Source organism: Cucurbita pepo, chromosome 20 (assembly GCF_057944985.1).
Source record: "Cucurbita pepo subsp. pepo isolate OVF chromosome 20, ASM5794498v1, whole genome shotgun sequence".
Lineage (NCBI taxonomy): Eukaryota > Viridiplantae > Streptophyta > Magnoliopsida > Cucurbitales > Cucurbitaceae > Cucurbita > Cucurbita pepo.
This window is the reverse complement of record NC_141817.1, coordinates 7,339,872-7,411,960: the sequence shown is the minus strand read 5'-3', so window position 1 is coordinate 7,411,960 and position 72,089 is coordinate 7,339,872. Positions and strand designations below refer to the sequence as shown.

General features: G+C 41.2%; 1 protein-coding gene and 2 non-coding genes across 3 annotated transcripts; 2 read left to right on the top strand and 1 right to left on the bottom strand.

Annotated features, from left to right (window-relative positions):
• Positions 1-19,256: 19,256 nt before the first annotated feature.
• TRNAW-CCA (transfer RNA tryptophan (anticodon CCA)) lies at positions 19,257-19,330 on the bottom strand. Its single transcript has one exon. It is a non-coding gene; the product is annotated as a tRNA-Trp (tRNA).
• A 5,802-nt stretch (positions 19,331-25,132) lies between these two features.
• LOC147786466 (uncharacterized) lies at positions 25,133-28,676 on the top strand. The gene is made up of 4 exons (XM_087120467.1): positions 25,133-25,557; positions 25,655-25,880; positions 26,112-26,545; positions 28,313-28,676. Exons 1-4 carry the CDS (start codon positions 25,133-25,135, stop codon positions 28,674-28,676), a joined length of 1,449 nt encoding a protein of 482 aa, XP_086976593.1.
• A 3,479-nt stretch (positions 28,677-32,155) lies between these two features.
• TRNAY-GUA (transfer RNA tyrosine (anticodon GUA)) lies at positions 32,156-32,238 on the top strand. Its single transcript has one exon. It is a non-coding gene; the product is annotated as a tRNA-Tyr (tRNA).
• The last annotated feature ends 39,851 nt before the right edge of the window (positions 32,239-72,089 follow it).

The window sequence follows — 72,089 nt, the reverse complement described above, 5'->3', positions numbered from 1 at the left end:
TGAATGAGAGTGAACTGTCAGACTCATTATCCTGATCCTACTGATACTGAACCTGTCCCTATTTATTCTTTCAATGAATGAAAGGAAGGTAGAGTAAATCAAAGATAAGAGATAGAACCTTCCCCCGTATTCCCTGACCGAAAGAAAGCTCCTATTTATTCATGAGACTGCTTGATAGGAGAGCGACTTATGAACCGATATGACCTTCCCTTATTTATTGAGGTAAAGCTATTTGAAGAATAATCAGAGAATGGGACGGATTTCACTCTTGAACTGCCAACTAGCTACTTACTCATGAACCGGAACCGGAACGAGAGGAAAGACGAAACGAATCATTCTCGTTTACAGGAGAGTGAGTAAATTCATTAATTAGCTATTAAACCCAAACTAGATTGAATGAGTTGTAAGTGTTTGCAGAAGACGAATCCTCTATTCCTTTACAGTTCAAGAAAGTGTTTCAAGGAAAGACAGGAGACAAGACAAAGACTCCTGATCCTCCTAATTGAACTCCGTAACCTTATACTCTATTCCTTTCGCTGCCCCTCTACTATGCCCTTCGCTACTTCATGAAACCCTTCCCGGAACAGGAACAAAGAAAGAAGGGAGAGGAAACCGAAACCCTTCGCCCGTTCCCCGGAACCTTCGTTCACTCTTTTGCCTGTAAAGACCATTTCAGATTTAGTTTCTTGATACTTTCCCGTGAAAAAGGGATGTTTCACTTTTGAACTAACAAAAGCTGCTTCAATGAATGAGAGTGTCTACTTTCCCAGGATTTTGGGCTGTTTCACTTTTTCACTCACGAAAGCTGCTTCAATTCTGATTAATTCCATCCACCCCGATAAAAAGGGATGCTTTTGCCCATTTTCCCTTATTTCAGGAGGTAACATAGTAGTTAGTCTTTCTCCGGAACCGTAACAGGAAGAGAAGCTCTTTCCCATGACCCAAAACTCAATCACTTGAAGAACAGTAAACACCTGACCATGAACCTATCGGTCGAGTGGTTGAACTCAGTAAAGCGGCTGTATGAGAATCAGGTAAAGCTCTATCCCCTGAGCTGATTGAACTCATTCTACTTCCCTAAGCTACTGAACGAACAGTAAACAAGGTCTCACTCCTTCCCCTGCCCCTGTATTCCCTTTTACATGAGAGTCAGTCAATTCATTCAATCCGAAACAAGAATGAGACTGAACAAGAAGTGATTGTTCACCTTTCACTCTTTTACTCTCTGGTAAACAAAGCCTATTGATTCAGGATCCTTCCCCTTAACCTTTTCTTTCTTTTATCTATTCCCTTCTTTCAGGGTAAAGCTGCTTCGCTCAATCACCTTTTACAGTCGTCTCGTCGAGATAGCTACTTACTCCCTCCCTCTTCTCGTAACCCTGCATTGGACTGATTGAAGGAGGGTTGAACTATCTCTGATCCTATACCTATTTATTCAAACATAGTAAACTCATTGACCTCTCCCTATTTATTCCTTCAAACACAAGGTCAAGCCGCTAATGAATTGACTTTACTCGACTGTAAACAAGAAATGGTTTCACTATTCAAACACTCTTATACTCTCTGGTCAAGCTCCTTCACTCAATCACTTGAAGAACAGTAAACAGGGTCGCTTCGCTCCTTCACCTGTCGGTTGAACTGAACCAATTCCATTGCCTGTCCCTGATTAGGTAAAGTGCTATTTGAAGAACCAAAACCTTTTCCTGATTTCACTCCGTCACCTTTTCTTTCAAACCCAAGGGAAATAGGTGAAGTAGCTCTTTTTTTGAACGAGGTAAAGCCGCTAATTCATGAATTTACTCTCTTCATTCACTGTCAAAGAAGAAGAAAGATTACATTCTCCGGAACAGGAAGGAAAGACTGAAGAGAATGAGACTCAACCAACCCAAAAGAGCTACTGAACCTGAACTGATATTCCCTGAACTTTATACAGGAGAGGAGAGTCATGAAATCCTTCACCTATTGATTCTTGAACCTATTAATTGTCGGAAGGAAAGACTCTCGATAATTTATCTTTTTCCTATTTCTTCTTTCATTCAATCCTTGACAGTGTTTTCAGGGGGGAAGTGTTTCAACTCAAGACTCAACTCAACAAGATTCATTCTCAATCACCTGAGGAGAAAGAATCAGATATTTACAGTCGAGTAAAGAAAAGCAAAGAGATAGTTCAACCAGCGTAACCTTTTCCGATATGACCTTTTTCAGGACAGGAGGTAAAGCTAACCTTTCTTTACGGGAGAGAGAGTAAATCAAGAGAATTGAAAGAATGAAGCGAAAACCAGGACCATTCCTCAAAGACTCGATAAAGAAAGCTATTTTCATGATCCTGAACTACTTGTGGTGCAGTTATTGTGAGTTATTATTCAAAGACTATTCTATTCTTTAACTCGGTAACATAGGCTTCTCTCCTGAACCTCTATTCGCTGACTGACCTTCTTTAACTGCTCTTGATCCTGAACCAGATAGATAGATTGAAGGAGGTAAAGTAGCTGGCTTCTCTCCTGTCCCTTCTTTCACTTACTCGACAGTAAGATTCATTCGACTTCACTCCTTTTCTTTTTCTTTTCTTATTTACTCGACTGCCTGTAACCCAAACCAGAGAGAATGAGACTAAACTCGCATATTCAATCAATCAATCCTTCTTTCCGGAACTGTAACCACGAAAGATGAATGAGAGCATATGAATTTACTACTCTCCTCAAGGGTTGAACTACTTGTCTTTCTCTATTCTTTCCTTCACTACTTCAGGACCCAGACAGATTGAACTCAGTCTTCGTCAACCCATTTATTCTTGAACCTATCTGCTTCTCCCCTCACTACTGTACTTACTCATTCAGCCTTTCCTTTATGCATTCCCTGACCAGATTTCACTCTAAAGCTATTATGATCCCTCACCACTATTCCGTTCCTCTTTATTCAAAGACTAGGTAAAGCAAGCCGCTAATTCATTTACTCGACTGTAAACTCATTCACCTGTAGGGTTCACCCATTGCCTGCCCCAGATGGAAGTGATTCTTGAATAGTAAAGAAAGACGAAAGATTCCATTACCTATTTATGAACTATAAACTAAGAGAAAGAGAGGATCACCTTTGATGATATTCCCTTGCCTTGGAGAACTCGGTCAAGCTATTTTCCTTCACTTTACAGGAGAGTAGGAAAAAAAAGAAAGAAAAGAGATAGTGAAACCGGAACCAGAACCTTCAATGCTTCACCGGAAGTCTCGACTCAAGAAGAATGAGACTGAGAGAAGTGATTGTGAACCTTTCACTCTAAAGCTATTATGTATGATCTGGATCCGGAGAGTCAATTCTAGACAAAACCTTCCCCTTCACCTCGTAAACTCGGTTTCACAATTTCATTTCCTTCACCTCGTAAACTCAGTTTCACAATTTCATTTCCTGAACCTCCTCTTAAGGTTGAACAATTTCATTTCCTGCCCTGCCCCGATATGACCTGAAGTTCGTGTGAGTTATTCTTTCACTATTTAATCTTGAACTAGTTTTTCTTTCTCTTCTCCTGGCCGATTCTTCTTTCCCTCGGTAAAGCTATTTGAATGAGACTGATTGAACTCGGTAATGTTAAAGGAAGTCAAGACGAAACTCCAGATGAATGAGACAGAACAGAACTACTTTACCTATTTATTACCGAGAATAAAGAAAAGAGATAGTCTAGTCAAGGGAGATGAAAGATTAATGATCGTTCTTTACTGTTAAAGAAGAAATGAAGGAGTTAGCAGCTTGAGAGGAGAGTCAAGACTCCTTATGTTATGACTGAGACTGAACCGGAGCCGGAACCTTCTTTCACTTACTCTCCCCCCCTGTAAGAAAGATTGATTAATTCGACTGAACTACTGAACCGGAGCCGGCTTTCACTTACTCTCCCCCCCGTAAAAAAGATTGATTAATTCGACTGAACTACTGAACCTATTCTATCTAATTGAATTGACTGACTCTCTTGCTTGTAAACTCCTTTCCTTCCCCTGTCGGTTGAACTGCCTGTCCCTTTCCTTCCCCTGTCGGTTGAACTGCCTGTCCTTTCCCTTCTTGCTTGACCCTATGGATTCTTGAACTGTAACCAAAGCCGAAACTCCCGATGAATGAGACTCAACCCAAAACCTTTTCCTTCAAGCACGAGGTAATGCATTTGGAAGGAAAGACGAAACTCAACAAACATTATCCTGAACCTGCCGGTAAAGCTGCTTCACTCAATCACCTGGCCTTTACAGGAGAGTCAATTCAAGCGAAAACTAGTACAACTCCGGCCGTAACCTATCCGAAAGAATAAATAGTAAAAGAAAGAGAAGCTCAATTACCTTATATATACAGTCGAGTAAATGAATTCAATCCCAATTGAAAGACTCAAGCAAGACTCATTATCCTCTCCCTACCGGTCTCACGGCTTCGCCCGTTCAACTCGTAAACTCTTCTCATCGAGCTGCTTCGCACCTTTCCTCTGCATTATCCTGAACCTATTTATTCGTGAACTCGTCGGGTTGAACTATTCAAACACAAGGTAAAGCAATTCCATTGCCTTTTCTTTTCCGCTATTCCCTATTAAAGAGATCATTTCAGTCTTTCACTCTCCTGTAACCAAAGGTTCAACGAAAGATTCCTGAACCAGATTTCATAGTAAGAAAAGAAGAAGAAGAAGGAAGAAACCTTAACCTCGGCTTCTTGATTCTGTTTGAAAGACTCAACATTAATCAGACTGAACTACTGAACGAACCTTCAAAGACTCTTGAACTCAGTAAAGCTACTTTGAAATGAATCTAACTTCAAAATGTATCCAATGAACCTCTTTTTCCAAATCTCTCCATGTGCACCCATTGCATTATCCGTTTATTCATTAACAAGGTGAACATCATGATAAGCGCCTACAATGCTGATTTTTGCAAAGCTAGAGGTCCTTTTAGAATCCTTGCAAAACGCTCAAAGAGAAAGCTAACTTAACGGATTATTCCAACCAAGAGCTGGTTAGAAGATGAATGACTCTTAGATCGAACTTGGAATCTATGATGGTCACTCTTAGATACCAAGACAATTCACTCCAGAATTAGCTTGATCAAAACTAATTCAATGAATCGGTTTAAACATCAAACCTAAAGCAAGATTTGAAAAAGAATAACACCAAAAGGGTATCAAGAAAACACAAAGGTTTTTTCTGTATTCAACCAAAATCCCTCAAACATGAGTATTACATGACTTTAAATAGGCCCAAAAGATAACCCTAACAAAATAAAATTCAGCCACCAAATACTAATAAATGCTAATAAATGCTATTAAATACAAATTGAAGAATATAAGGCAATTCATACAAACTTTTAATAAATGCTATTAAATATAAATTGAAGAATATAAGGCAATTCATAAATTGTCTTAATTGGTAGTTCAACTGTTGAGTTATGGAGTCTACTCCCTGTATTTATAGCTTGGTCAATGGCTATATCCGGTAAAGCTATATTTGGTAAAGCCATATATGGTGAAGCTATATCCGGTAAAGCTATATATGGTACATAGCGATATAGTAGATGGTTAAATATGGTAAAGCTATATTTAGTAGACTGAACCATATATATATCCCGTCTAGTAAAGCTTTGAAATGTACTTTTCTATTCTCTGTACTCTCTTGTTGTACATGCCTGAAGTCATCAATAAAAAATCCTTTTAGCCAGAGTTCTCCTTGCAATTCTCTCTATCCTTCTCTTTGTGATCATCTAGATCGAGCGTGTGCGTTGTTGTGCGATCCTAACAACTGGTATCAGAGCAAGGCAAAATTCACCACGATCTGTGAAGATGGAAAGTTCAAAAATTGGAATTGAGAAGTTCGATGGATCCGATTTCGGTTTCTGGAAGATGCAGATTGAAGATTATCTGTACCAGAAAGATCTTCACGAACCTCTGTTGGGGGTGAAGCCGGATACCATGACCACGGAACAGTGGAAGCTCAAGGATCGACAAGCCTTAGGGATGATCTGGTTGACGCTATCCAGAAACGTGGCGTTTAACATCATCAAGGAGAAGACAACGTCAGATCTGATGAAGGCACTGTCAAATATGTATGAAAAACCGTCGGCTATGAACAAGGTGTATTTGATGCATAGATTGTTCAATCTACAGATGTCTGAAGGTGGACGTGTTGCGGATCATATAAATGAATTCAATATGATCATAAGTCAACTGGGTTTGGTGGAAATTAATTTCGAAGATGAAATTAAAGCGTTGATTTTGATGTCATCCTTACCCGAGTCATGGGATACTGTTGTTGCCGCAATCAGCAGTTCCCGAGGATCTGATAAACTGAAGTTTGATGAAATTCGAGATGTAGTTCTCAGCGAAAGTATTCGCAAACGGGAAACTGGAGATTCATCAGGCAATGCTCTCAGTGTTGATCGAAGGGGAAGAAGCAAATCAAAGAACTTAAACAAACATGGGCGTTCAAAATCAAAGAACCGGGGAAAATCTCCAAACAAACCCAACGTAACGTGTTGGAGCTGTGGGGGAAAAGGACACTTTCGGACAGATTGTACAAAGCTAAAGAAGAAGCAGAATCATAAATCTGAAGATGATGATGATTCTATATACACAACAGAAGATGCTGAGGACGTTTTAATCCTTAGTGTGGATAGCCCAGCTGAATCCTGGATTTTAGATTCAGGTGCATCGTTCCATTCGTCTCCAAGTAAGGAATTGTTTCGAAATTTCAAATCAGGAAATTTCGGGAAGGTGTATCTTGCCGACAATAAAACCTTGGAGATTGAAGGAAAGGGAGATGTCTCCATACAAACTCCAGCAGGAAATCAATGGACATTACAAGATGTTAGATACATTCCTGGTCTCAAGAAGAACCTGATCTCTATTGGTCAGTTGGATAGCACAGGCTATGCAGCAGAGTTTGGAAAGAGTTCCTGGAAGATTGTGAAGGGCGCCATGGTTGTTGCGCGTGGCACAAAATCCGGAACCTTATACACTACTACAGAGTGTATAAACATGACTGCTGCTGCTGAGAGTGCTTCCAATTCAAGTCTATGGCACAATAGACTTGGACATATGAGCGTCAAAGGAATGAAGATGCTGACTGCGAAAGGAGCTTTAGAAGGCTTAAAATCTGTTGATATGGGTCTTTGTGAGAGCTGCGTTATGGGCAAACAGAAACGAGTTAGTTTCACAAAGGCTGCCAGAGAACCGAAGAAAGTGCGGTTGGAAATGATCCATACAGACGTCTGGGGACCATCTCCAGTTTCATCACTTGGTGGATCAAGATACTACGTCACCTTCATCGATGACTTCAGCAGGAAGGTATGGGTTTACTTTCTGAAACACAAGTCAGATGTGTTTACCACCTTCAAGAAGTGGAAAGCTGAAGTTGAAAATCAGTCCGGCTTGAAGATCAAATGCCTGAGGTCTGACAATGGAGGAGAGTACAACAAATCAGAGTTTATAACATTTTGTGCAGCTGAGGGAATTAGATTAATAAGAACAATTCCCGGTAAGGCAAGACAAAATGGTATTGCAGAAAGGATGAATAGAACCTTGAATGAGCGAGCAAGAAGCATAAGGATTCATTCTAGATTGCCAAAGACATTCTGGGCTGATGCTGTGAACACAGCAGCATATTTGATTAATAAAGGGCCGTCAGTACCCTTGAAGTTCAAATTGCCCGAAGAAGTATGGACAGGAAAAGAACTCAAGTACTCTCACTTGAGAACCTTTGGCTGTACTGCGTATGTTCATGTTGATCCAGAGAAGAGAGATAAGCTTGATGCTAAGGCTGTGAAATGCTACTTCATAGGCTATGGCTCTGACATGTTCGGGTATAGGTTTTGGGATGAGAAAAATATGAAGATCCTAAGACACTGTGATGTGACCTTTGATGAAAATGTCATGTACAAGGACAGAGAGAAGATAAACTCTGAGACTACGAAGCAAGTGGGAGTTGAATTTGAGTGGCAAGAAAATTCACACAGTGATGGTACAACAGAAGCTCAAGAAACTCCTGATCCTATTGCTGAAGAACCAGACGTGGCTGATCCTATTGCTGAAGAACCAGACGTAGTTGCACCTGAACAGGTGTTGAGAAGATCATCCAGAACTACCAGAGCACCAGACAGATATTCAACCTCATTACACTATCTGTTGCTGACTAACGAAGGAGAACCAGAGTCTTTTGATGAGGCCCTACAAGTGGAAGATTCAACTAAGTGGGAGCAAGCCATGGATGATGAGATGAGCTCACTTGAAAGGAATAATACGTGGGTGCTGACTGAGCTGCCTATAGGAAAGAGAGCTCTGTTGAACAAATGGGTGTTCAAAATCAAGGTTGAACCAGATGGCAGAAGGAGGTTTAAGGCTCGGTTAGTAGTTAAAGGATATTCACAAAGAAAAGGCATTGATTATGCTGAGATCTTTTCTCCAGTTGTGAAATTAACTACTATCCGAATTCTACTGAGTATTGTTGCATCGGAGAATTTGCACCTTGAGCAAATGGATGTAAAAACGACATTTTTACATGGAGATCTAGATGAGGAGATCTATATGCAACAACCCGAAGGATTTGCAGCTCCAAGCAAGGAGCACATGGTGTGTAAGCTCAATAAGAGCTTGTATGGACTGAAACAAGCACCGAGACAATGGTTCAAGAAGTTTGACTCCTTCATGAGCAAGAGTGGTTTCCACAGAAGTGAAAAGGATCAGTGTTGCTACCTCAAGAAATACACTGATTCTTATGTGTTTCTACTCCTGTATGTGGATGATATACTAATTGCTGGATCAAGTATGAGGGAGATAAACCACCTGAAGGCAAGCTTGTCTTCAGTATTTGAGATGAAAGATTTAGGTGCAGCGAAGCAGATCCTTGGGATGAGGATTTCTCGAGATAGATCTGCTGGCACATTAAATCTATCCCAAGAGCAGTACATTGAGAAGGTGTTGTCCAAATTCAAGATGAATAACGCTAAACCCAGGACTACCCCCTTGGCAAATCATATTAAATTGTCAAAGGGACAATCTCCCAAGACAGTTGAGGAACGTGAGCACATGGCATCAGTTCCGTACGCTTCTGCAGTTGGGAGTTTGATGTATGCTATGATCTGCACTAGACCTGACATAACACTTGTAGTGGGAGTTGTTAGCAAGTACATGGCAAATCCAGGGAAGGAACATTGGGAAGGTGTGAAGTGGCTTCTGAGATATCTGAGAGGTACATCCAATACTACACTTTGTTATGGCAATGGCAAAGTAGTTCTGCAAGGTTTTGTGGATGCTGATCTGAGTGGAGATGTAGACTCCAGCAAGAGCACATCTGGGTATATCTACACTATAGATGGAATAGCAGTGAGTTGGATGTCCAAGCTTCAGAAATGCGTTGCTCTTTCATCTACTGAAGCTGAGTACGTGGCCATAGCTGAAGCTGGAAAGGAGATGATATGGATGACAGACTATCTAGAAGAATTAGGCCGGAAGCAGTGCAAGAAGATCCTTTATATAGATAGTCAGAGTGCCATACAGTTGGTGAAAAACCCAGTCTATCATTCAAGGACAAAACACATTAGAAGACGGTACCATTTCACTCGCAGGTTAGTGGAAGAAGGCGATATGTGTTTGGAGAAGATAGAGGGTGCAAAGAATCCAGCAGACATGTTGACAAAATGTGTTGATGTTGGAAAATTAAAGCTATGCAAAGCCCTAATTGGTATGGTGTAGGATCAGTCTCCAAGTGGGAGAATTGTTGAGTTATGGAGTCTGCTCCCTATATTTATAGCTTGGTCAATGGCTATATCCGGTAAAGCTATATTTGGTAAAGCCATATATGGTGAAGCTATATCCGATAAAGCTATATATGGTACATAGCTATATATAGTAGATGGTTAAATATGGTAAAGCTATATTTAGTAGACTGAACCATATACATATCCCGTCTAGTAAAGCTTTGAAATGTACTTTTCTATTCTCTGTACTCTCTTGTTGTACATGCCTGAAGTCATCAATAAAAAATCCTTTTAGCCAGAGTTCTCCTTGCAATTCTCTCTATCCTTCTCTTTGTGATCATCTAGATCGAGCGTGTGCGTTGTTGTGCGATCCTAACAACAACTACCAAAGGAAAGTCTTCTAATCACTTTCCAATGTCAGCCACTCCATTATTTTTTTGATTTGATACTTGAATCTTCTTTGTATTGCTTCTTATAATTGCTCGTTCGGGTACATGCACGTGATCAGTTGTTGGATTCATATCATCCCCCCTTTCTTTAAAAGGATTTGTCCTCAAATCAAATTCTTCGTTCTTTCCAGACAAAAACTGAATATTGTTTTTTTTTTCCACTGTTTTTTTTCTCACCTTTACCCTAGTTTCTTCTCTCCACTGTTGTTCTTCAGATTCTTTTCTTTTCTTCTCTAATTTCAATTGGTCACAATGTACTTCATATGGAGACAATGGAAGTAAAGTAAATTTCTTCCCACACAAAGTAAAAGTATACTTGTTCATCAAACCATCAAATGTTACCTTTCTATCATATTGTCAGGATCGGCCGAATAAGATGTCCCCTGCATGCATTGGTACGACATCACAAAGAACTTCATCTTTATATCTTCCAAGAGTAAAAGAAATAAGAGCTTGGGAGTTCACCTTAATTCTTCTTTGTTTGTTAACCAATGAAGTTTGTATGGTTTTGGATGGGGATGGACAGAAAGTTGAAGTCTTTTGACAAGGAAGCTGCTTACCACATTTGTGCAACTTCCACTATCAATCACCAAGCTGCATGGGTTTCCTTTGACCAAACATCTTGTGTGGAACAAGTTTTCCCTTTGATCTTCAAATTTCTCTTCCTTGATTTGAACATTGAGTACCCTTCTTGTGATCAAAGATATGGAATTACCTTCTTCAACATACTCATCATCATATGCTGCGATTTCTTCCACAAGCTGTGAATCATGATCCTCACATTCATCATCTGAATCAAGTATACCATTCCTTATCACCATAACTTTTTTATTAACACACTTTTTGCTCATGTGTCCAAACCCTTTGCACTTCCAACATTGAATAGAACTAGACTTCTCCTTTACCGTCTTTGAAGCTTCATTCTTTTTACCATTGGAACTCTCAGCCTCCACTCTTTTAGCATTCTTCAACATACTCATCATCATATGCTGCGATTTCTTCCACAAGCTGTGAATCATGATCCTCACATTCATCATCTGAATCAAGTATACCATTCCTTATCACCATAACTTTTTTATTAACACACTTTTTGCTCATGTGTCCAAACCCTTTGCACTTCCAACATTGAATAGAACTAGACTTCTCCTTTACCGTCTTTGAAGCTTCATTCTTTTTACCATTGGAACTCTCAGCCTCCACTCTTTTAGCAGCCACAAACTTTTCTTTTGGTGACATTGATTCATTTCTATTCACAAAACTATCCTTGTTCCAAGTTTTAGAATTTGAAAAGGTGTTAGTTCGTGATGTGTACCTTTTTTAATGCTCTTTTTCTTCCTTCAATTGGTCTTCAATTTTGAGAGCATAATGATACATGTCTTCCAGATATGGTGATGGATTTCTGTCAACAAGATGAGCAATTTCTCGATTCAAACCTACAAGGAATCTAGACATGGTATCTTCTTCTTCTTCTCTAACATTTGCTCTTTCCATAATAGTCTCCATCTCTTTATAATATTCCGCCACACTTTTTGTTCCTTGCCTCAAACCTTGCAATTTAGTTTTCAAATTTCTTTCATAATGTTTTGGAACATACCTTTCTCTCATGGCTTCTTTAAGTTCGTCCCATGTCTCTATTGGATCCTCCTCTTTTCTTCTTCTCTCGGATTTGAGATGTTGGTACCAATCACCAGCATGATTGGTAAATTCGGCAATAGCAAGTCTCATCTTCTTATTTTCACTATAGGTGTTGCAATCAAACGCATGCTCTATCTTTCTTTCCCATTGCAAGTATGCCTCAGAATCTGCCGTTCCACAAAAGGGCGGGATTTTGAGTTTAACTCCCCCATCTCTATCTTCATGTACTCTTTCCATCCTTCTAGGTTGCATAATAGTTGCATGGTTATTTCTTCCTCTCCATCTTCCTTCAACAACTTGTCTTTCTTGTACTACTATACCTTCATCTTCTTCTAATGTTCGTTCTTGTCTTTGTTGTTGCGCCCTTCTTTCTTGTCTATCTTCCATCATCATTTCCATCATACCTTGAATTGCTTGAAGAATGGTTATATTAAGATCTGGAACTGGTGGTACTGCTTCTCCATTATGTGACATTGTTATCAAGGGGCCTCTCCACACTTCTCACAAATATTTCACTCAGGGACACCGTGTTTAACACTCAAAGGTGGGCTTTTGGTACTAGGTTAACAATGTAAAGGCTGGCTTTTTTTTTTTTTTCCGAGAATCTGAGAGAGAAACAAAATTGATACAAAAAAAAAAAAACAGTAAAGATATTTCACCTCTAGAGCGGCCAAAGAACGTCGACCAAATGCTTTGATACCAAATGATAAGCGCCTACAATGCTGATTTTTGCAAAGCTAGAGGTCCTTCTAGAATCCTTGCAAAACGCTCACATAGAAAGCTAACTTAACGGATTGATTCCAACCAAGAGCTGGTTAGAAGATGAATGACTCTTAGATCGAACTTGGAATCTATGATGGTCACTCTTAGATACCAAGACAATTCACTCTAGAATTAGCTTGATCAAAACTAATTCAATGAATCGGTTTAAACATCAAACCTAAAGCAAGGTTTGAAAAAGAATAACACCAAAAGGGTATCAAGAAAACACAAAGGTTTTTTCTATATTCAACCAAAATCCCCCAAACATGAATATTACATGCCTTTAAATAGTTCCAGAAGATAACCCTAACAAAATAAAGTTCAGCCACCAACCACTAATAAATGCTAAAATGCTATTAAATACAAATTGAAGAATATAAGGCAATTTATACAAACTATTAATAGATGCTATTAAATATAAAATGAAGCAAATAAGGCATTAATAATTTCCTTAATTGGCAATTCAACTACCAAAGACAAGTCTTCTAATTACTTTCCAATATCAGCCACTCCATTATCTTCATGATTTGATATGCTAATGCTATAAAGATTTTTGGGCTCAAAAGTCTTTGTTTCAACCGGTACACTAGCTAGCTTTTGAAGATGCAATGTATAGGCCTCTTGAATCTTCTTAACCTTGCTTCTTGTAATCGGTCCTTCGGGTACATGCACGTGATCTGTTGTTGGATTCATATCACATCAAGTCTCACAAAGAAGAAGAGAAGATTCAGTCTAACAGCTGGTCTTGGGGATAAGAGTAGATTGATGAGTGACCCCCTATGAATCAGGGAAGGTAGGACATGATGAACCTTAACCTCTATTGGATGAAGCAACCATATATATAACTGACGATATTGATTTAGTAGCGAGACCCCTTACACTAGCCCGGGCATCATCGCTGTCTTAGCGCGAACAGTCTGTAGCCAAAACAGAGTAGAGATTTGGAGGGATGTGAAGAGAAATTCAGTCAATGACACCACACCAGACCGACCAGAAAGGGAAAAAGTAGCTACCATTTCACTTTTCCTTTACATGCTTTCCCCTGTAACCAACTCGGATTGAACTGTAAACAAGAAAGTGAGAGAGGGCGAAGTCAGGCTGAGGGAGGAGAAGAAAGGGTGTCAGGGCCGAAAGAAAGAAAAAGTACCCAATAGAGAATAGAGACAATAGATCACGTAGTCCCCGAAGTCAAACACCGAACCTTCATATACCTCGGATTCATCCTTTGCCCTGACTAAATCATCCTAGACAGAAAGAAATCCACTAGCCGTCGTTCCAGCTTAGAGGGAAAAGCACCGTACTATTGCATCATATTAATTTACACATTGATTTTTCGTTGGAGACATCCTAGGCCCACTCCCCCCGGAAAACCGCCTGTTTAGCAATCGAGCTACGAGGGCTGCCTGCCTCTCACCACCCGTAGTATGTATAGAATAGGTAAAGGTATAGAATAGGTACAGCTATAGAATAGGTACAGCTAGCTTTTCAGAGCCATTCTAATAGGTACAGCTTTTTCAAAGACATTATAATAATAGGTACAGGTTTTCCTCGGGAAGCACAAACACTCCCGTCAGAGGTAAAGGAGGGAGGGAATTGTGTAAACTCATATCTTTTCATTCCATTGTGTAAACTCAAATATCGAATCATTGTTGGATATCAATCTTTAAACCTAACTCAGATATCTTTTCATTGATTGAGTTGAAGGCGAGTCGGTTTGGTATAGGGAGACTCCGGGCGGAATGGTTTATACATAAAGGTGTGGAGCACGACTCTCTAATCTTTAAACCTATAACTGGGTATCTTTCTCTATTCCCTTCCCCTGAACCCATTATATTGGTCTCACAATTTCATTGCTGATCCTCTCCTTTACAGTCGAGCCGCTGAAAGAAAATCTTTTGTATCCAGCATAGGGGTAAAACATTAAAAGAGCTTTTTCCCTAATATCTGCATAGGAAAGAAAAGATTTTGTATCCAGCATAGGGGTAAAACATTAAAAGAGGTTTTTCCCTAATAGCTGCTGCGGAAAGAAAAGAAATTTTATCCCCATATAACTGTAAAAGTTCGTAAGACCTTTTTCCCTAAGGAAAGCTGCTGAAAGAAAAGAAATTCTATCCTCCCCGTATTTTTGGGGATCAAATCGATGCTTTACCCTATTTTTGGGGAGAAAATCGATGCTTTACCCTATTTTTGGGGATCAAAGTCTATCCTCTGTCTATTTTTTGGGATAAAAGAGATGCTTTAGCCTATTTTTTGGGCTAAAAGTGTATCTCTCCCTTATTTTTTTGATTAAAAAGTCTATCTTGACCCTATTTTTTGGGATAAAAGAGAGTAAAGGTAATTCATTCATTATTAAGGAAAGACGAAACGAAACTCAACATGAGAGTTCAGTGTCAGTAAATCCTCAAGATTCATTCTATCTCTCCCTTATTTTTTTTATTCAAATTGATGCCCTATTTTGAGGTCCATTTTAGAAGTAGTAATAAGGAAGTCAATCACTTGCGGCTTCTTGCTTGAACTCGGTAAACCCCTGTACTACTGAAAGGATGTTCGTTGAACTACTTGACCTTCCCCTATTTATTCACAGTAAAAGATCAATACTCTCAATTCATTCTTTCTCTAAACCTTCAAAGACTCTTTTTCCTTTAAAGACCATAAAGAAATCAAAGCTATCCTTCCCTTATTTTTTTGGGATCAAATCCCTATTTTTGAGTGTAAAGACCTTTCATTCTATTTTCCTATCCTCTGCCTATTTTTTTTGGATAAAATGCTATCCTTCCCTGATTTTTTGGGCTATTTTTGAGGTATTTGAGGTCAAAATCCCTGATTTCCCTGTAAAAGAGTTCCAAATCGGCTAAATGGGACTGATTGAACCCTTTTTCCTTTAAATACCATCAATAAAGAAAAGCTATTCTCTGTCTATTTTTTGGGATCAAATCCAGTAAAGGTAATTCATAAGTCAATCCTCTCCCTTACGATCTCGCACTTCGTCCCTTTCCCTTACGGTCTCACACTTCGTCCCTCAACCTTAAACCTTTTCCTTCTTGAACGAGGTAAACTCATGAACCTATCGGTTTCACAATTCCATTGCCTGCCCCTATCGGTTTCACAATTCCATTGCCTGAACCTTCTTTCACAAAGAGTTGCTCCGATAAAAGAAAAAGAGAAAGACTCCTTTCCTTATTCATTCTCCTTCACAGTCAGTCTGAACTCCTCTCCCTTTGGTCTCACTGCCGAAGCTCGTTCGCCTCGTAAACTCGGTCTCACTGCTTTCGCTCCTTATTCATTCTCATTCACTCCTCCCCCTATTTATTCTGTCATTGAACTCGGGTTTCACTGTAAAAGATAACTACTCCTTCCTTATTCATTCTCCTTCACCTTCTTGCTTGTCCCTATTTATTTATTCTTGAACTTGGTAAATAGGCTAATTCATTTACTCGGCTCTAAACTGCTACTGTGCTTATTTAGTCTATCAGCTACCTACTTATCCCAGCTCGTCAGGCTGCTACTAACCTAATGGGTCACTTTTCAGTCGAAAAGCTTTCAGTTTCTGAGATCACTCAGGCCAAGACCGTAAAAAAACCCACTTCTCTCTCATTCAGGGTCATCGAGATCTTTACAGAAAAGAAAAGCTTGACTCAAGCTATGAACAAAGAAAGGGGATTGACTGAGAAAGAGAGCTAAGCGATCCATTGAATGAAGGGCAGGAACGAATGGACTGATTGCCCCAGCTCGTCAGGCAAGGGGGAAGGAAGATCAGTCTGAAATCAAAGAAGACGACCACTTACCATCCATAAGAAAAAAGAACGGAATTCCTTGCTCGACTAGTCAAGATTAAAGTCGATGGTCCTAGGGAACAACCTTAAAGCAAATTAGAAAGCATTCGAATTGACAACATGTGTGTGAGTGGCCTAGAAACGGACTCCCCTTTTGTGGACGAACACTAAACCTCCTGTTTTGGACTTGCGAAACCCTCTACTCAGAAAGATGGGCACTCGAATGTTCATGGACACACACGTAAGAGAAGCAAAGCAAATAAGGTATATAGCGCCAAACGAGGCTAAGAAGAATCAGATAGCATTAAGGAAGAGAGAAACTACGACGAGCGATGAAAGCGGAAGTATTGAATATGAATAAAAGAAGGACAAAATGAAAGATGAGAGCTGCTAGTTGTTGCCCTCCCGCGCCCTTTGTATATAAAGGTAAGGATCCTCTTTTGCGAGACTCCATCAAAGCACTCGTTGGTTGGAACAACATTTTGTTTATTGAGACTATGCCTTCAATTCCATTCTGCGTTTCCCTAGTCACTGTATTCTTGCTCAACCCAACATGCATTTTCTATTATAGTGTCGTGCCGGGGCGATAGGCACGCTGCAGTCACGCATTCGAGTCAGTTTGCCTTGATTCGCTATGTAATGTAAATATAATATAGGGCCGGAAGGAATAAGTGCAAGACCCTCAACAAAAGAATGGATTAAGGTGATAGAATGTTATCAGGAGACGAAGGCAATGGAATTCTAAGACAAAGGTGAATGAGTTTACGAGGAAAAGGAGAATTCTTCTTGAGTTTCGTCTTGACTTACTCTTCAGTCGAATGAATCTTCAGTCGAATGAATCTTCAGTCTTTCAATTCTTCTCTTTTCTTTGATTGACTCTCCATCCAGTAAAGCAGCTAATTCATTTATTCTATCATAGTAAAGTTGAATGAATAAGGAGTCTCCCTTCCCTTCCGAAAAAGAAGAAGAAATTGAAGAAATTGGTTCAGTGGAATTGCTTTACCGAGTTGTAGAGGTTCAGGATTGAATCTGAATTGACTCTCCTGTATAGGTTCTTCTCATGCAGCTCCTACACCTATTTATTCTTTCACTCTAAACTCGGATAGGAAAAGGGTTTCGGTTGATTCTTCTTTTCTTACAGTTCAATCAGGTGAAGGAGAATTTATAAAGAAAGGTTCAGGTTCATGAGCAAATCAAATCTTTCTTTCATTCATTTACTCGACAGAGAATATCTTCTTCTTCTTCTTTCATTCTCGTCAGTCAGGGAATATCGTCAAAGGTTCTCTAGCTTGACCTCCTGAAATAAAGGTCATATCGGTTCAGTCGCTTCTCTTTCTTTCCCTGAATTTCTTCTTTCACTATAACCAAGGGACTACTTGTCTTTCTCTGTAAAGTCAAATTAATCTTGTCTTGCTTTCTTTCGTCTCCCTGATTTCAAACACTTTCAACTCGTTCAATCAGGTTCGTTCAGTAGTTAAGTTCGTAAACTCTCATTCTTGTTTCGTCTCCTTTTGCTTACTCAACCTACTCTGTCTAGGGAAGACACTTTACCTTGTTCAATCAATCCATAGGACAAAGAAAGTCAATGCTGAATTTCATCCCATCGAGATGATAAATGTTGATCTTCTCCTTTCGTTCTCTTCTTTCTTTTTCTATTTCTTCGTTTACAGTTACAGTGAAAGAAGAAATGGGTTCCAGAGCTCAGCAGCTCGACCGACAAGTTCTTGTTTGATCCGCCACTCACTCTTAGAACACCACAATATTCGTTGTTTTTGGGTTAATGCTCTCAATGGTGAATCTCTCATTCGATATCCTTTGACTTATGAGAGGCCGGAATGGAAGAAAAGTAATGAAACCCACGATGGCTACTTAATAACCTCCTTTGACTTTCTCAATAATAAAGCCTTTGACTTTTGTATTCGTTTGCCAAATCTTGTTCAGTTCCATCCAAGCTCGGTTTTGTCTGAATCTTCATGGAAGAATAAAAAGCGGTTCACCAGCCACTACATCTGTGGATCCCACCAAATCATTAAACCCGGTGGCTGCTCGCTCTTTGATCAGTGATTCGCCGGCCACTAGATCGATGAAGAATCTCTCCAAAATAGGCTCTTTGATCAGTGATTCACCGGCCACTAGATCCAGGGATCCCACCTTATTCTTAAACCTGGCGGCTCGGTTGATTGGCACTCTTGTAGGCTCATCTTGCATACAAATTTTGGGGGTCCCAGGTCCTGCATCCACCAAGAACATTTCTTCCCTTAAGCGTAAAACTTCAGATTGTAAGGCGTTTCCACTACGTAAGAAAAAACTAGAATTAGATCTTGGAAATGATCGACACAAATAGATGCTCATCATAAGCTTGTTTTGCCTCCTCTTCCTATTGATCAAAAACATCGAGCAGCATCACGCCAGTCGAAAGAGTTGAGCTACTAAGCTAAGTGTTGGGGAACTCGGCAGAAGGTATTTGCCGCTTCCGCCTCTGACGGCTTCAGAATAGCTCCCCCCTATCTCGAATGAGAAATGAGTGACCCTCCACGAGAAGAAATCCAAAAGGCATTTTCAATTCCTCAGGCTTTTTTGTTTGAGCAGGGGGCTCTGAGTCTTGTGTTGACAAAGATCAGGATCCTCGATCTCTTCCTAAATATTGATCAACGTTCTCTCTCGATTCAGGAATTTCCCACGCTACCCCTCATCCATTAGTGCATCCATTAAGTTAGGAATGCAAGCAGTATTCAGAACCTCGTAAATCAAAGCTAGCCTATTTACCGAGAACAAACAATCAAGGAACGAAAGGAGAAAGAGCAGTTCAAGAATCAATCAATAGGTTCTAGAGCTTGACCTGATTCTCATACAGCCTATTTACCTTGTTCAATCAATCAGTAATAGTCGAGGCAATGGAATTGAAGCTACTTTACCTCGTTCAATCAGGGAATCACGCTCTGTAGGATTAGAACCTACGACATCGGGTTTTGGAGACCCACGTTCTACCGAGCTGAACCAAGAGCGCTTTCTTATTCAAATAGATACGACTATAAAGAAAAGGATGATTTTTGTACCCATGTGAAAGAGCTTGAAGAATGAAAGATTTTGTATGTCCAATTTGAATCGATCTCAATGGATCCCTTGTTACTGCCCAGAGGAGAAGTAATAGGTCGGAATGAGAGGATTGGAACCGGTGACATTTTGTACCCAAAACTAAACTACCAAGCTGCGCTACATCCCTTTCTTTCAATTGGTCTACGGTGGTCATTGTAAAGAATCTATCCCATCCCTGCCCTGTTTTCCAAATCGTGATTTCCTCCTTCTTTTTATTCTTATAAGTTTGCTTGCTTTACAAAATACTAAATAGTTGGTGCATTAGCACTGAAATAAGGGGCGGAGCTTGAAGAAGCGAAGCGAGCCTAGAGTAGCAGCCTATTACTTACTATCTATACTACACATTTAGCAGTCCCCTCTTCTCCTTTACAGTCTCACAGCTTCTCCCCTCTCCTTTCTCAACTCTTAGTAAAGTGCGGTAGCCCTTGTGTATGTATATTAAGGCTCTTCTGTCTGCTATCAATTCAACCGAAAGAAAGACAAAAACCCCGTTCGTTTTGTATCGAGACTTGTTGCAGGATTTTTGACTCATTCCATACTGTGCATAATTGAAGGAAATCGTTCGATAACACTGATTCCTATTTCTTTTCTCAATGATATCCGAGGATCAAGACAATTCCCGCGAAACTCTTTCATTTCCTCCTTCTTCTTTTTATTCTGACAAAGCAGCAAATAGCATTTCCTATTGATTTGTCCCCTGGCTGGACTGGACCTATTCTGATTCTGAATTATCTGTCGCTACGCTGTTCCCAAGGACTAGCAAAATCGAAATAGCAAAATTCTTGGGTCATCTCAATGGGTTCAGAAACCACACGTTTCTCTGGATCATCATAGCGTACTTCCACATATCCCCTCAGAGGAAGGTCTTTTCGTAATGGATGCCCCTCGAAACCATAATCTGTTGATATACGGCATAGATCTGGATGATTGATGGAAGAAACACCAAACATATACCAAACTTCTCGCTCCCACCGGCCGGCTGATGGAAATAGACTGACTACCGGAGATATTCGTGTTACTTCGTCTGCACGGGTTTGTACACGAATGCATGAGTTATACCGAGTACTCAGTAAATTATAGACCACTGCGAATCTGCATTTTCGAGAGGGATAATCAACTCCGCAAATATCGATCGAAACTTGAACACTTGTATAGGTATGCAATTTGAGAAAGCACAACAATTGAAATAGGTAGTCCGTATTGGTATCCGATCTATTCCCATGTTCCGATCTTTCTCTTTTTTTGACCCATTTCTTGGGGAGAGTCTCCCAACTATATTTGAAAATGGATTGGTTATCCATAAAGATAAAGAAAGCTTGATTGTAGTTTCGCTTCTTGCTCGAAAAATGCGGAAAGACTTAGTTTGTCGAAAATCGCCGGTTGGCTTGGTCCGGAAAGTCATGGGAGTGGGCATTGCTGAGGAGAAAATCAGACTGAAATGGCCTATTGATTGAAGCTCTACGCTGTGGAATCGTCCGCAAGTAGCCTTCTCGTTAATCCTTTGCCTTTGAGTTCAAGGAGGGAGGAAGGCTTTATAAAAGCGGCTTTTGCCATTCTCAATCACCTTCATCGCCCTGGGGAGGAATCTGAGGTCGCCTCTTCTCTTCTTTCTTTCTTCTCCATGAGAACATTGATTGGCAGCCCCACCCACGTCTGACTCTTCATCCACTGGAATGGAACGAGGATGAACGAGCTCGGCGGCCTTTTGCTTTAGCTCTTCGGCCCGAGCCTCAAAAAGGTTCATTTGCCATTCCACTCCCCGATACTCCTTGGAAGAGATTAGCTGACGAAAGTCCTACCTTTCCTGTTCACTCAATTCTCTGAGGTTGAGCCCAACCGGGCAGACCTGATGATCCGCTCGTAGCCTTAGCTTATCGACGGGTCTTGCATTAGATAGATACAGTATTTTCTTTGACTCATGCCTTGGAGAAGAACGTTCTTTGTTTGAGTTTGAAGTCGTTACCTTGCGGGAGCCACCTGGGGGAGACCCTTCTCTCCTTTTTTTCTGATTTCCATATGGTATGGTGAATCACTTGTTCAGTCGACTGAACACCGTGTCTGCTTCAACTTCACCCCTCGTCTCGTGTAGTGTAGTTAGACTAAGAAGTGGTCAACTTCATTGTTGAACGAGCAAGTATTTCTTAGTTGCCTGTCTCTTCTTTTATTCTTCCTCCACTCACAGGGGCGAATAGAGTCTAATACACTCTTTCTTGGCTAGTGTAGCAGACTCCATGAGAGGTCATTCGTAAAGGCACCGTATAGTTCGATTCTATTTTGGGGCGTAACATTGTGGTTGTTCCCTTTCCCTCGACTGCCCGAGAAAAAGAAGTGAAAGAGGCATCTTCCATTCATATCGATTTAGGTTTTTCTGCACCATATTTAGATCTTCCTCTTCTTCAATCCGGAATTCCCAGCAAATCCTTGACTCCTCGAATACAATGGGATTTCACACCTGGCGAATCTTTCACTCTACCTCCTCTTATTAAGACCATAGAATGTTCCTGCAAATTATGACCTTCGCCCGGAATGTGAGCAAATATATCATGTCGATTGCTCAACCGTACTTTGGCTATCTTACGTGGAGCTGAATTAGCTTTTTTCGGTATTCTCGTTGAAAGACGGGGGCGTACTCCTTGCTTCTGGGGACTGATCCGAAGCTCGAGTACGGTCCATGCACCCTTTTTCTTCTCTACCATGACGAATCAATTGATTTAATGTGGGCATCGCTCTTTCCTTTGTCCTTCCCCCCTCTTTTTTCCCTCTCACTAGTTAGTGATTACTCCCGATCCAAAGCACCCCTTTTCCATTCATAGAGAAATCCAATCGTTAAAATAAATAAAAAGGCCATCATGGACCAAGATCCAAACAGATCAATCTTGTTGAGAGGTACTGCCCAAGGAAAAGAAAAGGTGACTTCCAGATCAAGGATAATAAATAAAATGGAAACAAGATAAAATTGTATATCGAAACGACTTGTGGCATCACCAGAAGGATCGAAACCACATTCATAGGCCGACAATTTTTCTGGATAGGTTGAACTATTGGAAGCAAATGGAAAAGGAAGACCGAGTGGGATCAAAGAAACTAGCAGACTGATCACTAAATAGATACAAATAGGTGCAAATTCTGACATCACCACAACCCACTTGTTGGTTCTTTCGCTCCTTGATCGCGGAGCGGCATACCGAAAAAGAAAAGAAGAAGAAGAAGAAGAAGAAAAAGCCCATTACAAAACCTTCACTATCAAGTTCAAGATAATGAAAGAAATTACAATGAGAAATTTAGCCGGATGAAGATCAGAAAAAAGCAGCACTCAAACGAGGCGGGAGATCCATGTGAAGCAGACCTACAATCCGATAAGGAGAGATTCAATCAACCTCAGAGAGGAAAACTAGGGATTCCCGCATAATCAGGTAGCCTCGCGGCAATTCAATCTCGAAACACACAACCACAACAATCAAATAGAAAGACTACGGCGAAAGCACAATAGCATCTCCACCATCTTGCACAGCCGGAGCACAGACTCAAACCCACTAATCCCCTCTCAGATTAGATATAAGTTAGTTCAATGATAGATAGGTCTTTAACAAAGCAAAATCAAGAAGGAAATACCTTAGCATCTTACTGATTCGTATGAAATTAACACGATTTTCCCGGTTTTGAACATCACTGAGATAGGCTTAGCAACGAACCATTGACTGACCCTTGGTTCGGGAGGGAGAAGTTTATTCATTCAATGGATGGAGCTTTATTTGTTTGATCTAGTAAGGGGGGTGTTAGAAATAAGCCACTACCCGACGAAACTACGATTTACAAGCGACCCGGGACATCGAGCGAAGAGCTCCAATGCGCTCGGAGCTACGTGGATGCCTCGCATAAGCCAGATCAACTGACAACGGCATTCTGGAAACTGTTGGGCCAGCCACAATTGGTGTAATGTCTGTCTGTCTGGGTGCGTATGGCGAGAAAGCCCCTACTCCTAACAAGTCGGCTGACAAAAAGGGTTGAGTCGTCTTTTTCCCGCTTTCACCTTCGATTGCGAAGGGATTTGAGACCGGGGTTCAATTCGCTTCTCTCTCTCCGGCGAGGTTTGAACTTTGCGTGGTGGGAAGGCCCTTGCAATTCGCATCTTCCTGTCCAGCAAAGAAAGTGAAGGGGAGCTGTCAGCAAGTTGGAGGACGCTGCAGAACCGCGTGATTGATCCATGCCATTCCCTAATTGAAGCACAAGTTGTAAAGCCTGAAGAGCCTCAGCCCCTCTCCTTTCCAGTCTCGCTTCTTCGCCCCTCTCCTTTCCTTTCCAGTCTCGCTTCTTCGCCCCTTTCCTTTCCAGTCGAGCTTCTTCGCCCCTACGTTTCTATTTCCAAAAATGAAAGCTGACTAGCAATCGCTCGGTTTTCTTATTAGCATGGGATTGGATGTTTGAAAGACAGAACATCTATTAGAAGGCAGGCAATCCCCGGGCAATTCCTATCAATTTCAGATAACAATCCATCTTTCTCGCTTTCGCTCTTTTTCCCAATCAATCGCGAGGGTTCCAGACATCAGAACGCAAGCGCCAGAATCGAACAGAACATCCGAAAACGAAAGAAAAATGCTTCTCGGGGAACTCCTTTCATGTCGGCTCGTGTCGGTTAGACGTCGGCCATGAAATCCAGCACTATACCAAGCAGATCACAGACATTCCTCGGGCAAACGGAACTATGCGCGATTCGCGAGAGAATCGCCTGAAGCAAGGTATGGCATTCAGGGTCTGAACGCGGGGAGAAATCTTTCTTCATAGATACACAAGACATTCATTGCTGCTGATCTAAAAAAGATCTTAGCCAAAGGGCGTTAGCAGACGTTTTTCATTCCCGGTCCAACCGTTTTAAAAGTCAAAGTCCACCTAACCAACCAACCGGTTACCTTTGTAAATGCGCTAAAATAGGCCTCTCTATAGGTTCGCCTTTCGTCTCGTTTCGAATATTCTAGTATCATCTATAATTAGTAGCCAGTGTTAGATAAAACCTTTGTTTTTCCTTATTTAGATTCACACGTTTACATTTAATTCACATTTAATTCTCCATTTGACCATTTGACAAACACGTCGAATGGATTAGCTAATTCTTAGACGGCAATTTTCTAGGAAGTGGCACAGATTCAGTCGGCCACTCTCCACCCATTTTTAGGATAGGTTATATTTAAATAGGAAATCTGTTCAGAAGATTTAACAACCTGATCTTGAAGAGCAGTCAAACTTTCAGACCTTCTCTCTGTTATTTTACGCATTTTATTTTTCTTCCAACAACCTCCTGTCGACAATTTCCTCTCACCGAAAAGAAAGGATTTCCGAAATCCAACAAGTGGTATCAGAGCCAGGTTGAAGCCATCGGTGTATATCATTGCGGAGGAGCCATCCTATCAACAATCAAGTTGAGTAGCTCAAGTGGTTAGAGTGTCGACCTAACAACACATAGGTCTTAGGTTCGAGTAGAAGAAAATGCAAAGTGCGAAAATAAGCACATCGCGTGGGGTCCTCCATCCCGAGCAGGCTCGCTCACTCCTCCTTGCCGCCGCCAAGTGCTGGCATCTCTATCACTACCACGAAGAGGCTGACGTCGTGATGACGGGCGTCGAGGTGTCGTTGAGCGAGTGTGATCAGGGAGACAACGACTGCCGTCGTTCAGTATCCGATATTGACAAGATCCAACTATAACGAGTGGACCTTGTTGATGCGCGTCAACCTACAGGCGCAAGGGTTATGGCAAGCTGTTGAGCCAGAGGAAGGAGAAACGATTGAGTATCGGGAGGATCGGTTGGCGTTCGCCGCCATATTTTATGATCTGTGCCCCCAGAGATGCTGGCATCTCTCTCCACCAAGCGCACCGCGCAATCGGTGTGGGAAGGAATTAAATCCCGTCGGGTCGGCGGTACAGCGAGTGCGGGAATCCAACATTGAGCAGCTACGGAAGGAGCTCTCGGAGATCCGCTTTAAGGATGGCGAATCCGTCGATGATTTTTCAATACGAATCACGGGGCTCGCCAACAGCATCACCACACTCGGTGGCAGCATCAGCGAGACAGAAATTGTGAAGAGGATGCTGCAGGTCGTCCCCGATCACCTCGAGCAAGTTGCAATTTCAATCGAGACATTGCTGTCGACAAGGAGGGTCGTCTACTCCTCACTGAGGAGGAATGGCTTGCACGCCTAAAGCTCCGTGACGACACCGGTGAGAGCAATATGGGCCCTCCAGCCGCAAAGGCGGTAAGAAGCCGTGGAAATCTCGCTGGCGCATGCACGGGAAAGAGGCGGATCAAAAGAAGGAGGAGTCGACTGATGACGGGCCAATCCAGTGCTCGTACTGTGGGAAGAGAGGTCACCTGAGCAAGAATTGCTGGAGCAAGCTCAGGAACAAGGAGGAGACGGCCGAAAAGGCCCATGTGGCTCAATCCGAGGAGGATGAGCCGGCCCTTTTCATGGTGACTGCATCAGTCCTACCTGACGTCAAACCCGAGGAAGAGCTCCCCAAATCCACAGAGGTAATCGACGACGGCATAACTGCTCCGGTGAGCGTCGAACCCGAGGAAGAGCTCCCCAAATCCACAGAGGTAATCGACGACGGCATAACTGCTCCGGTGAGCGTCGAACCCGAGGAAGAGCTCCAACTGTGCATAACAAATGCACCGGCTGGGGAGCCAATTCGACTGAAGGAGGAGCGAGTGCTCGCTCAAATCGGTGAAAGAGGCGAGCAGCAAGAGCACCGGCGATGGGTCCTCGACACGGGGGCAACAAACCATATGACCGGGGCCAAGTTTGCGTTCTCCGAGCTTGACTCGGGGATTCGCGGGACGGTGAAATTCGGCGACGGCTCCGTCGTCGAGATCGAAGGGCACGGCACCATCCTATTCGTCGGCAAAGGAGGCAATCATCACAAGCTGACCGTCGTCTACTTCATCCCGAGACTCAAGGCTAATATTGTGAGCCTAGGTCAACTCGATAAGGCCGGCTGCCACATTTCCATCAAACGCGGGCTACTTAGGATCCGCGATGATCGACGACGGTTGCTCACGCAAGTTCGGTGCACGGCAAACTGCCTTTACATCCTAAAGCTAGAGATAGAGCAACCAGTCAACTTCTCGGCCAGGTACCGGAAGATGGAAGACCTATTAGGAAGAGGTGAACCACCTGGACTGGCGGCGCGCCAACTCGAAGAAGAGGCGGCCGAACAAGACGTGGAGTCTGGAGGACATGCCGCCAGGGACACCGAGCAACCGGTCAACCTCTCGGCCAGGTACCGGAAGATGGAAGACCTATTAGGGAGAGGTGAACCACCTGGACTGGCGGCGCGCCAACTCGAAGAAGAGGCGGCCGAACAAGACGTGGAGTCTGGAGGACATGCCGCCAGGGACACCGAGCCATAGGGCTCAAAACGGAGTTCAAACGAAACGAAATAAGGTAGATATAACACAGGTTTTAGAAGGAGATTGTTAGATAAAACCTTTGTTTTTCCTTATTTAGATTCACACGTTTACATTTAATTCACATTTAATTCTCCATTTGACCATTTGACAAACACGTCGAATGGATTAGCTAATTCTTAGACGGCAAGTTTCTAGGAAGTGGCACAGATTCAGTTGGCCACTCTCCACCCATTTTTAGGATAGGTTATATTTAAATAGGAAATCTGTTCAGAAGATTTAACAACCTGATTTTGAAGAGCAGTCAAACTTTCAGACCTTCTCTCTGTTATTTTACGCATTTTATTTTTCTTCCAACAACCTCCTGTCGACAATTTCCTCTCACCGAAAAGAAAGGATTTCCGAAATCCAACAGCCAGATCGTCTGAAGCATGAACAGAATCACCTTTCTTTGTTCCGAAGGCCTAGCGATTTAAGCGAGTTCCTTTTCTTTCTCCGGACCGATGACTCGCTTGTTCAGTACTGCTAACTATTATAGATAGGAGGAGTCCCCTCAATCAAGACTACCAGTAGTTTCGATTGTAGAATCTCGTGCTAGTTTAGTTAGGTTGTGGTTGGATTGGCTGCAAGCGGAACGTAGGCGCTTTAGGTTAGGTGTGTGTTGACCATGCACTCTCGCGGAAGGAATGGAATGTCGTATTTCTTATATGGGTGGTGTGGTGATTGACCTCAATGCTAATGGTTATCCCCAAGATTCAACGAATGAATCAAGCTATGATCGTACCCAGCCAGGGATGATGGTCTTACTCTTCTGTCTCCAAGTTGGCCATAATAGAATAGAATAGATAGGCGAAGCTGCCAATAACATAGCTGTCTGTTCTCGCCTATCGATAGATAGTAGGTTGCTTCCAAGCTCAAACCATTGGAAACGGAATTGCTACTTTCTTCTTCTTATTGATAGAATAGAATGGTATTCCCCGCCCCTGTCAAATCTAGTCTAGGGAGAGAGAGAACTGGAAGAGAGAAGGAACAAAGATCATATAAAAGGATTATCAAGTCTAATGGGAGAAGAATGGTTGACCTTTTGAAAGAATACAAGCCTTCCAGACTCCAAAATCTAACACAAGCTAACACACGGGGCGGGCCACAACCGAAAGGCGCTAGACGGACTAACGGCAAGTGAGAGAAAGTGCCCCTATGTGTAAAACCTTGCCGCGGGAGAGTCTTTCGCCAATGAGAATACAGAAAGTTTTTGGGCAAGATAAGAAAGGAACTAAGGGATAAGAGCAGATTGCTGGCGATGACTTGGTGAAGGGAATCTATGAGAGAAGGTTATCGAACCGGGTTCCGACCGAATAGAGCGCAGAGCCAACGAGTTTAGTCGAACACCGTAACGAGTCTAAGGGCAGAATCAAGCTTGAAAGGAATGGGTGTACGTAGGCTTAACTTAATAGTGAACACCGCTTCTCGATATGAAATCAATGACTTAAAAGACAGATGCCGGCCGAGAGAAAGAGACTGATATATTACGTTGCGAAGAGAGATCGAAGACGCGGATTTTCTGACACAGTGTGGGCACTGGATGGAAAAGACAGAGAAGAGAACAACCCACCGGAATGGCATACCTCAGGAGCACCCCCGTCAAACATCGAGATGCACGAAGCTGACCTATATCTCGAAAGAAAAATGCCAGAAAGGCAAATGAAAGATGAAAGCCAAAATCCGGGGAGTGTTAGATACGCGAACGGGGAGCAGCCGAATGCAGGGGTTCCAGCAGTGATAGCTGCCCCCACCAGATGGGCCGCCCAAACCCTGGAGCTAACATTTCCATCGGAAATCCACGTCGGATCGCGGTGAGAAGCAAAAGGCAGACTGAAGCTCCGGATCACAAAATGCAAGACAACAAGGGGCAAGGAAACCAAGCGCTTGCGTGAAAGAAGAAGCGAATCAAATGGAGACATGGAGAAGAAAAGAGAGATTTTCGAGCCTGCAAGCTGCAAGCAACAACGGTGGAAAAGCCGTTGCGCGCTAGCTTGTAGTTTAGAGGTCTCGTAGGTAGGGGTGCCCTTTTCGAAAACGGATATCCTTTCTAAGGTCAGCTTTTTGGAACCCTAGTTTTGGAGTTTTCCCCAACCTATACCCTTACTAATAAATCAAAAAAATGAGCTTACCTTTTTCAGCTGCATTGCACTGCCGCATAAACAATGGATCCGCTCGCTGGGCTGGATGAGCTACCTTCTATCTATCTGGCCTCTGTACTAACAAGTAGTGGAGTGGCTTGCTACTTTCAATCATCAAAGGAAAATGGAGCAAGGGAGAAAGAAGTTGTCCCCTCTTCTATGGTAACCCGCTGCCGGTCATCTAGAGTGCTCCGCCCGCCACCGCATATCTAGAAAAAGAGGGAGCGGGGAAGGAAGGAAGAACAACCGTTTGACTTTGGCACATGAGCTGGGGGGTTTGGCTAGGTAACATAATGGAAATGTATCAGACTGCAAATCCTGGAATGACGGTTCGACCCTGTCCCTGGCCTCGGGGAGTAGCGAGCTGCACGGAACGATCATTAATCAAAGGGGGCTTCCCAACAAAGGAAATCAAAAGACAACATTCTGGAACTTCCAAAAACCAAAGAAATGCAAGATACATGAGAAGGAGCTTTTTACGTAACCCTTCCATAGAATGAATTCGGTAAGGGTAGAATACGCCCCATGGTCGATCGAAGGTCCTGTGCAACTTTCACTCCAATCTATCTGACCTTCAATCCATCTTTCTTTGTCTAGCCAGCTCATAACCAAATCTTAGACCAGGCTGACACAAACAACCTTTTTTGTTTTGGTTGAGGAAAAGGAAGAAACCCCAGCGACCAAGCACTTCTGCCCCCAAAAGCGGAGACCGAACAACCAACCGCCAAGTTGTTGAGGACACGTCTGAAGAGGAAGCGGGCGCACTATCTATCAGTTTACCACCCTACCCACTAATGGACTATGAGGGAGCGGGCAGGCGAACGGGAACCTGCCGAGAACCCGAACCGCTTGACTGACTGGAATACTCCATTTCATTAGGGTCGAGGATGGATGAAACCAATCATCATCGCCGAAGCCGGGAAACAGACCGCTGCGCAAGGACTAGGACTCGTGTACGAGGAGTTTGTGAGCTACCACTCATGCAGAAAGACCCGCAACTCTCGAAGAGGAAGAGGACACCAACCGCCCGAATCACTGTAGCAAAACCTCCCTTTACTCAATGGATAGCCCTTAATTCAAGAGAAAAAAGAAGAAATGAGGGAGAAACTAGTGATGATTGCCATGAATGCAGCCTTCGAGGACATGTACAATCTGGTCTTTGCTCCTATCAACATGGTGCACCTCCACATAGAGGGTCCCGTGGAGACTTTGACCGAATTAATAGGGAGAAATTGCTCGACATTTTGATTGAGGAAGAGAATCCAGGATTCACGCTTTTTTCGTTCGATATGTGCTGATGCGTACTTCCGTTATCGATGGACGGGGGAAGTGAATGACGAGACCGGCTGGCTTGGCTTAACCTAACCCTCTCTTGATGGCGAATCTTGATTGACTGACACTAGGAACCGATTTGGAGAAAGAAGAAGCAAGGCATGAGGACGGACAAATTGCCGATATCGAATTACTGGACTCGATAGATGGAGGGAGGGCCCCACAACTCAAGCACGAAATCCATGTTGAGTCAACAATCAATCATCGAGAAGGGAAGGGCACCACCAAGCGAGATCGAGACCAGCACCTTGCCCTTGGATAGGGTTCCAAACCTGCCTTCTTCAAATATCCAAAAAGGTCGGACTAACAAGCGAGAAACGTCGACTTTGATAAGGGGGACGCGCTAGCTTACTAATAATAGTGGGCTTTTTCAGCTTGACCAGAATCCACTCAATTATAGAATAGCAGAAGTGCTACTTAGTAGTCGAAACTCGGAGAGAGAGAGAGGGGACTCTTTCATACCTGCTAACTCCTAGGATGAGAAGTAGGTCCCTTGTTTTTGGCAGGAATAGTTCCAGCCTTTGTTGCCACTCGGTAGAGTGAGTCTACTTAGCGAACTGGCAGGACGCATCGATTGATCCATATGAATCTCGAGAGTGCATGGTTGACCGCCGGCCCCTTGTCCTGGAGGCTCTCCGGCCGGGGAGGGGCTTGCTATCGTAACCTTTTCTCCTGGTGTATGTGAAAAAGAGTGACTCATTTTGTTCGGTCAGAAGTTGGTCCAAAGAACGAGAGTGGGCTTCCTTAAGTTCGTTGTTCTTAGGTAGCTTAGTGGTAGAGCGGTCGGCTGTTAACTGACTGGTCGTGGGTTCAAATCCTACTTGGGGAGAATGACGAGTTCTTGCTTTTCTGACCTAGCAATGCTTGTCCTTCTCCTGAGTTTCTAAACGGGAAGAATCGTGGGACATCAAAAGTGGCAAGTTGTTGGTTTTGATTCCTCACTCTCGTATAGAAAAACTCGTGGGACATCAAAAGTGGCAAGTTGTTGGTTTTGATTCCTCACTCTCGTATAGAAAAACTGTGACGATTTAGTTAGGTAATCTCGATGGATGTAGTGCAACTGGGTTCGTTCTGACAGCCGCCATAACGAAAAAACAGGGTGACGATTTAGTTAGGTAATCTCGATGGATGTAGTGCAATGGCTAAAGCTCTGCCAGCTTCTTGTAGACTGAACTCTCTTTCTTCTCTTTAGTTTAGGCTCCGAGTTGTTTTTGGGTGTGGGATGGTCTAAATTAGCTTCTAACTAATGGCAACGAAGTTCTTGGTAATTAAGAAGGGGGAAGGATGATCTCCACTCATTTCATTCATTCAGTGCCTGCGGTGAGGCGCGACCCAAAACAAAGAAAGGGGGAAAGCTTGCTTGCTGTAGCCCTCCCCTCTTTTTGTAGACTAGGCTTGGTAAGCGTAAGCTATTTAAGTAGGCTCTCGAGAAGGGTAGACTTGCAGCTTCGCTCAGCGGAAGAGCCTGACTTTCTCAACTCTTAGTCAAGCGGGAGCGCCCAACCTATGGGCTTTGAAAGGATAGGGGAAGGGAATAAAAGAAGAAGAAAGAGGGTCACTCCTTTTAGGAACATGGCTTGTTTGTTCATTCACTTGCTCATTAACTCGCAGCTTAGCCAGAAGCGACGAAGGGGGAAGTGTAGAAGCTTTGCCCCTTGCTTTACAGAGATTGTTATGAACTAACTAAATGACTGGATTCTCCCAGAACGCTAACTAAGCTAATAAATAGTAATTAGTCCCTTCAATCAAATCAAAAAATATTGATTGATTCAGGGCGCGGTCTTCCTTCTTCGAACTCATTGAGAGGGGCCTCAGCCCAAGAAGGGGAGAGTGGCCGAGCGGTCAAAAGCGACAGACTGTAAATCTGTTGAAGTTTTTCTACGTAGGTTCGAATCCTGCCTCTCCCACTTTTTTGTTGTATAGTGAAGAGAAGAGAAAAGAGGCATTCGTCATCGTAGCCAAGGAGCTTCGCTCTTTCTTTCTTTTTTTCCGTGGCGTGAAGTGAAATTGTATCGTATTTCAGTTTATAGAGGTTGGCGAATTACTACGATCTATAGATTCCCATCGATAGACAATCCCAACAAGAATAGAAGCGAGTGGCTTCCAGTTTTGCTTGTAGTCGTTGCTTATTAGGGCGATTGTGGAGGCCCAACTGAAAGAAAGGGTCGCTCAAAGCCAGGACAGGAGGGGTCCTTGAAGAACAGGTCCAGGCCGAAATGCTCCGCCGGGGATTGTCTCGCTCGGATTTCTATTTCTGCATGTGCAGCGCTTTGATCCTGAGAACTTGGAAAAAAAGCAGAAATCTTTTTCCCGGGGCTGGTAACGCAGCTTAGGAAAGATGATAGCCCCATAAACTATCAGGTCAAATGCAATATTGAATGCAATCTTCTCTCTTTCATTTTCCAAGAATGCAAAATCAGCTTCTAGCAATATAGTCTCGCCCCACTCTTGATAGTGAAAGAGGGGCCCTAATGGAAGATGGGCTTTTTCTTCTTTTCTTTTTCGGTATGCCGCGGAGCGATCAAGGAGCGAAGCTACTCGACGAGAAGGGGAGAGGAGCGAAGCTATGAGCCCGAGGTGTAGAGGCGAATAAGCTCAGCTACTCGACCATAAAGAATAGGGGAGCGAGAGAACATAAATCGAACCTAATATCATGAATATCCTTCACCCGTTATCTCCTCATCTTCCTATTTATAAGCCACAGCTCACTTCAACATTTCCAATTTCCCATAGAATCTCCGGGGCTTTCCTAGCCACTCTCGTTTTGTTTTTTTATCTTCTTTGTCTGAAAATGGGTTTGATTTGCTTCACCCATGAGAGTTTCTACAGATTCCTCTTTTATTCATCAAAGCTCATCCTAATCTCCGTCCAGATTACTGCCTTAGCCCTGTCCTATCATCTGTATAAGGGGGTTCGTCATTTATTGACGGATTTTGTTTCGTTTCGGAAGAGAGAGAGAAAGACAAATTGATGATGATTGATAGCTCTCTTCTTTCAAGCTTATGTCGTATCAGGCTATTGGCGTTTTATCTGCATCTTCCTGACCAAGACCCAGTAAAGAAGGGGTTCGCTTTGTTTGGGATGAACTCGCAAAGACTCGACCCGGGGACTTTCCTCGTAAAGTGGCGTCTTTTATAAGACTCTACTTTCCTTGAGAAGTGAAACTCAAAGGGAACTAAAAAAAAAGAGTTTGAGCTCGTTTGGCTGACTTTTAGCCCTTTCGATAGGGCGGATATCCGCATGTGTCCCAAAGTGACGTCCATTTTTTGGTAATGATGATGATGGGTATACTCGAGAGAAAAGTGTGGAATTCGACCTCATACGCGGGGTCATGGACTCCTTTTTCGTTTAGAGGCCTTTCGACATGAAATTCTTTATTGTTGAGCCTGGTGTGGAATCACAAGCATTACACATTCATTGTTGGTCTGGCTGCTGGTCTAGCAATCCCTCCTAGCCGCCGTCGTCAGTGCAGCCTGCCTGTTGAAGACCGAAACGTAAGTAACTCAGTGCTCTATACGGGGGAAATGAAAGCAGAATTCGTTCGGATCCTTCCACCCACATGTTCAATCTTTTTTTAGCGGTTTCCCCAGAGATCTTTATCATTAATGCAACTTTCATTTTGCTCATTCATGGAGTTGTATTTAGTACCTCTAAGAAATATGATTATCCACCGTTAGTCAGTAATGTGGGTTGGCTTGGATTACTTAGTGTTGCGCACCTAGGAGGGCAGCGCGGGGACACAGAGGAGCTATTATCGCCAAACACCCTAACCTAATGTGGCACCGGGTTCGGGCCGCAGGGAACCGTAGCATGGGGGGACCTCTAATCCTTTTGCCGCCATAAGGCTGGCTAATCGTACGCAGCAGGCTTGAAGACCCCTGGTTCTAGAAGGCACATGAGTCCGAATGCTATGTTGAATGTGCCATCGACACTAAACTACATAGCTACCTGTGCAGGTGAGGCGTCGGTCGGTCCTAGAAATGGCAGCAGCGGCGCGAGGAGTTAACGACCAGACGTGCTGCAACCTAGGGATCACCAGGCAGCTCCTTCCATCTATAGGGATCGGAGGGGCATAGCACAATTCTTCTTGGAGGAGGGGTGTTTGCCCCGGTGACTGATCCTGCCATAATGTACTCCTACCTATAGCACCGGCAAACGAAATCGAGCATACATACGACGAGCCTCATGCGTGAATAGCCGGGTGGTAGATGATAATGAAAGAAAAAGGGCGTCTGCACGGGCAGAATGGATGAGCGAAAGGTGCCATGCCATGGAGTGAGGAATATCTCGAGTCTCATGTAAGACAAGAAACAAAACTTCGAGGTGCTGCCCAGGAACTGCGGGACCTTCTCGAACACAGGATAGGCAATTGAGATCTCGAGCTAGCCTATTCGTTATGGGGAATCAATGCTCCAGCCCGAATAGAGCTTACTTCCGGCACCTGGCTTTCTCCAAGCTTAGCTGCGCTTAATAGGCAGTTTAGCTTCCTCTCTGGTGGCCTCCTTACCTTACTACCTACCCTACTACATACACTCCCACTCCAAGCTATGCCTGCTGAGTAAGATGCATTGCGATTTCCTCTTCTGTGGACGCACCTGAATATGATCCAGGACGGGAGAGGGAAGAGAAAGACTTTTTTGCAGGCTTTCTCTCGTAAAGCGAAGCCCCAAGACAAGGTACAATTGTTGGGAAGGGTAGATGAGAAGAAAGAGAACCTGGCTGGATTCGGACTGGTCTCGTGGCCCCCATTCCTAAGTTGTTCCAAAAAGGTTCGCTCATGCTGTAGGGAGCATCCACACTGAGTGATCGGTCCGCTAGTTCACGCAAATCTGAAGAAGTTATCACGGACGAGCCACATGCAGGGAAACTTGCACTTGTGGTTCTGGCCGGGCTTTCCTGAGGTATCTAATAACCTTGCTTCTGCTCGCCGCTGGCGCACCTCTCCTAACTATTGCCCATTTATTCTGGAATAATCTTTTTAGGAGGGACAATTTGACATATTTCTGCCAAATCCTTCTATTATTAAGTACGGCTGGTACCATTTCGATGTGTTTCGATTCTTTCGAACAAGAGAGGTTTGATGCTTTTGAATTCATTGTATTAATTCCACTTCCTACTCGCAGTATGCTCTTTATGATCTCGGCTCATGATTCAATTTCCATGTATTTAGCTATTGAGCCTCAAAGTTTATGTTTCTGTGTGATGGCAGCATCCAAAAGAAAGTCTGAACTTTCCACGGAAGCCGGCTCGAAATATTTGATCTTAGGTGCATTTTCCTCTGGAATCTTACTGTTTGGGTACGACCAGACAACTACCGATATCTAAAAATCCCCTTTCTGAGAATATTGGTTGTGATATTGATCTTACGGGGGGAACGAAATCAAAGTACATATATACAACGTCAGACCCTTCATCTAGTTGTTAAGATAGGGCGATCGATCTACTTGTCCATAGCCGCCCTGGGGCAGTGTCTCGATCTCCTACGTGCGAAATCAGAGGGACTAGTTCCTATGGAGATTCCCCTTGGTCTAATTCCACGCCTTATGACGAAAGGGTAGTCGGCGTGGCGTAAAGTGAAGATTGAGGGAAGTAGAGCTAAATTCCCTTCAGGGGTATTCCGAAGGTGTAATCTAGGCAACGAAAAAGGGGCCCGATACTGAAACTAGAGGAGCGAAGACACTCGACTATAAAGGACAGGAGAGGAGCGAAGACGCTTTACCTTGTTCAATCAGTCCAGGACGGAAGATGAAAACACCTATTTATTTACCTCTATAAAGAATAAATAGGAGAGAAGCAGCGAGACTGTAAAGGAGAGGAAAGTTGGTTCACCAAACCCCGACCCAGCGTCCCACGTTCTCCAGGTCCGAAGGGATCCAGTGCCAAACTACCGACTCCTCCCGGAATTGCATTATCGGAGCCGAGCCAGGAATGGCCGTTAGTGGACACCCACCACTTTTCACCGGTTAGAGAGGCCCTCTTTAATACATTAAGAAAAGATGTTCACAGGGGTCAGAAAGACTCGGTCATAGGAACTTAGACCACCTACGCGCTGGTAAACGAAAACCACCTCGACCAGATCAGAGTAAACAAGAATGTCGATCAGGCCCCTTGCCTTGAAAGAGAATTCACACTCGGCCACCACACCAGCTTTCCCAAAATCAGGGGAGATCCACTGCTTACTGTTTACGGAAACATCCGACCTATACGAGAGTCAAGTCGTCCACGTATCTTTCTAATCTCCTTTCCTTCTATTTATCTTCTATTTTTTGCTTTGACTCATTCAAGGTTCAAAATGAATGGGGTTGATGGTGTTGGCTAAAAAATGGGGACAGAGGAGTAGGCTCACTTCTGCATTTTTGTTTAGGTTATCGAGATTCTCGTTCCAGTCGAAAGATTCTAGTGGGTGGAACATCTTTCACAATCCCTAGAGAGATAGTTCACTAATAGACCAAGGGATAAGTAATTCGACTCATTCACATCCAGATCATTCATCTTTGGAATCCATATTAGGCAAGGAGACATTGCTTTTGCTAATTCTAATTTCAGGGTGATATCAAATCGGTCTATTTCCAGCATCATATCCATAGCGCATTCATCTTAGAAGCTCCAGCCTCAAGGTCACGGTCGATATCGTCACTATCATCAATATCGCCACTATCATCAATAATCAAACCCTTAGGCTAGGCTTGTTATCCAGGAACTTGTTCAGAAATACCTGTAATGAAAGGAAGATAGGAATTTGTCGCTAGGTATTTGACCAAATAGGATGGATCGTCCAGTTCCTATAGAACCTATCACTAAAATACCCCCGGGGATAGGGCTAAGCGGAGGGAAAAGGGTTTTCCATGAGATGGGAAATTCAAACAAACAAACTATTAGCCACACACGTGGTTTGTGAATAAGTGATTGTCTGATAATGAGCAAGGAATGTCCATCTTTCTGCTAAAGATGAATGTCCACTAAGTCTCGTAAGTCAATTACTCCCGGTTGTTCAATCATTTGATAACCAGAGTCATTCTTTGAGAAATTCTCACTATGAGTCAGAATCAATAGAATTTGATCAATCCTTTTTTTTGTCGTTAAGGTAGAGAACTGAACCAAGAATTCTCTTTCTTTCTCATCAATCCAATAACCGTTCACATTTCTTCTTATCAATGAATAATATCTCTCTTTACTTGTATGACTTAGATGTCTCGTATTTCTCGAAAAAGCTATTTATTCTATTGATGGGATTTGGTATGATACTTATGAGATTGATTGATATTCAAATCTTTCTTCTTCGAATGTATTGATTTGACCCCATAAGCGGGACCGCCACCCCATAGCATGTTGCCACCAGAAGCAGAACCCCCTACCCTATTTCTTCTAGAGAATCTCCTAATTGTTCCAGAGCAACTAGAAAGAGATTCTTTAACCAGAAAGAATGAAGTGAAGATGTGGGATACCTACCCTTTTCGCAACTCAATAAAGATTTGCCTTTTTCTCACTCTATCTGTAACTCACTATAGGCTCGAGAAAGAAAGATCAGATGTGTATGAACGAGATATAAAGCAAGAAGAAGAAGGAAGAAAAGGATTGAATAGAGGAACTCCCGAACATTTGGCGATCTCAGATGTGTCGATATGGATGGTGACTCATTATTTATTTCGATGAATCATTTCTTGGGGCAGAAGAAGATTATGTAAACACTGACTCAAAATCTCACTTATTCCATTGTGGAAGACACACACAATTTTTTGTGAACAATGAGCCATGATATATCTGATCCATGCATAATCTCATTCAAAATGGACACAAATTAGTGGCTACTACTTAGTATCGGCAATAGGTCTAAAAAAGTCTCTAAACTCAAAATGGTGAGATATTTGTACCCTGTCGAAGGAAGGAATCATGGCATATATGTTTGGAATAGATTCCTTTACAAATTGAGAGAGTTGAAAAAGCACTATCTCGTTGAAAGGTTCTATACATCTACCCTTGATCAAGGCATTTAGATAAAGACTCTCGTTTTTTCCTCTTTTCGGATAGTAAATCTTTCTCAGAACATGGAGTGTGAATCAAAGCCCATCTTTGAATTGAAATTGAGATACTGATGCAAGTTCTTCCCCTCCCTCTGAATAAGATAGATTCATATCTGAAAGAGGTTGACAATAAGTTCTTTCATTCAAAATTGACTATTTGTCCCTCTGTTAGGTTATAGGTGTTCCAGAAATGTCTGCGATCGAGTAAATAGCTCGACGAACGAATGAATCGGATCGAATTGGAAAATGGAAAGATTTGTACAAGTTATACCTTTCCACTTTGTGTAAAATAGGAAGGTATGAATATGTTAGATACCTGTGACTCGATTGGTTAAATAGTATCTCTCTCCCAGCAGCATGTTTTTTTACCACCGCACAAAGAAAAGATTTTGTTGCGAATGAACAAGATATTGAGGAATTGTCCATACGTCAAATCATAATTATTGATACGGGCCTTTTCCACATAACCAACATACATCAAAAGGGAATCTTTTGTTACAATAGAAGCAGAGTAGATAGAGTTGCTTTATAAAAAGAAGATATCAATGAACTTCTCTGAAATGGTTTCACGGGATTTAGCCAATTGTCTTGATCGTGGGATATCATTGAGAAACAGGAGAGTTTGATCAAAGGATTTCCTGCGATTCTTTGACATATGGAATGAGTAAATCATCCACTTTGCTATCTTATTGAAGAAAAAGAAATGGTTATATTGTTCTTGATCAAGAATTTCTCTTTTTGGGAAGTCTCATGATCATCCAATAAGAAGCCTTTCCATTTTGTCAAATTCAAACTCTTTGAAGACCTATTGATTCTAACAACTGATTCCAGAGTTGATCATTCTGACCTTTCAATTCATAGATGTGGATCTCGGACCTATTAATGGGGATATTCCCGAAACTCACAAAGAAAAAAGGAAGTGAGTTAGAATAGAAGAAACTTGGACAAAAAGAAAGGAAGTGACTTAGACAGACAAATCCTTTTTATAGATAACCTCAGACCAATCCAGCGAATATAGATTAATACGTAATCGATCGAACACTACTTGAAAATGGCTCTTCTGCTCAGAAATGAAATGTTCCTAGAAATTCTTGCTCCCACTCCCATTGGACCATTTCTATCTATATACATTAGAATCCCGATTCATGGATCTCTCGAGAAAGAAAAATAAGAGGAAGAGGATCGAACCATTTCTTCTGACCCTTTTGATCTTGATAAATCTTGGTTGATCGTATATTGCATTATAGTTCTATGATTAAGAGTCTCATTTCCTATTTGATCCCTTTTCATTACATATTCTTAGTTGCGATCGAATCTATAAAAAGAATCGATTCAATACTTATGGTACTTATATTGGATTTGAATCTGATTTCGGATCAATATAGATTGATTGACTGCCTCCATTATGTTGTTGCTAGCAAATACCACTCTTTTTTGTTTTGGATCTTCAAAATCATTCCCGGGGGAGGTCCGTACCCATTTTTTGCTGATCCTTCGATTCATTCTCTGAATAAAAAAGAAAGAGGAGGTAGAACCAAGAAATCCTTCTTTTTTGATTCATCCCTTTACTCATGAAAGAATTCTTTTTGATCCAATCTGTAGGAATCAAGGCAAATCCCTTATGATACACCAGATCCGGCTCGGTTATTGATAGAGTGAATGAATAGATCTTCCATTTCTTTCAATCTCTCTTCTGATTCAAAATCGTGGTGTAAGGTGTATCCCCTCCAGTTCCGGTCATGGAATAGATGAAATAAATAAATGGATTTTAGTGAAAGAATGAAATCTTATTGTAACTGTCCATATCCAGTTCAGCCTTCGGAACCATATCACATCCCGGATCTGATTCAATAGGATGAATTGAGACGTTATTTTGATAATACATATATATCTTGAATATATTAACTATTTCTTTCTTTTACGATCTCCTGGAAGGAAGGGACAAAAGATCTTCTTCTTTCTTCAACAATTTCAGATCTCTAGTCAACCTCTCAATAGGATTCGAACCCATATTCAGTTCTTACCATCTGTCAGAGAGAAAAGAACGAATGGATCTTGTAGGAGGATTCCCGAGAAATTCTGCGATTTCTTTTCCGGAATCGGATGATTATTCATCTGCTTCTCACTCACCTTCCGTGAATAGCCGGGACATTGAGCAATATCCAGAAAAGCATTTAGGGAATCGGTCTGATTCTATCTTTGTTCGTTCTGTTTGAAGAAAGGAAGGATCCCAAAGAATCGATCTTTCTTTTAGTTGTTGAATCTCTCTTTGATTGAGAAATGTTTGATACTCCGAATCCTCATTACTAATGGAATCGAAATGATCTCTGGATTGATCACCAGATCCTTTCAATTGGCTAGAATCCGTTACTTGAACGAAACTAGATCTTACTTATGGAATCATATTGAATATTTGACAAGACATTTCGTACCTTGCTAAAAAATGACCAATTGTCTAACCAAATCCAATTCTCTCTCGATATGTTCCTCATCAAATCCGATTCGTGCAGATGGATTCTTCCCCCAACTAATGAAGGAAGAGATCTTGGAGGAATTGCCACATATGAAATTGAGCACAATTTTGCAAAGAAATAGACCACTTCTTTCTCGAGAAGAGATGGGAAAGAAAGAAGATAGATGCTCAATATCATTTGATTGAATAGTTCACCCAGCTCCTTGTTGTTTGAAGAAGCTCAATTGGTCTTTTTTCACGAAAAGCAAGAGATAAGAAATCCAGTCTTTCACTAAGATTTCGAATAGCTGTCCCAAATTCAAGTTGATTCTCTTTTGCCTCTTCCTCGGAGAAAGACGATCAAACAATTACCAATCTAGGTCCTTGCGGATCTAATCATCCATATAATATACAAAAAGAAACTACAGATATTTTCTATCTTTCTCTTTGAATGAGATCTCCATTCCAGCGACGGTTTCATTAGATATATTACAATGAGCAGGAATCCCTCTTTTTTCCGATCCAGTTCCTCCACCACCGCGAACCAACCCCAGTTAGATTCAGGCATGATACACTTTTGTGTTATTGGGAGAACCCAAGTACTCTCTTTCGGATACAGGAAAGAGCTCTCAGAGATCCTTTTTCCTTTTTGAAGATGAGCGAAACAATCCACCTATTGATATAGTATAGGAAGAGCAAAAATCTTCTTCCAATGTCTCATTTTGGGTCCAATGAATAGGTAGAGGAAGAAACCCTATCAAATAGAGTTTCCTTTCGATTCTTAATACGAGATAGATATAAGGAAGGACCGCTACTACAAATAGTACTACACCCTTGATCGTGAAATATCGATTGCTTGTTGAACCCTGTGAATTGCGTGAAAGTAGTATACTCTCAATTCGGGAGTCTAAGAGTTTTATAAAACGGGATTGATGGAAACAAATGTGAATGAAAGATACCAGGCCATGAATCAAAGAAATAGTCAGAATGATTGATCTCTCTCAATTAGAAAATCCAGGATTGGAATTGATGTCCTTTCATTGAGGCCTCCTAAATTGCATTGATTTCTCCTAAAGATTGAATTGAAAATTGGAATTTGGTTATTCACCATGTACGAGGATCCCCGCTAAGCATCCATGGCTGAATGGTTAAAGCACCCAACATATTGGTGTGGTATATTCATTACGAACAGTCAGAACGAACTAGCATTCTTATTGAGACTCGAACTCATAGGGAAGCAAATCATTCTTATTGAGACTCGAACTCATAGGGAAGCAAATTGATGGATGGAATCAAATATGCAGTATTTACAGACAAAAGTACTCGGTTAAAGAAATATACTTCTGTTGAGTTATGGAGTCTGCTCCCTGTATTTATTACTCTATCCAGTAAAGCTTTGAAAATGTACTCTCTCTTGTTGTACATACCTGAAGTCATCAATAAAAAATTCTTTTAGCCAGAGTTCTTCTTGCAATTTTCTCTATCCTTTTTTCTTTGTGTTCATCTGGATCAAGCATGTGCGTTGTTGTGCGATCCTAACAACTGGTATTAGAGTAGGCAAAATTCACCACGATCTGTGAAGATGGAAAGTTCAAAGATTGGAATTGAGAAGTTCGATGGATCCGATTTTGGTTTCTGGAAGATGCAGATTGAAGATTATCTGTACCAGAAAGATCTTCACGAACCTCTGTTGGGAGTGAAGCCGGATACCATGACCACGGAACAGTGGAAGCTTAAGGATCGACAAGCCTTAGGGATGATCCGGTTGACGCTATCCTGAAACGTGGCGTTTAACATCATCAAGGAGAAGACAACGTCAGATCTGATGAAGGCGCTGTCAAATATGTATGAAAAACCGTCGGCTATGAACAAGGTGTATTTGATGCATAGATTGTTCAATCTACAGATGTCTGAAGGTGGACGTGTTGGGGATCATATAAATGAATTCAATATGATCATAAGTCAACTTGGTTCGGTGGAAATTAATTTGAAGATGAAATTAAAGATGAAATTATTGCCGCAATCAGCAGCTCCCGAGGATCTGATAAACTGATGTTTGATGAAATTCGAGATGTAGTTCTCAGCGAAAGTATTCGCAAACGGGAAACTGGAGATTCATCAGGCAATGCTCTCAGTGTTGATCGAAGGGGAAGAAGCAAATCAAAGAGCTCAAACAAACATGGGCGTTCAAAATCAAAGAACCGAGGAAAATCTCCAAACAAACCCAACGTAACGTGTTGGAGCTGTGGGGGAAAAGGACACTTTCGGACAGATTGTACAAAGCTAAAGAAGAAGCAGAATCATAAATCTGAAGATGATGATGATTCTATATACACAACAGAAGATGCTGAGGACGTTTTAATCCTTAGTGTGGATAGCCCAGCTGAATCCTGATTTTGGATTTAGGTGCATCGTTCCATTCGTCTCCAAGTAAGGAATTGTTTCGAAATTTCAAATTAGGAAATTTCGGGAAGGTGTATCTTGCCGACAACAAAACCTTGGAGATTGAAGGAAAGGGAGATGTCTCCATACAAACTCCAGCAGGAAATCAATGAACATTACAAGATGTCAGATATATTCTTGGTCTCAAGAAGAACCTGATCTCTATTGGTCAGTTGGATAGCATAGGCTATGCAGCAGAGTTTGGAAAGAGTTCCTGGAAGATTGTGAAGAGCGCCATGGTTGTTGCGCGTGGCACAAAATCCGGAACCTTATACACTACTGCAGAGTGTATAAACATGACTACTGCTGCTGAGAGTGCTTCCCATTCAAGTCTATGGCACAATAGACTTGGACATATGAGCGTCAAAGGAATGAAGATGCTGACTGCGAAAGAAGATTTAGAAGACTTAAAATCTGTTGATATGGGTCTTTGTGAGAGCTGCGTTATGGGCAAACAGAAACGAGTTAGTTTCACAAAGGCTGCCAGAGAATCGAAGAAAGTGCGGTTGGAAATGGTCCATACAGACGTCTGGGGACCATCTCCAGTTTCATCACTTTGTGGATCAAGGTACTACGTCACCTTCATCGATGACTTCAACAGGATGGTATGGATTTACTTTCTGAAACACAAGTCAGATGTGTTTACCACCTTCAAGAAGTGGAAAGCTGAAGTTGAAAATTAGACCGGCTTGAAGATCAAATGCCTGAGGTCTGACAATAGAGGAAAGTACAACAAATCAGAGTTTATAATATTTTGTGCAGCTGAGGGAATTAGATTAATAAGAACAATTCCCGGTAAGGCAAGACAAAATGGTATTGTAGAAAGGATGAACAGAACCTTGAATGAGCGAGCAAGAAGCATGAGGATTCATTCTGGATTGCCAAAGACATTCTGGGCTGATGCTGTGAACACAGCAGCATATTTGATTAATAGAGGGCCGTCAGTACCCTTGAAGTTCAAATTGCCCGAAGAAGTATGGACAGGAAAAGAACTCAAGTACTCTCACTTGAGAACCTTTGGTTGTACTGCGTATGTTCATGTTGATCCAGAGAAGAGAGATAAGCTTGATGCTAAGGCTGTGAAATGCTACTTCATAGGCTATGGCTCTAACATGTTTGGGTACAGGTTTTGGGATGAGAAAAATATGAAGATCCTAAGACACTGTGATGTGACCTTTGATGAAAATGTCATGTACAAGGACAGAGAGAAGATAAACTCTGAGACTACGAAGCAAGTGGGAGTTGAACTTGAGTGGCAAGAAAATTCACACAGTGATGGTACAACAGAAGCTCAAGAAACTCCTGATCCTATTGCGGAAGAACCAGACGTGGAGCAAGTTGCACCTGAGCAGGTGTTGAGAAGATCATCCAGAACTACCAGAGCACCAGATAGATATTCAACCTCATTAAATTATCTGTTGTTGACTGGCGAAGGAGAATCAGAGTCTTTTGATAAGGCCCTACAAGTGGAAGATTCAACCAAGTGGGAGCAAGCCATGGATGATGAGATGAGCTCACTTGAAAGGAATAATACGTGGGTGCTAACTGAGTTGCCTACAGGAAAGAGAGCTCTGTTGAACAAATGGGTGTTCAAAATCAAGGTTGAACCAGATGGCAGAAGGAGGTTTAAGACTCGGTTAGTAGTTAAAGGATATTCACAAAGAAAAGGCATTGATTATGCTGAGATCTTTTCTCGAGTTGTGAAATTAACTACTATCCGAATTCTACTGAGTATTGTTGCATCGGAGAATTTGCACCTTGAGCAAATGGATGTAAAAACGGCATTTTTACATGGAGATCTAGATGAGGAGATCTATATGCAACAACCCGAAGAATTTGCAGCTCCATGCAAGGAGCACATGGTGTGTAAGCTCAATAAGAGCTTGTATGGACTGAAACAAGCACCGAGACAATGGTACAAGAAGTTTGACTCCTTCATGAGCAAGAGTGGTTTCCACAGAAGTGAAAATGATCAGTGTTGCTACCTCAAGAAATACACTGATTCTTATGTATTTCTACTCCTGTATGTGGATGATATACTAATTGCTGGATCAAGTATGAGGGAGATAAACCACCTGAAGGCAAGCTTGTCTTCAGTATTTGAGATGAAAGATTTAGGTGCAGCGAAGCAGATCCTTGGGATGAGGATTTCTCGAGATAGATTTGCTGGAACATTAAATCTATCCCAAGAGCAGTACATTGAGAAGGTGTTGTCCAAATTCAAGATGAATAACGCTAAACCCAGGACTACCCCCTTGGCAAATCATATTAAATTGTCAAGGCAATCTCCCAAGACAGTTGAGGAACGTGAGCACATGGCATCAGTTCCGTACGCTTCTGCAGTTGGGAGTTTGATGTATGCTATGGTCTGCACTAGACCTGACATAACACATGCAGTGGGAGTTGTTAGCAAGTACATGGCAAATCCAGAGAAGGAACATTGGGAAGCTGTGAAGGGGCTTCTAAGATATCTGAGAGGTACATCCAATACTACACTTTGTTATGGCAATGACAAAGTAGTTCTGCAAGGTTTTGTGGATGCTGATCTGAGTGGAGATGTAGACTCCAGCAAGAGCACATCTGGGTATATCTACACTATAGATGGAACAGCAGTGAGTTGGATGTCCAAGCTTTAGAAATGTGTTGCTCTTTCATCTACTGAAGCTGAGTACGTGGCCATAGCTGAAGCTGGAAAGGAGATGATATGGATGACAGACTATCTAGAAGAATTAGGCCGGAAGCAGTGCAAGAAGATCCTTTATACAGATAGTCAGAGTGCCATACAGTTGGTGAAAAACCCAGTCTATCATTCAAGGACAAAACACATTAGAAGACGGTACCATTTCACTCGCAGATTAGTGGAAGAAGGCGATATGTGTTTGGAGAAGATAGAGGGTGCAAAGAATCCAGCAGACATGTTGACAAAATGTGTTGATGTTGGAAAATTAAGGCTATGCAAAGCCCTAATTGGTATGGTGTAGGATCAGTCTCCAAGTGGGAGAATTGTTGAGTTATGGAGTCTGCTCCCTGTATTTATAGCTTGGTCAACGGCTATATCCGGTAAAGCTATATTTGGTAAAGCCATATATGGTAAAGCTATATCCAGTAAAGCTATATATGGTAAATAGCTATATATAGTAGATGGTTAAATCTGGTAAAGCTATATTTAGTAGACTGAACCATATATATATCCCGTCCAGTAAAGCTTTGAAAATGTACTTTCTATTCTCTGTACTCTCTCTTGTTGTACATACCTGAAGTCATCAATAAAAAATCCTTTTAGCCAGAGTTCTCCTTGCAATTTTCTCTATCTTTTTTTTTTTTTTTTTGTGTTCATATGGATCGAGCGTGTGCGTTGTTGTGCGATCCTAACAACTTCTAATGTCAATCGGGATCCACTAGGACAGAAATCAAGCATTGGGTCGAACTCGTCTTTGGTGTCAAGGTAATAAATAGCTATGAATAGTCATCGACTCCCGGGAAAGAAAGGCTAGAAGGAAGAATGAATGGGACCTATTATGGGACATACAATGCATTACAGACGTATGATCATTACGCTTCAACCGGGTTATTCTATTCTATTCCACCTCTTAGAAAGAAAAGAACTGAAAGAAAATTAATAGCATGGCGATACATTTATACAAATTATCTCATACTAGTCTTTTGGAGCACGAGTTTTGGCCGGTATGTTGTTGAAAGGGGGATCATAAGGACAACTAAGAGTTTCTGTAAAAGATTAGAATGGAATAAAAGAAGAAATAGAAAAAGAAAGAAAAGAACGAAAGGAGAAGACAGAGTTCCATCTGGTTTGTGAAGTAGTTCAGGAGAATGAATCGGAAAGGTGTGAAGCTGCTCGCCGAGTTTACCTCCAGAAATAAGGGAAGGGAATAAAGGTTCAGGTTTTCTCTTGAGGATTTACTGACAGTGAACTCTCATGAATAAGGAGTCTTTCCTTAATACGGAATTACCTTGACTCTCTTTTATCCCCAAAAATAGGGAGAAGATAGACTTTGATCCAAAAAAATAGACAGAAAATAGAATGAATCGAGAGTCTTTACTGACAGTGAACGAGAATGAATCTGGAGGATCAGAGAAAGAGAAAGAAGGAATCTTGAGTCTTTCCTGACAGTTCACTCTCATTGATTCTTTGATAGTCTTTACTGTTGAATTCATCTTTCGGATTGACTGACAGTGAACGTTCACTCTCATTCATAAGCTTGAGTCTTTGTTTACAGTTAAAGAATAGTTCAAGAAGGAAAAGGAGAAGAGAATGAATCTTTCGGCTTTCCCTTGTTCAAGAGTTAAATGACCAACAAAATAGGGAGAGGTGATTGAGCTGATCTTTCTTTCCTTGATCTTTTTGACCTTGTGAAAGAAGGTGAAGGAGAAGGAATCGAGAGTTGAGGATTGACTTCTTAATTACCTCGGCCCTAAATAGCCCTACAAATAAGGTAGAGATAGACTTTTGAATCAAAAAAATAGACAGAAGATAGACTTTGATCCCTAAAAATAGACAGAGGATAGGATTTTCTCCCCAAAAATAGGGTAAAGCATCTCTTTTATCCCAAAAATGGGGTAAAAATACACTTTTTAATCAAAAAAAAAGGGAGAGATAGAGTTTGATCCCCAAAAATAGGGGGAGGATAGGAGAATTCTTATTTTTTGAGTGTTTACAAGAGAGTTCCCAAGGGAAATCAGGGTAAAGCATCTCTTTTATCCCCAAAAATACGGGGGAGGATAGAATTTCTTTGATTTCCTATGTAGCTGTTAGGGAAAAACCGATTACGAACTTTTACAGTTATATGGGGATAGAATTTATTCATTAATGGTCCTAACAGGAAAAAGAGTGAACGAAGTAGGAGTCTTTGTCTTTGTTTCGTCTCCCTTTATTCTTGAACTGTAAAGGTGATCTTGTCTTGCTTTCGTCTTGACTGATAGTGAGCTCTAACAAATAAGTCGTGTTTACTGTTTCATTCATCTTTCGTCTTTCCTTTCAACACTTTCAGGTTCAGTAGTGAACGATCATGAATAAGGAGTCTTTCTTGCTTGAGTCTTTCAAAGCAGCGTCTTCATGAATTTACTATTTCCTTCCAGTTCAGGTTCTTCTTCTAGCTTTACCTCAAGAAAGAAGATGGGGAATAATATCGGGGCAGGTTCAGGGTTAGTTAAGGTTGAGTCTTAGTTTACAGACAGTGAAAGAAAGGAGAATCGTCCTGTTTACCGAGTTCAATCTGTCTGATTCATCTTTCTTCTTCAGGGAAAGAAAAGGAGCCAAGCTGCTCGACCATAAAGTAACAGAAGATGCTTTAACCTATTTATTTATTACCGAGTGCAAAGAAGAAAGAGGAGAAGAAGCCACACTCTCTTCCATCCTTTCATTTGTTTACAGTCGAGTAAAAGAGTGAATGAAAGAATCATCCTCCTCTCCTGTTTCCCACCTTCAATCAGGTTCAGGAATCTTCAGTCTTTGTTTACAGTCAATAACAAACCATACAGGTAATGTAATATCGATCGGAAAAGCAGAATGAGTAAGTACAGTAGTGAGAGGAGAAAGATCAGTTCACTCTAACGAATAAGGAGAGTTGAGTCTTTCAAGCAAGCAGAATATCAAACAAAGGAAAGAGCAGAGAAAGAGAAAGAAGTAGTTCACCCCTTCAGTCAGTGAGTAAATTAATTAGCAGACCTCCGAGTCAAAGAGTGAAATCAGTCATAAGGGTGTCGGTTTCGTCTTGACTTCCTGGCGAAGTCTCATTAAAAGGTCAGGAGAATACTGACTATCTATTTACCTCGTGGAAAGAAGGGACAAGTGATTGGGTTCAGGGGAAGAAGGGTGTTTGTTTCTCTTTCGTCTTTCCTTCTAAATGAAATTACCTCGTTACATCGGGTTCAGTAGTGAAGGAGCTGATTGACCCTCCAGGTTTCCTTTAGTCTTTACAGTCGAATAAATTAACAAGAACTGACAGGAATAATAGAGTCAAGAAAAGGCGAAGGAGCCCTTAAGAAGGAATGAATCAGAAAGAACCAAACAAGCTGTTTAGAGTTAGAGCCGAAGGGGAGACAAGCGGAGGTTATTTTGTTATTGAGTTTACCGAGTTCAAGAAGAAATAGGTGCACCAGCAAAGCAACTCGACGAGAAGAGGAGTGAAGGATCAAGAATGTTGAGTCTTGACTTACATTGAGAATGAATCTTGAGGCTTTCCCTTGGTTACTTTGAATAACTCACAGTACTGGAAGGGAAGGAATAGTCAAAGAAAGATAAGGAAGGGGAAGGAGCTCTGGCTGTGAGACCAAGTTTACGAGGCGAACGAGCTTCGACAGTGAGACCGATAGGGAGAGGAGCGAAGGCTGTGAGACCGAGTTGTAGAGGCAAAGGAGCGAAAGCTGTGAGACCGAGTTTACGAGGCGAACGAGCTTCGGTAGTGAGACCGATAGGGAGAGGAGCGAAGGCTGTGAGACCGAGTTTACGAGGTGAACGAGCTTCAGCAGTGAGACCGATAGGGAGAGGAGCGAAGGCTGTGAGACCGAGTTTACGAGGCGAACGAGCTCTGGCAGTGAGACCAAGAGGGAGAGGAGCGAAGCAATGAAACCGACAGGGGAAGTTCAGGAGTGAAACAGTTCGACCGGAAGGGAGAGGAGCAATGCAGCTGACAGGTTCAGGAGCTAAGCCACTTTAAAGAATAGGAACAAACAGGAGAAGGAATCGATAGTCTTTCCTTCCTCTACCTTCAATCAAAGAAAGACTGTATAGGGTCGGTTCAGGTTCCTTCATTCATTTACTTACTCTCCTTCCTGAAAAGCAGCTAATTCATCTTGAGTTCAGTCTTCACTTTCTGAATAAGGATCTTGATTAGATAAAGAAGGTTCAGGAAGTAGTTCAGGCAATGAATGGGTTCAACCGACAGAATAAATAGAGGGAGGAGTTCAGCAGTTTAAGAAGGTTCCGGAGTTCTGTCTCATTCTTCTTTCGTCTTACTTGAGTTAAATGTTTACAGGTCAAGATCCATGGGAAGGGAATTGTTTAAGAGTGAAATCTGGTTCAGGCTTAGTAGCGAAGGGTTGAGGTTTCGTCTTTCAAAGACTGTAAACTCTCTGGCTTGACTTTAGTCTTTCCTCTCCCTAGAATTATTCTTTAACTGTAAAGGACGGACAGGTGATTGAATCTTGTCTTGCTTTCCTCTTTACTTGTTTAATAAGGGAAGGGAATATCGTCTCAGGTTGTTCCAGAGTTGTACTAGTTTTCGCTTTCATTTACTCGACGGGAAAGTAAGCGTCTTCATTGATTCAAAGACTGTAAAGGCAAGTGATTGAGTTTACCTCGTTCAATCAGTCTCAGTCATAAGGAGGAGTCTCCCTTCTTTCCTTTTAGTCTCTCCGAAAGGATAGGTGTAGGATTTCATATGCGAGTTAAGGAGACTGAAGAAAGGATAGCTTGTGCCCCTCTTTCTTTCTTTCCTTTTATTCAAAGACTGTAAACTCTCTGGCTTTAGTCTTTACTTGTTCAATCTTCAGGTTTCAAAGGTTAAGTCGAATTGAATTAATCTTTCTTGAGTCTTTCTTTGTTCAATCAGGTAATAACTAAATAGAGTAAGCCGGGTATAAGGGTATAAGGTTCCGGGAAAGAAGTAGGAGCTTGAGGATTGAATGAAGTAGCTCAGGTAATGTCGGTGATGGAGTGAAACCCTTGTTGTAGAGGAGCGAAAGCAACGAGACCAAGAGGGAGAGGAGCGAAAGCAACGAGACCATAAAAAATGAGCTTGACCTGATGATCGTGCCTTTTCCTATTCCTATTTATTCTTGAACAGGAAAGGACGGAAAGGTTCAGTAGTTCAGTTCGTAAACAAACTCTCATTCATCTTGTCTTTCTTTAGTCTTGCTGTTCAGGAAAAGGAAAGAGGTTGAGTCTTTCAAAGCTGCTAATGAATGGACTCGACTTTACAGGAGAAGAGGAGTGAGACTGTAAAGTGAAGGAGCCAAACCGTGAGACCAATACAGTTCAGGATAATTAATAAGGAAGGAGTAGTGATCTTTGTCTTTTACCTTGTCTTAATAAAGAAGAAAGAAAAGAAAAGAGATAGTCTAGTGAATGAGAATCAAATGAAAGAAAAACTCCATTCAGAGAATAAGGAGAAAGAGAAGAGCTAAGATTAGATTCCTAGTTTACAGTGAAAAAAGAAGGGAAGGGAATATCGCCAGTCAAGAAAAGAAAAGAAGTTAATAAGAATGAAAGGAAGAGAGAGGCAAGAACCAAGCTGTTTAGGTTTAGAGCCGAAGGAGCTTTACCGAGTTCAAGAGTGAAATCAGTCTGTTTAAGGTTTAAGGTTTCGTCTTGAGTTCCTGTAATGTAAAGGTTGTTTTTGTTTGAGGTGGAGTCTTTCCTTTCAACACTTTCAGGTTCAGGAGTCAACTCTCATTAAGGATCAAGATCAGAGATAGAACTAACCCCAGCCAGTTTACTGTTCCGGAAAGAACAGAGACAATGAATAAATAGGTTTAGCCAACAGTTCCAGATCCAGAGGGAAAAGGAGAAGAAGAAAATGAATAAGGAGATAATCAAAGCCTATTTACCTAGGGAAAAAGAATACAGAAGAGCAAACAAAGCAATGAGAGAGACCGAGTGCAAGAAGGAAAAGTAGCTCAGGAGGAAGTAGGGACAGGAGAAAGATCAGTGTATGAATCCATACGGGAAGGAGAGAGATAGTTGTAGAGGGTAAGTCTCATTAATATCTTTCTGACTGGAACTGTAAAGAAAGGACAGGTTAGTTAGATAAAGGGTAAAGGACAGGAGAAGAAGGATAGCAGAATGAAGGAAGAAGACAAGACGAAGACAGAGTGGTTGAAAGAGAAGGATCCTTAATCTTGACTATTTACTGGAGAGGAAGTAAGTAAAAGAGTTCCATCAGGTTCAGTCTAATCAAGTCTCTCTCTTTTCGTCAGCTAAAGGGGAAGAGAAGAAAGAAATAGGTGCTTGTTTGGGGGAAGGTAATAAATAATAGAGAGAGAGGTTCATGAAGGAGAATGCATGTTTCGTCTCCTGAGGCTTTACCTCCTTCAAGAAAGAATAGGTGTAGTAGTTCCATTCGTAAACTCTTTCGTCTTTCTTTACTAGGGTTGAAAAGAAAAGAGATAGTTCCACTCGATAGTTCAAGAAGTAATTGGAGAAAGAGCAGTTCCAGAATAAATGAGTATAGCAAAAGGCAATGGAATTGTGAGACAGTAAAAGAGAGGAGTGAAAGAAGGGTTCATTAGTAATAGGCCATCCAGGAGTTCAGCAGTTCAATCAGGGACAAGTTATTAAGTTCAGTTCCTAAACAAGAAGGAATAAGGAGTTGAGTCTGAACTTGCTTTTGAAGGCAGTAGAGGGTCAGGGGAAGGATAACGAATCCTTCTTACAGGAGGGAGAGAGAGAGGAAAAGAAAAGAGTTCAATCAACAACGAGAAAGAGAAGAGAAGAAATAGGTGTTCAGCAGTTCCAGAAGGAAAAGGAGTTCAATCAATCAAAGGGTTGAGGTTTTGGCTTGACTTAATAATTACCGACCGAGTCTTGGAATAAATAGGGTTCCGGAGTTCAAGAAGGATTGAATATCTTCCCTCCACTGTAAAGGTTCAATAGTGATTGAGCCGAGTTTACTGTGAAAGAAGAAATCGGAGAATGCATCTTGTTGAGTCGAATGAATAAGGCAATGGAATTGTTTACCTTCAGGGACAGAGTAAATGAATTAGCGGCTTTACCCAATGAAGAAAGAGAGAGGAGCGCAGCCAGCCACTTTACATACAGTCTTTGAAGGGGAAGGAGTAAGAGGAGAAAGAATCATAGCTGAAAGAAGAAGATATTCCTGTCTCGTAAATGAATTAGATACTTCACCTAGTTCAACCAACCCACCCGACCGAGTTCAATCTGTCTCATTCTTCTTCTTTCGTCTTCTTTGACAGGGCAGGCAATGCAATTGGGAAACCGACAGGTTTATAGAGAGAGAGTAAACTCATTAGTGGCTTTACCTCGTTGTTCAAGAAAAGAGACCAATAGAATAGGTGACGGAGTGAAAGAAGGAATCGGAGAATGAATCATCTTTCTTACAGGGACAGGGAATAGGCAAAGCAAAGGTGATTGAGCTTGCTTCTCTTTCTTGACTTTTGGTCTTTTACCGAGTAGTTGAATAAATAGGTAATGGTTCAGTAGTCAGACCAATAGAATAGGTGAATGAGTGAGAGAAGGTTCAGTCTCAGCCATAAGGAGTCTTTCTCTTTTTCTTTTACCCTCTTCAATCAATCACAATCAGAAAATAGAGTATAAGGGGAAGGGGCAGGAGATGGATTCGGTTCAGGTTTCACTATCTCTTTTCTTTCAAATAAAGACAATAAAGGATTTCATTCATTGACTTGACTGGCAAGGTTCTGCTGAAAGTGATTGAGTTTACCTCCTAAAATCACTGAAGGGAATAGGGGTGAGGGAGTTCCATTTGGTTCAGTAGTTAAGGGGCGAAGCCGAGTGAAAGAATAACTAAGAATAACTCACAAAAACATCAGGTAATATCGGGTTAGTCTTTTCTTCTTTTTCTTTTACTGACTGTAACCATAAAGGCAATGGAATTTCAGTTTACCTTGTTTACTGTTCAAGAATAATATAGGGAAGGTAGTTCAGTCTCATTAATCTTGAGTCTTAGATTACAATTCAAGCAAGAAAGGGGAAGATCAAGAAGAAATAGGTTCCGGTTCAGTAGTTAAGGAGTTTCCCGAGTTTACAGTCTTCGTCTTTGAATAAATAGGTTATTTGGAGAAGCCTAGGTTCAGTAGCTCTTGTTTGGTTTCTTCCTCGTAGAGTCAAAGAGTTACATCTGTCTCATTTTTCTTTCGGTGAGTCTTAGTTTACAATGAGTGAAAGAATAACTAATAAATAACTTCAGGGAATGAATATCGGTGAAGGAAGAAGACTCAGACAGAGTGATCGAATAGCTCAACCCTCGTGAAAGAAAGAATCATACTCCAGTTTACCTCCTTCAATAAGGTCAGGTAATATCTATCGGTCAGGGAGTTCAATCTGGTTCGTCAAGTAGTGCTTGAGTTTACCGAGTGAAAGAGAAAGAATAAGGAACACTTACTGAAGGTAATATCGTGGAAGGAGAAGAGAAAGAATGAAGGCAATAGCGATAGCGGGTCAGGAGTGAAAGCAAGCAAGAAAGCCAGTTCCGTAAACTCTCTCTCAAGAATGAATCTTTCGTCTTTCAAAGCAGTGTCTTTATTTCCGACTCTCCCCTCTATCACTATAAACGATCATGAATAAGGAGTCTTTGTTTACTGTCTTTGAATAAATAGGAGAAGGAGATAAGGTAAGTAATATCGGTGAAGGAAAGAGCTACTTACTTTCTTTTACCTCAATAAATAAGGCAAGGGCATATCAGTTCAGGTTCATGAGCTGATCTTTCTGTTCACTCTCATTCTTGCTTCTTTCTTACAGTCGAGTAAAAGAGTGAGTTCAGTAGTTGTTCAGTCTCTTTCTTTCATTTGTTTCGTCTTGACTTACTGTGAAGTCTCATTGTTCAGGGGGAATCCATGAATTAGCTACTGAACCTAATGAAAGAAGAGTGAAAGAAGGATTTCAGGAGACAAGCCTATTTACCTTGTTCAATCAGTCCAATGCAGGGCAGGCTGGGTTACTTACTCTCATCTTCTTTATCTGGGCAGGCAAAGAACTGAATCAGGGCAAAGAACTGACTTAACCTTAGTTTAGTGCTTACCCCATAAAATAAGGAAGGTAATCTCATCAGCCTATTTACCGAGTTCAAGAAAAAAGCTACTGTACTGAATGAACCCATTTACCGAGTGAAATCAGTAATAGGAAAAGAAAAGGAGAGGAGGTTAGAGTGAAAGAAGGATTGAAGGAGAGAAGCTTACCTTGTTCTTCAATTAAAAGGGTTTCGGTTGAGTCGAATGAATCTTTCTTCTTCTTTTCTTACTGTTCCTGGTTCAATAGTTCAGGAGCGATGAAGCCACGGCCACGAGACTGAGTGAAAGAAGAAAAAAGAAGGAAAAGGAGTAAATAGGGAGAAGGAATCTTTCGTGTTTACAGTTCGTTCAATCAAACACCTATTCTATTTACCTCGTAAAAGAGTGAAGGAATAAAACAAAGCAAAGCTAGAACTAAGAGAGGAGCGAAGCCAAGGTTCAGTAGCTCTTATTCTTCTTTTACAGTTCAGGGAGAAGAGTGAAAGAAAGGGGCGGCTAAGACAGAGAGGAGGTAACCAATCTTTCAAGGAGCCAAGCAGTGAGACCAATAGAATAGGTGACGGAGTGAAAGAAGGGACAGTAAATTCATTAGCGGCTTTATCGAGTTAAAGAGTGAAATCTGGTTCCGGTGAAGGTTCCGAAGGAATATCTGATTCCACCTCAATCTTTCCTTTCTCTGATTCTGCATCTTACTCAATCTTTGCTTTCTCTTCTTCTTTCATTCTCTTTCTCGTCAGGTTTAGGATTGATTTCATTCATAAGGTAAATAGGGTAAGGTTCAGGAGCGAAGCAATGAAACCGACAGGGGAGGTGAAGGAGTGAAAGCGGTGAGCCCGAGGTGTAGAGGCGAACGAGTTCAACAGCGAGACCAAGAGGGAGAGGAGCGAAAGCCACTCGACCAAGAGGGAGAGGAGCGGGCAGGAGCAGATCAAGAATAAGTAGTCTTTACTTACCTTGTTCAATCAGGTTTGAGAGTAAGTAGCTCTCCTGTCAAGTCTGATTAATCTTTCTTTCCTTTTAGTCTCTTCTGTAAAGGAATAAGAATAAGCCAAAGGATAGGTTACGGAGTGAAGTAGCTAAGGAGAATGCATCGGAGCGAAGCCACTTGTAGAGGTTCCAGGGTAGGTTCAGTAGTTAAAGAGAATGAATAAGAACAAGGAGTCGAGTGTTTACTTGTTCAAGGATAGGATCATGAATGAGCTTACCTTTACTTCCTACTAGGAGAAAGAACCAATGAGACCGGGTTTACTAGGTGCCGGATTGCAGAAGAACAGAAATACGGGGGGAAAGACAGACCTTCAAATAGCTTTATCTTGTTCTCGAATAGTTAAACCCCTGTTTACGAGGTTCATGAGTTCCAGAAGGGACAGAGGAAAGAGTTGTTGAGTCTCATTCATCTTTAGTTCAGTCTTTACAGTGAGTGAAAGAATAGTTAAACCCTTGCAAAGAAGGGAGGAGAGGAAAGAAGGTGAGTGCCTTCAGTAGTTCAGGAGAAAAAACCAAAGCTAAGGCGCGAAGCTGCCAGACCGAGAAGAAAGAATCCAGAGGAAAATAGCAAGCAGCTTTTCTTCATCCTTTGTCAATTAAAGAATAGAAATTAAATCAGGTGACGGGGCAGGCAGGGGAAAGAGGGAGTGAACGCATCTTGCTTAAGGCTTTCTCTTGCTTGAGTCTTGAAACACTATAGGTTCCTTCCTCTTATGCAGTTACTTTTACTCAAAGACTGTAAAAGAGCTTGAGAGAGAGTTTGACAGTTCACTCTCAGTCATCTTTATTTAGTCTTTTTTCAATCAAGAAATATCATATAAGTCCGGGACAGAGAAATCAATATTGTTTGATTATATTCTTCTCGGACGTCAGGTTAGCTTGAGCTTTCTGTAATTCATCTTGTTCTTTGTCTTGCTTTAGAGTTGAATGAGTTTACCTTTCTTTCTTGTAATAAATCTTGTTCTTTGTTGTTGTCTTGGTTGCTTGTCAGGTGAGTGAATGAGCTTCCCTTTCTTGTAATGTGAATCTTGTTCTTTGTCTTGCTTTCTCGTCACGTTAGAGAGGTTAGCTTGACCTTTGACAAACGCCTACAATGCTGGAATTTGCAAAGCTAGAGGTCCTTCTAGAATCCTTGCAAAACGCTCACAGAGAAAGCTAACTTAACGGATTGATTCCAACCAAGAGCTTGTTAGAAGATGAATAACTCTTAGATCGAACTTGGAATCTATGATGGTCACTCTTAGATACCAAGACAATTCACTCCAGAATTAGCTTGATCAAAACTAATTCAATGAATCGGTTTAAACATCAAACCTAAAGCAAGGTTTGAAAAAAAGAATAACACCAAAAGGGTATCAAGAAAACACAAAGGTGTTTTCTGTATTCAACAAAAATCCCCCAAACATGAGTATTACATGCCTTTAAATAGGTCTAAAAGGTAACCCTAACATAATAAAATTCAGCCACCAACTACAAATGCTATTAAATAAAAATTGAAGCAAATAAGGCATTAATAAATTTCCTTAATTGGTAATTCAACTACCAAAGGCAAGTCTTCTAATTACTTTCCATCCTTAATTGGTAATTCAACTACCAAAGGCAAGTCTTCTAATTACTTTCCATCCTTAATTGGTAATTCAACTACCAAAGGCAAGTCTTCTAATTACTTTCCAATATCAGCCACTCCATTATCTTCTTGATTTGATATGCTAATGCTATAAAGATTTTTGGGCTCAAAAGACTTTGTTTCAACCTGTACACTAGCTAGCTTTTGAAGATGCAATGTATAGGCCTCTTGAATCTTCTTAACCTTGCTTCTTGTAATCGGTCCTTCGGGTACATGCAAAGGGTCAGCAGTTGAATTCATATCATCCTCCCTTTCTTTAAAAGGATTTGTCCTCAAATCAAGGTCTTCATTCCCTACATCAAATGGAGTCAAATCAGCCACATTAAAAGTTGAACTTACATTGTACTCACCTCTGAGATCTAGCTTGTATGTATTGTCATTGATCCGCTCTAGTACTTGAAAAGGACCATCTCCTCTTGGTTGAAGTTTTGACTTTCTCTGACTTGGAAACCTTTCCTTTCGTAGATGGACCCAAACCCAGTCACCTTGTTTAAAAATCAATTTCTTTCTTCCTTGGTTCTTGCGCGTGACTAGTTTTTGATTTTTGTTTTCAATTCTTTCTTTTATGTCTTTGTGAATTTTTTTTATGTATTCGGCTCTTGAAGAAGCTGCATCATTAGCAAACATATTAGGTTGCAAAGGCGATAAATCTAGAGGAGTTAAAGGATTAAATCCATACACAACCTCAAACGGTGAACACTGAGTGGTACTATGTAATGCTCTATTGTATGCAAATTCCACAAAAGGTAGAGTCTCTTCCCAAGACTCAAGATTTTTAGAAATTAGTGACCTAAGTAAGGCTCCTAATGTTCTATTAACGACCTCAGTTTGTCCATCGGTTTGGGGGTGACATGTTGTAGAAAATAGAAGCTTAGTTCCCAACTTTCCCCACAAAATCTTCCAAAAATGACTTAAAAGTTTTACATCCCTATCACTAACAATGGTTTTGGGAATACCATGCAATCTAACCACTTCCTTAAAGAATAGATTAGCTATATTGGTAGCATCATCTGTTTTGTTACATGGAATGAAATGTGCCATCTTACTAAACCTATCAACCACCACAAAAATGCTATCATGGTGTCTTCTAGTCTTTGGTAATCCTAGAACAAAATCCATGCTAATGTCAACCCATGGTTCACTAGGAACATCTAAAGGTGTGTAAAGACCATGTGGTTGTGTCTTAGACTTAGCCTCCTTACATTTAAAACATTGCTTGCATACTTTGTTCACATCTTTCCTCATTTTCAACCAATAAAAATGTTCACACAACATGCTATATGTTTTAAATTCTCCAAAATGTCCCATAAGTCCTCCCCCATGAGCCTCCTTCACAAGTAATTCTCGAATAGAACATCTAGAGATACAAAGTTTACCCTTCCTAAAAAGCATATCATCGAATACCATATGATATTGCACATTTTTCCCTTCTAGACATTGCATATACACATCATAAAATTCAGATTTTTCAACTTTGTCTAATTCAATCATGTGTTTAAAACCAAGAATTTTTGTAGTAAGGGAAGAAAATAAAGCATACCTTCTTGATAATGCATCTGCGACCACATTATCCTTCCCCTTTTTGTAATGGATTACATAAGGAAACGTCTCAATGAATTCCACCCATTTAGCATGTCTCCTATTTAGCTTTGTTTGGCTTTTGAGGTGCTTCAAACTTTCATGGTCCGTATGAATAACAAACTCTTTTGGCCACAAATAATGTTGCCAAACTTGCAAAGCCCTCACAAGTGCATATAACTCTTTGTCATAAGTCGGATAGTTGAGTTGTGCTCCATTAAGCTTTTCACTAAAGAACATGATTGGCCTTTTTTCCTGCATTAAAACAGCCCCTATGCCTATCCCACTTGCATCACATTCAATTTCAAAAGATTTATCAAAGTTAGGTAAAGCAAGACAAGGTGCATTGGTTAATTTATCTTTCAGTTCATTGAATGCATTCTCTTGTTTTTCCTTCCATTCAAATTTCACATGCTTTTTAACAAGTTCATTCAATGGTGATGCTATACTACTGAAATCCTTAATGAATCTCCTATAGAAACTAGCCAAACCATGAAAAGATCTTACCTCGGTTGCATTTGTGGGTGTTGGCCATTCTCTAATAGCTTTTACCTTTTCTTCATCAACTTGTACTCCCTTCTTTCCAACTAAGAACCCTAGGAAGTTGACTTGGTCTAGACAAAAACTGCACTTTTTGAAGTTGGCATAAAGCTTCTCTTCTCCAAGTATAAACAAAATTTTCTTAACGTGCAAAATATGATCATTCAAGCTTTTTGAGTAAACAAGGATATCATCAAAGTATACAACAACAAATTTTCCAATATAGTCTCTCAAAACATGATTCATTAGCCTCATAAAAGTACTTGGTGCATTTGTAAGGCCAAATGGCATAATGAGCCACTCATAAAGCCCAAACTTTGTTTTGAAAGCCGTTTTCCACTCATCTCCCACATTCATTCGAATTTGATGATAACCACTTTTAAGATCTATTTTTGAAAACAGATTAGCACCATATAATTCATCCAACATGTCATCCAATCTAGGAATAGGGTGTCGATACTTTACTGTGATCTTGTTGATGGCTCGATAATCAACACACATCCTCCACGTGCCATCTTTCTTGGGTACCAAAATCACATGAACTGAACAAGGACTCATGCTTTCTCTAACATATCCTTTATCCATGAGTTCTTCCACTTGTCTCTGAATCTCCTTAGTCTCGGTGGGATTGGTCCTATAGGCAGCCATATTTGGAAGAGTTGCCCCAGGTACGAAGTCAATTTGGTGTTCAATCCCTCTTAGAGGGGGTAACCCCGTACATGCATCTTCATGTGGAAATATGTCATTGAATTCCTGCAAAAGAGACTTAAAAGCACTTGGCAAAGCATCATCAGTTTTTGGTTCCATTGCTAAACACATTCCTTTGCACATAAGTACAAATTTTGGTTCTTGGGCTAACATATTCCTCATTTTTCCCATTCTTATAACTAAACTCACACTTTCTCTCTTTTCTTCAAAATCATTTTTTTTTCTCTCTTGGTTTTCACTCATCCTTTGCCCCTCACTTTTCTCTTTTTTTTCACTCTTATCTCTCTCTTTTACCTTAGTTTCTTCTCTCCACTGTTGTTCTTCATATTCTTTTCTTTTCTTCTCTAATTTCAATTGGTCACAATGTACTTCATATGGAGACAATGGAAGTAAAGTAAATTTCTTCCCACACAAAGTAAAAGTATACTTGTTCATCAAACCATCAAATGTTACCTTTCTATCATATTGCCAAGGTCGGCCGAATAAGATGTCCCCCGCATGCATTGGTACGACATCACAAAGAACTTCATCTTTATATCTTCCAAGAGTAAAAGAAATAAGAGCTTGGGAATTCACCTTAATTTCTTCTTTGTTTTTTAACCAATGAAGTTTGTATGGTTTTGGATGGGGATGGACAGAAAGTTGAAGTCTTTTTACAAGGAAGCTGCTTACCACATTTATGCAACTTCCACTATCAATCACCAAGGTGCATGGGTTTCCTTTGACCAAACATCTTGTGTGGAACAAGTTTTCCCTTTGATCTTCAAATTTCTCTTCCTTGATTTGAACATTGAGTACCCTTCTTGTGATCAAAGATATGGAATTACCTTTTTCAACATACTCATCATCATATGCTGCGATTTCTTCCACAAGCTGTGAGTCATGATCCTCACATTCATCATCTGAATCAAGTATACCATTCCTTATCACCATAACTTTTTTATTAACACACTCTTTGCTCATGTGTCCAAACCCTTTGCACTTCCAACATTAAATAGAACTAGACTTCTCCTTTACCGTCTTTGAAGCTTCATTCTTTTTACTAATGGAACTCTCAGCCTCCACTCTTTTAGCAGCCACAAACTTTTCTTTTGGTGACATTGATTCATTTCTATTCACAAAACTATCCTTGTTCCAAGTTTTAGAATTTGAAAAGGTGTTAGTTCGTGATGTGTACCTTTTTGAATGCTCTTTTTCTTCCTTCAATTGGTCTTCAATTTTGAGAGCATAATGATACATGTCTTCCAGATATGGTGGTGGATTTCTGTCAACAAGATGAGCAATTTCTCGATTCAAACCTCCAAGGAATCTAGACATGGTATCTTCTTCTTCTTCTCTAACATTTGCTCTTTCCATCATAGTTTCCATCTCTTGATAATATTCCGCCACACTTTTTGTTCCTTGCCTCAAACCTTGCAATTTAGTTTTCAAATTTCTTTCATAATGTTTTGGAACATACCTTTTTCTCATGGCTTCTTTAAGTTCTTCCCATGTCTCTATTGGATCCTCCTCTTTTCTTCTTCTCTCAGATTTGAGATGTTGGTACCAATCACCAGCATGATTGGTAAATTCGGCAATAGCAAGTCTCATCTTCTTATTTTCACTATAGGTGTTGCAATCAAACACATGCTCTATCTTTCTTTCCCACTGCAAGTATGCCTCAGAATCTGCCGTTCCACAAAATGGTGGGATTTTGAGTTTAACTCCTCCATCTCTATCTTCATGTACTCTTTCCATCCTTCTAGGTTGCATAATAGTTGCATGGTTATTTCTTCCTCTCCATCTACCATCAACTTGTCTTTCTTGTACTACTATACCTTCATCTTCTTGTAATGTTCGTTCTTGTCTTTGTTGTTGCGCTCTTCTTTCTTGTCTATCTTCCATCATCATTTCCATCATACCTTGAATTGCTTGAAGAATGGTTGTATTAAGATCTGGTACTGGTGGTACTGCTTCTCCATTATGTGACATTTTGTTATCAAGGGACCTCACCACACTTCTCACAAAAATTTCACTCAGGGACACTCGTGTTTAACACTCAAAGGTAGGCTTTTGGTACTAGGTCAAGAATGTAAAGGCTGGCTTTTTTTTTTTTTTTTTTTTTTGGTGCAATCTTGCTTTAAGCTTGATTATAACCAATTCAACGATCAATTCTAACAAGCTAAGACTAGTATCTCAAGAATCAAGAGCTTGAAAATAAATGATAAGAACGGAATATATATTTTTTTTTCTCTCAGAACTGATTTTTTTTTTCTACTGATTTTTTTTTCTTTTTTTTTTTCGATAATCTGAGAGAGAAAAAAAATTGATACAAAAAAAAAAAAACAATAAAAATATTTCACCTCTAGAGCAGCCAAAGAACGTCGACCAAATGCTCTGATATCAAATGATAAGCGCCTACAATGCTGGAATTTGCAAAGCTAGAGGTCCTTCTAGAATCCTTGCAAAACGCTCACAGAGAAAGCTAACTTAACGGATTGATTCCAACCAAGAGCTGGTTGAAGATGAATGACTCTTAGATCGAACTTGGAATCTATGATGGTCACTCTTAGATACCAAGACAATTCACTCCAGAATTAGCTTGATCAAAACTAATTCAATGAATCGGTTTAAACATCAAACCTAAAGCAAGGTTTTGAAAAAAAGAATAACACCATAAGGGTATCAAGAAAACACAAAGGTTTTTTCTGTATTCAACAAAAATCCCCCAAACATGAGTATTACATGCCTTTAAATAAGTCTAAAAGGTAACCCTAACATAATAAAGTTCAGCCACCAACTACAAATGCTATTAAATAAAAATTGAAGCAAATAAGGCATTAATAAATTGGTAATTCAACTACCAAAGGCAAGTCTTCTAATTACTTTCCATCCTTAATTGGTAATTCAACTACCAAAGGCAAGTCTTCTAATTACTTTCCATCCTTAATTGGTAATTCAACTACCAAAGGCAAGTCTTCTAATTACTTTCCAATATCAGCCACTCCATTATCTTCTTGATTTGATATGCTAATGCTATAAAGATTTTTGGGCTCAAAAGACTTTGTTTCAACCTGTACACTAGCTAGCTTTTGAAGATGCAATGTATAGGCCTCTTGAATCTTCTTAACCTTGCTTCTTGTAATCGGTCCTTCGGGTACATGCAAAGGGTCAGCAGTTGAATTCATATCAACCTTCCTGTATGTAATTCATGTTGTTGTCTTGCTTGCTCGTCAGGAGAGGACTTGACCTGACCTTCTTTCCTGTAATAAATCTTGTTGTTGTTGTCTTGCTAGAGGTTAATGAGCAGCTTGAGCTTGACCTTCTTTCCTCTAATTCATAATCTTGTTGTTGTCTTGCTTGCTCGTCAGGTTAAGGTTACTTACAGGATTGAAGGTAAGTCAAGTCAAGTAAATAGGTTCTCGTCAGGGAATGAATGAATATCGCTTAATGTAATGAGTAGGGAGTTAGAAGTGTAATGTCAAAGTAGGGAGAGGGAAGTGTAATGTCAAAGTAGCGAGAGGGAGGAAGTGTAAGCAGTAGGAAGTGAAAGTAGGCAGTAGAGAGTTGGAAGTGTAAGTAGGCAGTGAAAGAAGGTTCAGTAGCTAGCTTTCTCTTTCGTCTTTACTTGTTCAAGAAAGAAGGTGAGTGCCTTCAGTAGTTCAGGATAAATTAAGTAGCTATAGAATCTGAAAGGGAAGAAGCAGCTTTACACCTCCTTCAATCAGTCGAATGAATCGATAGTCTTGACTTACAGTGAACGAGAATGAATCGAGAGTCTTTCGTCTTGACTTCTTCAAGAAGAGTTGGACAGGTTATGGAGTTCAGACTCAGACAGAGAGAGGTTCAGGTTTCAGAGTTCAGACTCAGACAGAGGTTCAGGAGAAAGAATACCATTTACTTACCGAGTGAATGAAAGATAATGTGAATTAGGAGTTTAGTATCAGTTAAGCAAAGGACAGGAGCGTAGAGAGATTAAGTAGCTTCAGGGGAAGGAGATTCTCATACTAACCTACCTTACCTTGTGATTGAGTGAAAGAAGTAGGAGCTTGAGGAGAAGAAGTAGTTGTTTAGTTTAGGATCTTTAATAAGGAGTTCCATCAGTCTAACGAAGAAATAGAGTACTTAAGTTAAGGAGGATCAATTAAGTTAAGAAAGTATAAGGCTCGAGGAGAGCAGACCGTAAGTAAAGGGTAGGAGATAATTCATCTTCTTTTACCGACTGTATAGATAGGAAGGAAAGGGGCATCGGGAGAGGAACAAAGTGCGAGACCGTAAGGTTGAGGAACAAAGTGTGAGACCGGAAGGGAGAGGAAAGCAGCTAACTCCTTCTTTCAAACAAAGACTGTAACACCTCGTCGGGTCAGGTTCAGCCAATCGAATAGTTAAAGAGTGAAGTAGAATGAATAAATAAATAGGAGAGAGGGGAATGAATAGAGAGAGGTTACGGATAAAGAGTGAAATAGGAGCTTGACCTGATTCTCATCCAGCCTATAAGGTGGAAAGAGTTCAATCATCTCTTTTCAGTTACTCTCCTGCCAGTAAAGGGAGTAAGCCGGGTTCCGGATAAAGAGTGAAATAGGAACTTTACCTTCTGAAAGAAGAATAGAATAGTCCAGGGTCGAAGACGCGAGACGAGAAAAGAAAAGGGAGGAGAGGGGTGAAACAGCTCGACCGGTAGGGAGAGGGGTGAAAGAGCAAGACCAAAGGGAGAGGGGCGAAGACCTGAGACCCTTCGAGCGAAGAGGTTCAGACGCTCGACGAGAAAAGAAAAGGGCGAGACCGAAGGGAGAGGGGTGAAACAGCGAGACCGAGTGAAAGAGTGTTTGAAGGAATCTTTCGAATTTACTTACAGTTAAGTCGAATTGATTCTTCGATAGTCTTGACTTATTAATTACCTTTACTGGATTTGATCCATAAAAATAAAGGAAGGGTAGACTTTTCTCCCTAAAAATAGACAGAGGATAGGAGAATTCTAGTTTTTTGAGTGTTTACAGGAGAGTTCAAGAGCGAGACCAGGAGGGAGAGGGGTTCGCTTTCGTCTTTCCTTCCTTAAACCCTGACTCAAAAGAAGAAGAATTAGAATAAATAGGTAGGTTACGGATTGAATGAATAAGGTAAATAGGTGAAGTAGCGAACTCGACTCGAAGAGGAGTTAAGTCTCATTCTTAGTCTCCCTTCTTTCACTTCCAACTCTCATTCATCTTTCATTTTCTTCTTCGAGAAAGCTTGCTTCTTTTCTTACTGTTCAATCTGTCTCATTCTTTTCTTTTACCGTAAAGTCTCATTCATCTTGAGTTTCGGCTTGACTTTCCTTTCAACACTTGATTCATAAGTAGAGCTTCTAGAACAGTCTCTACGTCAGATACTCCTCCCAGGTCTTGCTATAAACCAAGACCCCTACCAACGTGTGCTTTTTTTCTTCTCCTACTTTTGGACTATAGTCACATCCTCGGTAAAGAGTTCTATGGTCTCGGCTAATTTCCAGTCAGTAGTGAAAGCTTCAGTATTCAATCTATCCCCTTCTGGAGTTCAGGACTGATTAAGCTCTTCCTTAATTAAACTTCAGCCCTCTTTAAGCTCTATTCTAGGGAGGGAATGCTTGGTCTAGTAACAAGTCGCGATAAGCTGTCGCAATCAGGCAATTCGTTAAAAGAGATATCTGATCGATGATCCGTCTTTTAATCCTGACTCTTTTCCTCTTTCTGATCTGTATTGCCTTTCAGTCTGTCTTTTAATATTGAATCTTTCTTTTCCTCTTTTCTTCTTTCTGATCTGTATTGCCTTGAAGAAAGACAAAGAGATATTTGACTGATCACCCCCTATTAAGAACTTTGTGTCCTATCAATCTTCCTGACTTTCAAGCTCAGCGATAAGATACCCTCCTGAAAGAAGGCCTCAATCATCCTCAGTGGAAGCAAGCTATGATAGAGGAAATGGAGGCTCTAAAGAAAGAAGAACGACACTTGGGAACTGATCACCTTACCAAGAGGCAAACAAACGTACGGTTGGCTGTGGGCATATACCCTGAAACACAAAGCTGATTGCTCTATCAAGAGGGCTCGTCTTGTGGCGAAAGGTTTCACACAAACCTATGGCATCGATTATCTCGAGACGTTTTCTCCTGCAAACTCACAAAAATTCCATATGAGGCATTCTGTCAGTTGCAGCTAATGGATCTTGTTTGGTCACTGCATCAGCTCGATGTAAAAAAGGCCTTTCCTCATGGAGACCTACACACACGAGTTTCTATTCGTCTTCCACCAAGGATTCGAGCTCAGGGGGAGGAAGGGAAAGTTTGAGGGTGAAAAAAGGCGAGGGTCTCATATATCTCCTCGGCTCCTCGGGCTTGGTTCGAGATATGAAGGTTATGACGAAGATGGGTTTCTAGAGAAGGAATGTTGATCATTACGTGTGAATAAAAAGGAAACAAGAGGAAACTACTCTTCTCATAGTGTACTCAGTTTAGAACTATTCTTTCACAAGTTAGTCTATTATATATATTAGTCAGAAAGAAAGGCAGCTAGTAAGCAAGTCGAGTAAGAAAGACAGCTATTATTATATTAAGTCGAGCGAGCGCTAATACTACTAATCAAAGGAAAAGCTAATGTCAGAATGAGCATAGAGATGATAGGCACTTATCCATGAGCTCGGTAGTCTTTCTTAAAACCGCTGCTACCTATTCTTGAACGGAAAGCGGTATGCTTGCGAAGACCATTTCTGGTCGAGACGTGTTAATTCAATCCCGTGAAACAAAGTCTCATTCATTCTGTGAATAAATAGAGATAGACTACTCCTACGGTTTCGAACGTCACTTCGGGATCAACCTCAATGAATTATGGCATAACGGGCTTGGTATAGATCTGTAGCCCGCTCTGGGTCTTTAACCGAAACTGGGACTAGGCATGGAAAAGCTCGATCAACGTCCTCCTCTCCCTCTCGGTCGAGTTGCTTCGCTCATGAACCTGTCCTTTACAGTCGAGCTCCGGAACAGGAATGAAATACGAAAGATGAAGACGACTCTCCCTACCGGTCTCACAGCTTCGCCCCTTTCCGATGCATTCTTTCCTCTTGCTCTTGTTTTCATCAGTTATTTCCTGTAAGAAAGATTAACGATCAATAACTTGTCCCTTCTTGAACTCGGTAATAGGTGTTTGATTGAAGAAGAAAATGAAAGATGAATGAGACTGTAAACACTCCTTATGAAGACGACTGATTTCACTCTTTTACTCTCCTGTAAGAAAGGAAAGACTAACGATTCATTCTCCTTCAAGTGTTGAAAGGAAAGACGAAACAAGAATAAGAGTGAACGAATCCTGCCCATGAACCTATCGGTCTCACGCATTGCCTTCCCCTCTCCCTACCGGTCTCGCTGTTTCACCCCTCCCTTTGGTCGAGCTCTTGAACCCCTCTCCCTTTGGTCTCGCTGTTTCACCCCTCTCCCTTTTGTTGAGCTGTTTCACCCCTCGGCTTCTTTCTCTGATCCTACTTCTGGAACTCTGACGGACCATTAATTAATTTATTCTATCCAACATAGGGGTAAAACATTAAAAGAGCTTTTTCCCTAACAGCTGAAGCTGAAAGAAAAGAAATTCTATCCCCATATAACTGTAAAAGTTCGTAAGACCTTTTTCCCTAAGGAAAGCAGCTTCAAGAAAAGAAATTCTATCCTCCCCCGTATTTTTGGGGATCAAAGTCTATCTTTATCCTGATTTCCCTCGGGAACTCGACTGTAAACACTCAAAAAACAAGAAAAATCCTATCCTCCCCCATATTTTTGGGGATCAAACTGTATCTCTCCCTTATTTTTAGGGATCAAATCTAGTAAAGGTAATTCATTCATTATTAAGGAAAGACGAAACTTGAAGCCAGCACGCCGGTCTCTGATCTTCTCCTTCACCTTCCCCTTCAAGTGTTGAAAGTCAAGACGAAACTAAACATTCGTTATCCTGTAAACACTCCTTATTCATTCTCGTTCACTGTCAGGAAAGACTATCGAAGAATCAATTCGACTTAACTGTAAGTAAATCCGAAAGATTCCTTCTTTCTCTTTCTCTTCTCCTCCTTATTCATTCTCGTTCACTGTCAGTCAATCCTCAACATTCTTTCTCGTTCACTATCAGTCAATCCTCTACTCAAGATTCATGAGACGGGAATGAGACTGTAAACACTCCTTATTCATCATTCTCCTTTTCCTATTTCTTCTATCACTGTAAAAGATCAATACTCTCAATTCATTCTCCAGTCTGAACTCCTTATTCATTCTCGTTCACTACTTCCCCTTCACTCTGTCTTCTTCGTCTTCACTCTCTCTTCCTTCTCCTTCTCCTTTTCCTATTTCTTCTTGACCAGTAAACTCCTTCCTGGACTATTACTTCCTCGGTAAATGGAATGGAAATGGGTGGGTGTTGAACTCGGTCTCCCAGCTCCGCTCCTGCTCGCTTCCTTACTTCAGTCCGAGGATCCTCGATATGTTGATCCCCTCCCCTATCAGCTCATGATATTCTTTTTTCAGTATGTTCTTGGTCAGAGTGATCTATATCCTCCGGGCAACGAAGTGAGGGCTATCGAGTTGGGTTTCTTTACGCATTGCAGCTTTGTTTTGTTGGGATCTTGGCCTGGGGTCGGGTCCACTTCGAGAAGGGCTTGGGGTACCAGTGCCCAAAAAGAAAAAGCACCTACTACAAGGGACATGGTGAGCATAAGATCGAGGGAGCTCTTATAAGGCCAGTGAATAAGGTCCGAAACCCAATATGAAAACATATCCGCTAAACATCAGGTATTTCTTAAAAGATCCTTGACGCTTGCGCTGCACTAGGTATACCCGCCAGAATACTTCCCTATTTTCTTCCAGGGGCCGCTTTGTTTTGGCTGACCCGAGGTTAAGAAATCCCTAGGTGAAGGTTGTATATGTTTCCACTCTCTCCTCAAGGAAGATTCTTTAGACCAACTCGTTCATGATCGAATAAGATGTTAGGATCGCACAACAACGCACACGCTCGATCTAGATGATCACAAAGAGAAGGATAGAGAGAATTGCAAGGAGAACTCTGGCTAAAAGGATTTTGTATTGATGACTTCAGGTATGTACAACAAGAGAGAGTACAGAGAATAGAAAAAGTACATTTCAAAGCTTTACTAGACGAGATATATATATGGTTCAGTCTACTAAATATAGCTTTACCAGATTTAACCATCTACTATATATAGCTATGTACCATATATAGCTTTACCGGATATAGCTTCACCATATATGGCTTTACCAAATATAGCTTTACCGGATATAGCTATTGACCAAGCTATAAATACAGGGAGCAGACTCCATAACTCAACAATTCTCCCACTTGGAGACTGATCCTACACCATACCAATTATAGCCTTCTTCCACATCAACACATTTTGTCAACATGTCTGCTGGATTCTTTGCACCCTCTATCTTCTCCAAACACATATAGCCTTCTTCCACTAACCTGCGAGTGAAATGGTACCGTCTTCTAATGTGTTTTGTCCTTGAATGATAGACTGGGTTTTTCACCAACTGTATGGCACTCTGACTATCTGTATAAAGGATCTTCTTGCACTGCTTCCGGCCTTATTCTTCTAGATAGTCTGTCATCCATATCATCTCCTTTCCAGCTTCAGCTATGGCCACGTACTCAGCTTCAGTAGATGAAAGAGCAACGCATTTCTGAAGCTTGGACATCCAACTCACTGCTGTTCCATCTATAGTGTAGATATACCCAGATGTGCTCTTGCTGGAGTCTACATCTCCACTCAAATCAGCATCCACAAAACCTTGCAGAACTACTTTGCCATTGCCATAACAAAGTGTAGTATTGGATGTACCTCTCAGATATCTCAGAAGCCACTTCACAGCATCCCAATGTTCCTTCCCTGGATTTGCCATGTACTTGCTAACAACTCCCACTGCATGTGTTATGTCAGGTCTAGTGCAGACCATAGCATACATCAAACTCCCAACTGCAGAAGCGTACGGAACTGATGCCATGTGCTCACGTTCCTCAACTGTCTTGGGAGATTGTCCCTTTGACAATTTAATATGATTTGCCAAGGGGGTAGTCCTGGGTTTAGCGTTATTCATCTTGAATTTGGACAACACATTCTCAATGTACTGCTCTTGGGATAGATTTAATGTGCCAGCAGATCTATCTCGAGAAATTCTCATCCCAAGGATCTGCTTCGCTGCACCTAAATCTTTCATCTCAAATACTGAAGACAAGCTTGCCTTCAGGTGGTTTATCTCCCTCATACTTGATCCAGCAATTAGTATATCATCCACATACAGGAGTAGAAACACATAAGAATCAGTGTATTTCTTGAGGTAGCAACACTGATCCTTTTCACTTCTGTGGAAACCACTCTTGCTCATGAAGGAGTCAAACTTCTTGTACCATTGTCTCGGTGCTTGTTTCAGTCCATACAAGCTCTTATTGAGCTTACACACCATGTGCTCCTTGCTTGGAGATGCAAATCCTTCGGGTTGTTGCATATAGATCTCCTCATCTAGATCTCCATGTAAAAATGCCGTTTTTACATCCATTTGCTCAAGGTGCAAATTCTCTGATGCAACAAGTAGAATTCAGATAGTAGTTAATTTCACAACTGGAGAAAAGATCTCAGCATAATCAATGCCTTTTCTTTGTGAATATCCTTTAACTACTAACCGAGCCTTAAACCTCCTTCTGCCATCTGGTTCAACCTTGATTTTGAACACCCATTTGTTCAACAGAGCTCTCTTTCCTGTAGGCAGCTTAGTCAGCACCCACGTATTATTCCTTTCAAGTGAGCTCATCTCATCATCCATGGCTTGCTCCCACTTAGTTGAATCTTCCACTTGTAGGGCCTCATCAAAGGACTCTGGTTCTCCTTCGTCAGTCAGCAACAGATAGTGTAATGAGGTTGAATATCTGTCTGGTGCTCTAGTAGTTCTGGATGATCTTCTCAACACCTGTTCAGGTGCAACTACGTCTGGTTCTTCAGCAATAGGATCAGCCACGTCTGGTTCTTCAGCAATAGGATCAGGAGTTTCTTGAGCTTCTGTTGTACCATCACTGTGTGAATTTTCTTGCCACTCAAATTCAACTCCCACTTGCTTCGTAGTCTCAGAGTTTATCTTCTCTCTGTCCTTGTACATGACATTTTCATCAAAGGTCACATCACAGTGTCTTAGGATCTTCATATTTTTCTCATCCCAAAACCTATACCCGAACATGTCAGAGCCATAGCCTATGAAGTAGCATTTCACAGCCTTAGCATCAAGCTTATCTCTCTTCTCTGGATCAACATGAACATACGCAGTACAGCCAAAGGTTCTCAAGTGAGAGTACTTGAGTTCTTTTCCTGTCCATACTTCTTCGGGCAATTTGAACTTCAAGGGTATTGACGGCCCTCTATTAATCAAATATGCTGCTGTGTTCACAGCATCAGCCCAGAATGTCTTTGGCAATCCAGAATGAATCCTCATGCTTCTTGCTCGCTCATTCAAGGTTCTATTCATCCTTTCTGCAATACCATTTTGTCTTGACTTACCGGGAATTGTTCTTATTAATCTAATTCCCTCAGCTGCACAAAATGTTATAAACTCTGATTTGTTGTACTCTCCTCCATTGTCAGACCTCAGGCATTTGATCTTCAAGCCGGTCTGATTTTCAACTTCAGCTTTCCACTTCTTGAAGGTGGTAA

Excerpts from the sequence above, each read along its gene's own strand:
- LOC147786466 (XM_087120467.1), top strand. The coding sequence starts at position 25,133 with ATGCGCGTCAACCTACAGGCGCAAGGGTTATGGCAAGCTGTTGAGCCA. Across the intron at positions 25,558-25,654 it reads ATTTCAATCGAGACATTGCT|CCGCAAAGGCGGTAAGAAGC; the intron begins GTCGACAAGGAG and ends TGGGCCCTCCAG. Across the intron at positions 26,546-28,312 it reads CCAGTCAACTTCTCGGCCAG|ACAGATGCCGGCCGAGAGAA; the intron begins GTACCGGAAGAT and ends ATGACTTAAAAG.